This window comes from Panthera tigris, chromosome A3 (genome assembly GCF_018350195.1).
Source record: "Panthera tigris isolate Pti1 chromosome A3, P.tigris_Pti1_mat1.1, whole genome shotgun sequence".
In the NCBI taxonomy this organism is placed as follows: Eukaryota; Metazoa; Chordata; class Mammalia; order Carnivora; family Felidae; genus Panthera; species Panthera tigris.
Window position 1 is genome coordinate 111644083 of NC_056662.1, and position 72089 is coordinate 111716171.

Here is a 72089-nt window from a genome sequence, read left to right on the forward strand (position 1 = left end):
AAAAGTCCACCCCTGTACTCAAAGTTAGGCATACCTGAAATTCATAGATCCTGCCTTTTAATCCTTCTTATTAAAAACATAATTTCCAATAATTTATTTTTGAATCCTAACAACTGAATTCTCCATCAGTTAATTAATCTTATTATAGGATTAAAATCAGAATTAATAATGAACTAAGGCATGCCATTTAAAAATCATTTTTCAAAACCCTTTTGAATTTAAAAGAGAAGTCAGACACTGAGGTGTGACACAAAGAGCCAGTGAATCTCAAAGTTGGAGGTTAATCCTAGGATTATGTGTTGTAATAGTTATATGTGTAATTTCATCATTTGAAGGAAACCACTTAAATGTTGTTTCCATGTTTGCTTAAATAATCTCTCACTGAAGCAATTCACTGAAATTTAATTACAGCCTGGAAGGCGTTTCTCCCACCAGACCTGGAACACTAGTATAGACTCATCCAATGTTCATATAAAACTGGAATATAACTCCAAGAGATCAGGAGTAATGATTCGGGGAGCAAAAAATGCCAGATTGCATAAAGAAAGACACCTGGTGATTTTATTACTTTAAAAAGAGTAGCTCTCTGAAAACATTTTCTGGAGATCATTTTCTAGCTTAAAAGCAAGCTCACCACCCATATAGTAACAAGAATTTACTCTGGAGCTAGACCACTATTTCTGGAGTTTATAGGCTCAAAACCCAACATCTATGGAAGACCTTTTTTTTTTTCTTTTTTTGAGAAAAATCTTATAATTCAGAGAAACCTCTCTTATTGACTGACTTAGAATACATCATAATTCAAAGCAAATGCTACATTGGAAATGTACCACTGAAAGACATTTTGAATTAAAAAAAAATTGCCGTTTCATGTCTGAGGAGGTGACCTATTGTACTTTACTAAATAGAATAAATAATCTGAAGCCACTCGATTAAGATAACAGTTTTAGAACTCCTATAGCTCACTTTAATAAGATTTTATTAAAGTTGCCTCTAAGCTTTCTCACTTTAATTCAATTTATACATTTTAAATATGTGCTCCAGGAGTGATACAAACATTTCATCAAAATACTCTATATATTAATCCTCAGCAGAGAGTTGAAGTCCATACCCAACCCTCACACCATGTACACCAATAGCTCCCCAGTGCAAACCACCAGCATCTCATGCACAGACTTCTGCAAGTCTTCATTAACACTTTCTTCCCCTTTTCAAAAAGTATTTCCTGGAATGCCTCAGGGGCTCAGTCAGTTGAGTGTCAGACTCTTGCTTTTGGCTCAGATCATGATCCCAGGGTCATGGGATCAAGCCCCTCATTGGGCTCTGTGCTGAGCATGGAGACTGCTGAAGATTCTCTCTCTCTCTCTCTCTCTCTCTCTCTCTCTCTCTCTCTCTCTCTCCCTGTCTCTGTCTCTCTCTCTCTCTCTCTCTGACCCTCTCCTCTGCTTGTGCTCTTTCCCTAAGATAAAAAATAAAATAAAAAATTTAAAAAGTACTTCCTAAAAAGTACTTCTTATGGTCTATTTTCCTAAGAGCAGCCAAGGAGATTATTCTGCATGGAACTCTTCTGCACAAAATCTTACCATGACCCTCCTCCTTCCTTACCACCCTCACAGAATATATCCAAAGACTACAGATGACCTGTATGGCCTGGTGCATCTAGTATTTTCTATTTCTCTCATACTGTTGGAGACACTACCCTGCACGGCAGTCCTCAAACATACCCTTAAAGATTTTCCTATGTGGGAAGGTCTACCCACCTACCGCTCTATTGCTTAGCTCTGTTCTCTTCATTTAGATCTCTGCTTCAATAGCACCTCAATAGAGAGGCCTTTTCTGACACTCGCTACCATTCTTATCTCATCTTTATGTCTCAGAGTATATTTGTTTTAGGTTTGGTTATGTTCACAAGTCTTCCTGAATCACTAGCTTGATATATTTTATCACTTTGAAAAAAAAATAATAACTGTTATCCATTTAAATATCCCTTCTGTTCCATTCTCTCATTTCTTTCCTTCTAGAAACTCAATTATACTGAATTAAAATTTGTCACTGTTATCTTTTTGGTCTCCAACCTTTTATTCTGTAATTTTTCAAAAAAAAAAAAAGTTAGTGTTTATTTTTGAGAGAGAGAGAGAGAGAGACAGAGTGTAAGCAGGGGAAGGACAGAGAGACAGGGAGGCACAGAACCCGAAGCAAGCTCCAGGCTCTGAGCTGTCAGCACAGAGCCCGATGTGGAGCTCAAACCCACAGACTGTGAGATCATGACCCGAGCCCAACCTACTGAGCCACCCAGGCGCTCGTCTTCTGTAATTTTCATTTGTGTCTCTGTTTTTCTTTCTGGATGTGTTTTTCTTTCCTATATAATGTTTCGCTATTTATATCTTCCATTGTTCTTAACCTACTTTTATTTTTTTAATGTTTATTTATTTATTTTTGAGAAGGGGGGAGTGAGCGAGAGTGGGGGAGGGGCAGAAAGAGAGGGAGATAGAGAATCCCAAGTAGGCTTCACGTGGTCAGCACAGAGCCCAATGCTGGGCTTCATCTCATGAACCATGAGATCACGACCTGAGCCGAAATCAAGAGTCAGCTGCTTACCCCACTGAGCCACCAGGTGCCCCAGGAACTGTTCTCTGAAGACTGCACTTCCATATCAGGTATTATTGCTCCATCATCTATCTACCTTTGACCTTCCTACAAAATTTGACAGTTAACATGATCCCCTCCTGGCCATTCTATTGGTTTGTGGGGCTCTGAACTAGTCAAGACTCCTACCTATCTCAGTTATTACTTTTCCCTAGTTAGCTTTTTTGAAATTTTTAAATATTCCCTCATCATCTACAGGATGGAGTTTCTCCCAACTCTCAGAACTGAGCATTCTTTCTCTATGAATTTGTGGTCACACCAATTCTAAACACTGACTATAAATTATATAAAGTTTCTTAACGCTTATCTTTGTACCTTCACTTCTACCCAAATCCAGGCCCCTTTTCAACTGCTTAGAGAATCCTTCAATTATGCATTGTTCTGATCCTCAACCTAACATAAAGCTTTTAGTCTACAAAGCTTCATTAATAAGTAGAATCTAAGCTTTCTTTTCCCCCCAAAATTCATCCTTACTTGTTCAAACTTCTCTTTTCACACCGTTAACCTGCTGGAACTGAGATATATCCTGCCAGGCCTGGAGGTAATCCATGCAAGAATGCTTTAAAGACCATAAGGACATTTCACTGCTCTTTATGTTTTTAAATTCGCCAGTGTTTAAGACATACATTCGCTTCCTGTTCTGGGATCAGTCCAAAAGAACAACAGTTGTTCTATTTTTCCATGTGATGATTTCCCATGACTTACGTTTTATCACATAACCCTCTATTTTCTTTTCTATTTCAACAAGGGTGTGCTGTCAAAGTACTTAACAAGCTCTCCCCAGGAGTGAGATCTTGTATTTATTAGATGGTAGTTAAACTTAGGGTTCTGGGAATCCATGTGCAAAAGACAGACAAGATATTGCTCCAAAGAGTTTATGTTACTGTTGGGAGGACACAACAATCAAACAACAGGACAATGACAACAAAAACAGTTTCTCGTTAATGAAGTTGTGAAATTAGAGAGTAAAAGTGGTTCATATACAAAAGAATGGCTCTTTCATCTATCCTCTCAGTCCTAAAGGTCTTATTTAATAAAAACTCAATGCCGTAATTGACTTTGTACACTTACAGAAAAACAACAACAACAACAACTCATTTTTAGTTGGGCTGTGAAGTTTGATGCCATTTTTCAGAACTTTCAGAAACCAAATGGCCAAAATATGAAATGGTGGAATTTAGTGGCCTACATAAAGTAAACAGGTACATTCTTCCTCCTCCTCCACTGAGCAGTGACAAAGGGAAGGGCCATTGTCAGAGGCATCCAATAACTGACCTTTAATTTGGAAAGGAAATGAAAGGTGGTCAGGTGGGGAGAAAGCAATTTCTTTTATGGTTAGAGACTGACTTAGGATTTTTTGTTTGCCTTTTTAAAGACTTATTTATAAAAATCTTTGCAAAAAATATCCATTATGCCATTGACATAGCTTGAATTAATCACAGAACCACAATTTATTATCGAGCATCATTTAGCAACTATGTTGAAATAACTGCCAGTCAGCTTCCCATAATATCATCCCAAAGAATTGATTATATCCTTTAGTTTTTGATCTAATAGTTGTATACGAATGGTGAAATAGTTACTAATCTAAACAATAGGCATTCATAAAGGTATTGTAAATCATAGTCGCAGGCTATAGTCGTATTCTGTATTTCACAGATATTTTCCACCATGCCTTAAAGAATGGTGTGAAAATCTTTCTTTAGATAGCTACATTTTGTACAGCTTTCCTTGGACTTCAAGACCCAATTCAGGCAACTGGCTTGGGAATGTAAGTGTATGTAGTCTTATTTTCATTACATTATTCATTTATATAGCATCTCTCTTCCTCAAAGATCTCAAGGCGATTTACAAACATTAATTGCCAAATACTTGTAGTGTTCCTTTGAGATATGTAAACCTGAAGTTGAACTAATTAAAAATTATAGTCAAATCCCCCTTTACACACACACACACACACACACACACACACACACACACACTTTACTTACTTATAGAATAACCCTTTCTAGGCTGTGGAACTGTAATTGTTCAAAAGTGAGTACAGGGAACAACAGCAACAAGCTGATTAGGCCAGCATGGCCTCAGGACTCATGAGAATCTGGACCTTCACTTTGAAGTGATTTGTCTATGTGGAAAACCAAAACAATGAAAGGATATGAAGCTAAGTCCATGAAAAATTTGATTTTTACCAAGATAAATTACCAAAAAAAAAAAAAATGAGATAGTATAAAGCTAAGTCAATGAAAAGTTAGATTATACCAACAAAATTCGCACACCAAGCTTGCACTTCTGGGATGGAAGAGGAAAATTCCATCTCAGTCATTATTAAAGCTCTTTCTCCATTCTAGTATTGCATTAGATTCTTAAAGACCCATGTGATATTCAGAGAAAGGATTTCTAATATTCAGCCTCTCTGAATGACGCCTGACATCCTCACTGATGCTGGTTCCTTGTGGATAGTGACTCTCTCCTTCCATGTCACATGCCTAGCACAGGGTTTCTTTGACCACACTATGAAGCCAGTGCCTCTGAGTTCTGGCCACCTCACCAGGGTACTGCTGTAGAGAATAGCAACAAAACAAAAAATTGTTTTTTGAAAAAAAAAAAATTGATGAACTCCCAATGACATTGGATCAAGATTTAAGAAAAAAAAAAGCAAACCAAATAATCAGTCTGAAGAACAAAAAGGGGACATCGCTATAAACTAGACATTAAAATGAGTATCATATAAGCCAACCTGTTGATAAATTAAATATTAGATGAAATAAACCAACTCCTAGAAAATACAATTCATAAAACTGAAAAAGTAAAATCTATATATTCCCATGACTATTAAAGAAAATGTCACTAATTTCAGGTATATGAGGTAAGCGAAGCAGCCCGTGCTGTCCGTACTATGTCATTCTGCTCCTGGCTTTATTTTTCCCTGCTGTAAGTAAGGGGGTTGAACTGCATTCTCATTCCACGAAGGAAACTCTAGACAAATAAGGTTTAACCAGCAAACTCTACCAAATACATAAGGAAGGAATAACACTAATATTACATATACTTTCCAGATTGCAGAAAAAGTGGGTCACTCTCCAAGTTTTTATGGGGCCGTCATAACCTTGATACCAAACCACAAAAAGAACAGCACAAGAAAAGAAAAACATAAGCCAACCTTATTTATGAACATAGATACAGAAAAATTTTAAACAAATAGTAGCAAAACTATTACAGTAAGACATGCAATATACCATGATGAAGTAGCATTTACTTCAGAAATACGTGTTAATTTAACATCAGAGAAGCACTGCACTGTGCCCTTTTAACACAGTAAAGAAGAGTCATATGACCACCCCAGAAAAGAATAATTAAATTTAATATTGATACACTATCAATACTTCTACTATTTGAATTCAGTACTTTTAAAAGCTAGACACCAACCACACACACACACACGCGCGCACACACACACACACACACACCAAAAGTGAGAACAATACTTGCCTTCGGAAAGATAGAAAGATAACAAGTTAAAAAAAAAGATGCTTGGTTATGTTTATTCAAAACTATGTCTACATGAATGTACCAGCAGTAAGAACAGCTTCATATAGATCAACACATAATAATGAGTTTAGAAGAAAAGAGGACAGCAACCCAGGAAACCTGAATTTCAGGCAAAAGGGATGGAAACAAGGAAAAGGTGCCACAAAAATCTTACCTGACAGAATTCTAATCAGATGTACATGAATTCTAGGTAGTGTGTGTGTATGGCTGGCCCTTACACTGATGGGCTGCTCTCATGAATTTTTCAGTTCCCTATGCCTGATGGGAAGCCCACTGTGAGAGAGGCCTTCTTAAGTGTTATCATAACTAATTACCTTCCTTGGTAACCCAGAAAAAACCCAACGTGCAACCCGGCTTCACAGACCGAGATGTAGTTCCTTCCCAAATTATAGCCTTCTCTCTCTGGAGCCATGAGAAAGTTATCTCTGTAAGCCTCAGTTTCCTTGTCTATAAAATGGAGATAAGTTCTTCCCAACTAGGAGTCTTGTTATTGGGGCAATAGTTGACATAGCTGAAACATTTAGAAAAAAAGTTTTTTGGACGGGGCGCCTGGGTGGCTCAGTTGGTTAAGTGTCCAACTTCTGCTCAGCTCACGATCTTGCGGTCCGTGAGTTTGAGCCCCGCGTCAGGCTCTGTGCTGACAGCTCAGAGCCCGGGGCCTGCTTCGGATTCTCTCTCTCTCTCTCTCTCTCTCTCTCTCTCTGCCCCTCCCCCACTCATGTCCTGTCTCTGTCTCTCAAAAATGAATAAATGTTTAAATAAAATAAAGAAATATTTTTCGTATAAAGTAAGTTCTCAGTAGGTATTAGCTATTACTATTTTGATAATTAATACCCACCAGAAGGTGGACTTACCATTTGGTCCCAAAACAATTATATCAGAATATAACCATTATATTGAATTACTTGTTCTTGTGTAGAAGGGTGAGTAGAATATCAGCTGACCAATCCACACTGAACTAATAAGCCAAGCAGAAGCTGGTCCTTTCTTACAGTCTTGCATACCCACAGATGAACATCAAGCCTGAAAGCCCTTCATGCTGATTTCCCATCTCATGCCCTCCTATTTCAAGCGAAGAGCTGTTCAAACAAAAGTTCTCCACCCACCTCTGTTTCTCTCTCACATTCTCACTTCCACAGACATATGCATCTACACAAGAATTGCGAGGCAACATTTACAGACATAAGCTGTTTGTATCAAGAAAAGGAAATCTCCCCCACACTCCAAAAAAAGTCTTTGAGCCACAGTTCTGCATCAGTCTTCTGTAAGATTCGCCTTACCCATTTTCATTCAGAATCTCAGGCTACAAAAGCTGCATTTAAAAACTAGTTTTTCTGGGGGCGCCTGGGTGGCTCAGTCGGTTGAGCGACTGACCTCAGCTCAGGTCATGATCTCAGGATTTGTGAGTTCAAGCCCCACATCGGGCTCTGTGCTGACAGCTCAGTGCCTGGAACCTGCTTTGGATTCTGTGTCTCCTTCTCTTTCTGCCCCTCCCCGACTTATGCCCTGTCTCTCTCTGTCTCAGAAATAAATAAACATTAAAAAAAATAAAATAAAAAAATAAAAACTAGTTTTTCTAAAGGAAAATTGAGAGGTAACTCTGCATTCTAAAATGGGTTCTTAATGGATACATTCAAGTGGGGTTTTTTTTCACCTAAAACAAAGGGACAGCTTGCTCCAAACGTGAATTCATGTGTCAACTGCTTGTAAAGCAGAAAATGCTTTCAGCTTATAAATGATAATTAAAAAAAAACAAAACAAAAACACTTTAGCACTAAGTTTCAGACAGGACTGTAAAAGGAGAAAGCTCAATAATATTCGTCAGGACAGTTGTATGATTCCTTGTTTCAAATATTTCCACCAAAGTGTTAAACATGAAAAATAAACCTTAGACTTTGGAGGTTGGTCTTATTTTGAGCTTCTGTTCTTGGGATTCTTACTAATTGTAAATCTCTGAGGACACGGACAGGAGTGGTTACCTGGGAAGCCCAGTGTGACAGCCACTGGAAGCAGAATCTGGAAGCAAGTCCCTTCTGCTGCACCGATGGCCACGGCACTACTCACGTCAGTAACATCAAGCATTGTGCTGAGGCTTTGGGCAAGAAGTAACAATTAAAGATGCAAGGTTACACAAAACCAGCATCCTATAGTAAATGCCCAGGTTTGGAGCAAATGGAGAAAAACGGTGGATTTACGTTAGCAGTTTTCTCCAGGTGAATTAGATTTTTCACTGAGCACGCAGCTGTTACCTCTTGTTGCTCACTAACCACTTCAGTAAGTTCTAGAGAATTTGAGGCAAGTGGTCCTATTGGTTCCTTGGCCCTAACATACTTTGCAGAGGACATAAGTCAAACTGGCATATGATTATGTGGGTCCTAATTAGAATGCAGTGGTCATGTGCATATGCCTTTCATTGTTATTCCCTACATTTTTAAAAGGTGAATTTGTTAACCCCAGAAAAAAAAAAATCAAGTTCATTCACCATAGATGGGAAAAAGAATTTGCAAAAACAAAAAAGGATTCTCTTTAATTTTCTTGCTTATATATTCTAGACTGACTCCCAGAGTATATTTACTTCCAAACTGTGTTCTCCACTACCCACCCCCATCTTTTTGTATCTTACTGTCACAGCATTCTGTATAGATAATTCATGGAACTATAAATACTCTTCCAGGTGCAAGACTTTTAAAAAGTAATTATTCTCATGCCACTGCAGTTTTGTAATGAAATTGCTGATAAAAATATTCATATGAATATAAATCATATAAATGCTATAAAAACATATAAATGTATACCACATCTATGTCTATGTAATCCTCTCATGCAACACAGGATAGCTGATATGTATCTTGAAGGCTATATTTGGCTCAGGCTGGAGACAAAATCCAATCAGTAGGGAAGTGTCCCCAAGGTACTGCCAAGCCTCATTTGGCAACAATAGCAACGTGTGACAGCATTTAATGAAATATCATATCTTTTCAATTAAAATTTTATATACTAGAGGTTTACTTAAATTACACCAAACAATTTTCAAATCTAGAGCTTAGTGAGGCAACAGAGGATGAACTGTGTGCTATTTTGGAGCATTCATGTGAACACCATCATTATTTTTCATCATTAAAAAAACACTTCCCCCAAATAATAAATATTGAGAGAAATGAGCATCCTATAATACAACATCTATTTTTATTTTAAATGATTTATCCATTTCTGGAGAGCCAAAAAAAAATTAAACTTCATCAAAAGTCCTATTCAGGCTTTCCAAACCAGAATTAATAGCCTGTCATTTTACGTATGCAGTTCTTTCAATTCTGTGATTATGGAACAGTGGTTTTCTGATTTGTGTCTTCCAATGTGGGCAGCTGATTGTACACTGTGGTTAGCTGATATCTGTCTGGGAGGAAAGTTATCACCAGTGCATTGTGGGATGTTGTGGTCCAGAATGCTTGCCAGTTGCAAAGTCTGACAATCAGAAAAAGAGCAAAATACATTCAGCACCTCCTTTGTTTAGTCCCAATTACAAAAGCTGCAGACATACATTTTATAAAAGATTGATTAAACATTTCAAACAATCATTGTAGATGGAACTGGTAGATGCCAGATTCTCAGCACCAAACTATCCAGACAAGGAAAGGCAATTTTAGATGAAAGGAGTGATTTTTTTTTTCATTTATTATTATTATGTGTGTGCGTGTGTATATATGACAAGCTAATGGCCCTAGGAATTATCAAATTAGTGGATTTTGTGTCTGCTGATTTCTCAATTTCTCAATCTCATAGTTAATTTATTTAACTGCCTTCTAATTAGTAATTCTCAGCAAATAATATCACCATTTAATTGGGTAGGCTTTGCATGCTTGGCAAATCCTTCAACATCTATACCTTATTATTTGATATTCATAACACTTTTGGTTAAATTGGGCTGATGTAATATTACCAATAAAAAAAAAACAACTTGAAACTCAGAGAAGGTATATGACTTACCTCAGGTTTACACTGCTTTTTTAAAGGCTGTAACTAAACAGAATATCCTCATTCCTAGTAAGATGATCTTTCTACTATCATTATAGCCACTCATAATGATGTTTTTTCATGCATTGTGCAACTGGTCCTGAAAACAGAAGTAAAGATAAGAGCAATCATTTGATATAGATTGTTCTGTGTACCAACAGTTCCAGATAACAGAGTCCCCATAAAATACAAGGATTATTACAATTTTTGGAAGTGTCAAAAATAATTAGATGGTTGTTGCTAGACACTGGCCAGCTGATGGACTGGTTGAGATACCTTCACAAATAGGATTTCAGAGAAGTCAAAGCTGAAATTCTACTGATGACTCTTCCCTTTTGGTTGGTTCCCCATCTTCCTATCATCCTAAGACCCATAACTGTTCCAAACACTGAAGAGGGGCAGACAAGGTACCTTCCTACTCCACTACAAAATCTGTTTTGTCCCTACTAAGAAGTAACATGTATCAGTAACAACTTAAATCAGTACACATTTCCTCATGTCAATATATTGCAACATATCTTAACTCATTTGATCCTAAGATCTTTGTGCAATAAGCAAATATTAAAAACCACATTTGAAAGAGAGACACCACTGAGACTCAGCAAAGTGAAGTGATATCTGTGAGGTCCCGCAGCTCATAAGAGGTAGGTCAGGAATAATAATTCAAATCTTTTGACTCCAAATTCAGCACCTTTCAATCACATCTATGAGACCAGAGAACTCAGGAACTTTCCCTGGAAAGTTTATATATATATTTTGCTTCTTCTGTTCTCTCACTAGGGGTAACTAGGTGCTCATTGCCCAGAGATTCTGCATAAAGGGTTTCTTGCCACTTCCAGGTAGATATAAGAGGAATGCTGAGACCTTTTTTCTATTTTCTTTTCCCATCAACTAAAATGGTGATATGTAGACTCCCTCTGTTAGTGAAACGCAAGCACAACTGGTATAGGAAACAAATGTGTGCTGCCGGAAGCTTATATAATTTTGGTGGCCCTTTTCAAGAAAAATAATACAAAATTATAACACAAAATTAGATATTAAAGCAAATTTTACTTAAAATGAATATAATCTCAAACCAATTACAAATTTTTAAAAACTGACAAACTGAGGGGCACCTGGTGGCTCAGTTGGTTAAGCACTGACTCCTGACTCTGATTCAGGTCATGATCTCACAGTTCATGGGATGGAGCCTCATGTCAGGCTCTGCACTGACAGCACAGACCCTGCTTGGGATTCTCTCTCTCCCTCTCTCTCTCTCTCTCCCCCTCCCTGCTCATGCACACATGTGCTCTCTCTGAAAATAAATAAACAGAACTTAAAAAAAAAACACTGACAAATGGCAATATGCAAAAAACTAATATCATTATTTATTTATAAACTAATACATGTCTAAAATACTATTTTCATATATTTTCTTGCTGAATATAATTTGCTTCTTTAAATGATGAGGATTTTGTCATATAATTTTCTTTTAAGTTTATTTATTTATTTTGACAGAGAGAGAGAGAGATCTCAAGTCAGGGAGGGGCAGAGAGAGAGAGAGGAAAAGTCAGAATCCCAAGCAGGCTCTGCACTCAGCACAGAGCCCAATGAGGGGCTCAAACCCACAAACGGAGGGATCGTGATCTGAGCCAAAGTCAGATACTTAACCAACTGAGCCACCCAGATGCCCCTGTCATATAATTTTGAATTAAAAAAAAAAAGCAAAAAAGATGACTTTCATTCTCCTGGCATGTTTTTATTTTCTTTCCACTCACAATTTGGGAGCCAAACCTCATAGGGCCCATTCATACTGAAATATGACCTCAGGGATTCATCCTGTTTGAGTTGGCATAATGCATAAGAAAAGTATTATGGGAAGACATTTCTGCCCCAAGAGGGTTTAAATCTAGCTGAGAAAGAGCTCAGCAACACAAGCTTAGGAACCCTTCCAGCTAACCATCTAACCTGAACTGTTAGTGCAGAAGACACATGTAGAAACCTTGGAAAATACCCATGATGTTTAATCATAACAGAAGGACTAGACTATATGGTTCCTTCCTAGCTTGAGAAAAGTGTGGCAGAAAGAATGTCTTTCTTAGAGACACAGAACAAAAAGTAGTCTGCTCTTAGGAGTGATCCTAATGACACTGACTGACTCTTTTAATTCACCCATTCAAAACACACACACACACACACACACACACACACACACACACACATGACCTTCAGTGTACCAGGCACTGTGCTAAGCACTGGAGACTTGACAATGAACAAAGCAGCATTCCATGTATGTGCTACCTTAGAGCTCACCTTCCACTGCTGAACAGATTGGCAGATTTAGGCAATTTCTACTCCCAGGTAGATATAATCTACTTGGATGAAAAAAGTAAGTTCCCTAGGAAATCTTGAACAATTGTTTTCTCAGTAATTGCATGGAATTCTTGACTCTCCACTGTGTGTTGAAGTAACTGGAACACTGCTTACCTCTGGTGATGATCAGGAATTAGTATCATGGAGGCACATTTCACTTGCTGACGTTTGGCATCCCAGGTCCTTGGAATCCAAATGAAGTCTCTGTAGCAATAATGGTGATAGGCACATAAAATTACAGAGGCAATTTAAGCCAGAAAAGAAATATCTCCTCATGTGAACTCTCTATGACAGGGCTGGGCTGAACTACCCTATTGTTTTTAAATCCATACCACAGCAGAAAAGTTTTAAAGATGCCAGAAAGCCCTTCAGCAGGATTTAGACACTTATCCACATGACATGTCACATTTTAGGGCACATTTTCATCATGACTCATTGTGTTTGTCACAAATGCTTGATATTATAAACAAGACCCTCATTTTAAGAACCTCATTTTCTAGCATCTAATTATCCTCCCAAAGCTATAATCCTTTGTTTGTGAAATCATAATTTATTCCCATAGAAATATGATTATGACTTCAGGTAAAGGAATAAACAGGAGAAACAGATGAAACTTTTAAAACGATATTCTTCTTTCATGCAAATCTCTCTAGCAATAAAGTGAGAATCAAGAAAATAGGAAATGCATGATGAGCTGGTAAGATTGTGACTAAATATACTCTTTCTAAAATTTTCTCAGCACCAGGTGCTTGAAAGTACACAACTTATTTAGAACTGCAAGAGCTGTCTCTTCTTTTTTTCCATTCTGATTTAGGGGTACTTTCAATATTTTACAAAATTTTTACGTTACTTAATTCTTAAATTTCACTCTTCCTATAAATCTTTTTAACTTTCTGAAGTCCAATTTCATCCACATGGGTAAAATTTCTAAAGGTCATATTTATGTCCATAGCTTTCAGTACGAATTCTACAAATTGTTTTGTAGGTCCTTGACTTTCTAACATTGTATATTTAAAATAGCAAAAAATGCTAATATGTTCAATGTTAAAGTGAACCCCACGCACATACACTGTACATGTATTATAAATGTTATACATATACATATTATAAATGGTAATATGTTAAATGTTAAATGGACCTTACATACAATAACTTACTGATATTGGTAGATAAAATGTGATTAACTTATTCAGTCTGAATTATTTCCCCCAAATTCCACTGGTTACATTATCATATCCAATGGTATATTTCTTCTAAATTCTTATTGTTGACTCTTTTTTTTACACTATCGACCTACTCGACTTCTTGACTCTTTTTCTCTAAGGCCATTGACATGCCTCTCTCCTGATTCTCTTCCTGCATCTCTAGTTATTACTTCTGGGTCTTTCTTCTATGCTTCCATGCATCTTCTAGCACCTTATTGAGACAATTCTACAAGCCTCGAACATTGAACCTCTGCATTTATTTCTCTCACTCATGCCTCTGTGTTAACTCAAAATCTGATGGCATGAAATGCTATGGCTTATCAATGTCTCTCAGACCAAACTCATTCTACCTTGCTTTCTCACTGGCCCATAAGATTTCTCCTCATAGATGTCCTCCCCAGGGATAATGTCATGTCATACTCAATGCACTAAGGGAAACCTTTTTCTAAAATACTCCCTTTTTGTTTTTAAGTAAGCTTTACGCCCAGTGTGGAGCCCAGCATAGGGCTTGAACTCATGACCTTGAGATCAAGACCTGAGCTGAGATTCAGAGTCAGATGCTTAACTGACTGAGCCACCCAGGCATCCTTGTACTTCCTTTCTTTAGCATTGTTTTGGTGTTAGTTAGCTGCAACATTCTTTTTACCTCCAAGACTAGGAACCTTGGAGTCATCTTTAAATATCCCTTTTGGCTCATCCTCTGCATCCAGTCTGTCACTATATCAATACACTTCCTTATTTAAAATGTTGCATTTCCCTCCATTTCTACACTAATCCCACAATTGGGGCCTTCATCAACATCAACTAAACACTTCCCAGCTGATCTCCTTGCGTCAACATTACTCACCTGCCAATAGGAATGGATCAATCACTCCCAAACAGTCCATTAACATGCTAGTCCCTATTTCAAGAACATGATACAGGTCCCACTTTTGTATCTCCTGCTTCCAATCTAATTATCTTCTCCCCATCTTATTTATCCAACCTGATTTCTGACTAATCCCCATCGTATGGTTTGTAATATAGTAATCCCCTCCTTCCAAATATTTTCCTATGATATTTTTCCTACTATCTTGTGTGTGCAGCCCCTCTGTCTGGTAAAATATAAATTTTGTCTCCACCTATTCAAATTCTACTTCTCCTTCAAAGGCCACCAAAATTCCCTGCCTCTGACTAAATCTCTCCCATCTCTAAAGTGCTACCTCACTGAAGTTCTAAGCCACTTGGCACAATTCTAATAAATGACTACAACAGCCTGCATGATGCTTTTTGGCCAGATCTCACAGGGCTGCTGCCCTAGTGAATTCACCATCATTCTATCTGTGATTGCCGTCTTTACACTTTTAAGAACTCAAATTCTTCTCATCACTCAGATATGATCAAGCCCTAATGAGTGGGGGAGGGGGGAGAAAAGTGGGGGAGAGAGAGAGACAGAGAGACAGAGAGAGAGAAAGACTGGATTAGTCCTAAACCCAGGTCAACAATCCATAGCTATATGAACTCAAGAAAGTGACTTAAACTTTCCTAAGTCCTTGATTCCTCATGGTGAAAATTGGGGTATTAATATCAACTTTCTCTAGCACACTACACTGCTATGAAAATTAAATAAGATAATTTATGTGGAAGAACATTGTAAAGCATTATATAAATGTACAGAATTATTATTAATTCATGATAACAAGATTCATGAGGTACTTAGTTCTAAGCCATAAAGTTAATTTAATAATTTATAGGGAGGAATAAATATTTCTGCTGACTGGAAGATGTGTGTGCTCTTGAGGTAAAACCATACTTGGATTAAAGGATTGAAGGAACTGAGTAAATAATTATCAGATTTGGGGAAAATAAATCCTAACAGATTTGAATGGTCTTGAGTGAGAGTTTGCAATAATTCTTGATATTTTAGGGGATGGTAGATAAGTAGTAAAAATAAGAATCATGGACTCTTTTCTGCAGATATCCAGCTCCACCTTGGCATGGAGATGTGTGTTAGCTTTGAAATCAGAAGATGGGTGTACTTTCTGAATTTATGTTTTCCTCATGCAGTTGGAGACTAGTTGTACCTTATCACTGATAATTAACTCCTATGATAATATGACTTATGTTTTCACATCCCTTAGCAGCCTATTATCTCTAAGAATAATTTGCTTTCCCCTGTGCATTCCATTATTGATTTTTTTTGACGAATGTGCGAATAACACAGTCTAAGATCATACCCTAGCTCTGTCCCTTACTAGTTATGTTATCTTGAGCAAGTGACTTCACATGCCTCTCTTCTCAGTTTTCCCATCTGTAAAATGGGAATAATGATGTACTTACATCATAGATTGTATTGAGGATCAAATGAGTTAGTACATGACATATAGTAAGATCCAAATACATTTTGTATGTTGCTTTAACACCTATTTCATTATGTTTGTATCATAACCATCTCTGCATATCTGTCTACTTTGCCAGACTGTAAGCATCTTCAGGAGCTCTCTGCTATATTTCTCTTTGTGAACTTCTCAGTACTCTCAGTACTTTGGTCACCAAAAATTGTTAAATATATTTGGGAAATAAATCCAGGACTCTTTCATGTAGGTGTCTTGCCTTCCCAACTAATATATAATATTGGAAGCTTTGTAAGCCCTCATTCAAGGTTAAAGTTATGTCAGATACTCCTCTTATTTCCCCCCGAACAACAGGCACTTAATAAATATTGATGATTTTTTGACTTTCTGTGACGTGTGTTCTACCTAAGATTCTCGTGAAACCTAAGTAATGAAGCATGTTGGTCCAGGACTTTTATCCCATATTCTCCTTTATCTTCCCTTTTCCTATATGCCTTCAGTTCCTACAGCATCAATCAGTGATGGCAATGACTACAACAGTGCCCAGTAGGTGCAAAGCCAGCTGTAGAGGAATCACCACTCTGATCACAGAAACAAGCATTTCAGAGATAATAAAATATTAATTGGTACTTTACTAAGACTTGGAAGAAGCTGAGAAGCACAGAAGAGAATTAATAACTAGCCAATGTTTTCAATAAGACAGAAAACAAATCTATGAGAACAAGGCCCTTTATGCATTGCAGAGAGAGACTAAGAATTTGATGCTATTTATGGATTCACTTTCTTCACAGACATAAAATAATTCCTTTCCTTCCCAAAAGCATGGGTAATTATTGGTGGTACCATCTTGCAATGAGTAGCACTGTCACAAGATTATTCTTTTCCTTATTTTACATAAATTTATTTTGATGCCACTTGATTTTTTAGAGAATAACTTCTATTCATATACTGTAAAATTCAATTAAATTACAATTTTTAATCACCAACAAGACAGTGTACCCTCTGGCTCCCCAAGAGAAATGCATTTCTCTAATTTCCTCCCTTGTAGTTTGGAGATACAAACTATATTGTTTTTTAAAAATTCATTTATGTGTCTATTCCACAAAATACAGCACATCTCTAATTAGGCTATGAGCTCATACAAGCAGATGTCCTACGTTAATTATTCTTGCAAGTACCTAACACAGTGGCTAGTACTTGACAGGTATCCAGTAAAAATTTGTGGAATAAATTAATGAATTAACAAAGGGACAAATGTATGCCCACCAAATTCTAACAGTTTGGGAGTTTCAAATGAGAGAACTGAGGCTTGCCTGTAAGAGATTTACAACAAAGTTGTGGAAAACATATATACTCAAAAGATAATAATATAGTATTAAACTTCAGCTTCCAGTTATAATAGTCTCTGAGCTGGAGTAGTCCTTGTACAGCAAACAATTATAAAACTGGACAAAACCATGGAGAGGAGGAAGTCCCATGTTTTCTCTAGCTCTATGGAGACAACGGCCCCAAACCAGTACAGATAAACAGAACCCACACAGGACACAATGGTTCTGCTGTGATAAAGAGATGGATATCAATATTTGAAGTGGCAGAAGCTACAGAAATCTTCAGGGACAAACACCAGAAACACTGACTTGGGCTCACGGTGGATTCTAGAAGTCTGTGTCAAGTCCTCACAAGTCCTCAGCCAGAGTGTGGGACATCCACATAAGGTTGACACTACATGGGATTGTACAGTAAGTGGCTGTTATGAGGACTAAGGTATGACAGACAGAATAGGGCTCCAACAGTTATGAGAGGCTTTGGAGTTCTGTCCCAGCCAGAGTAAACAGATCTGGTTCACACTATGGGCATTAAGGTGAAACACAAAAAGTGCAGGTATTTGAAATTAAAACTACACTAAAGAGTAAAATTTACTCTAGATCCACCATAACAATGCTTAAAAGTGAACAATGCCTCTCAAGATCCTGAAGACAGGACAATGTTTGGAGTTTAATGTGCAGCATATTTAGAAGAACTTTTTAAACACTTTGAGGGTTTCAGTGACCCACCCTAACAAAGAAAGATTTCCATAAGTTCAGGGTGATCATCTAGTAAAAGACTTCCTATTAGAAAAGGAATCAACAGGGGCGCCTGGGTGGCTTGGTCGGTTAAGCGTCCGACTTCAGCTCAGGTCATGATCTCACGGTCCGTGAGTTCGAGCCCCGCGTCGGGCTCTGTGCTGACCGCTCAGAGCCTGGAGCCTGTTTCGGATTCTGTGTCTCCCTCTCTCTCTGCCCCTCCCCTGTTCATGCTCTGTCTCTCTCTGTCTCAAAAATAAATAAACGTTAAAATTAAAAAAAAAAAAAAGAAAAGAAAAGGAATCAACAGAGGCACCAGGGTGGATTAACTCTTGATTTTGGCTCAGGTCATGATCTCACAGCTCCTGAGATTGAGCCCCATATCCCACTCCACACAGACAGCTTGGAGTCTGCTTGGAACTCTCTCTCTCCCTCTCTCTCTGACTCTCCACCACACATTCTCTCTCAATCTCTCTCTCTCTCTCTCTCTCTCTCTCTCTCTCTCTCAGTAAATAAAATAAACGTTAAAAAAAGGAAATCAACATTCTTCAGAGGAATATAATAGAGCACAGGGTCCCTTTAATGTGCCATTAAAAGTGTCCAGTAAGCAATAAAAATATTACCAGGTGTACAAACAGGAAAATTAGAACCATAGTCACATAAAAAAGTAAACAAACAAAAAACTGACCTGACATACTGCAGATGTCAGATTTAGCAGATACATTCTTCAAGATATGTATATAGGGGTGTATGGGTGGCTCAGTCAGCTAAGTGTCTGACTCTCGGTTTCAGGTCAGGTCAGGACCTCACAGTTTTGTGAGATCGAGCCCCATGTTGTGCTCTGTGCTGGCAGTACAGAGCCTGCTTGGAATTCTCTCTCTCTTCCTTTCTCTCTGCCCCTCCCCAACTCATGCTGTCTCTGTGTCTCTAAAATAAACTTTTAAAAATGTGTATACATATTTTAAAGATACATATTTATTTTTAAGATATATATGTACATGTAGGCCAGGAGATATGGACCTTATATCTTTATAGACTTGAATAAACAAAGAAAAACATCAAGCAGAATTCTATACTCAACCAAGTATTTTTTAAATAAATATGAAATAAAGACATTTTGGGTGGCTCAGTTAAGTGTCTGACTCTTGGTTTCTGCTCAGGTCATGATCTCACCGTTTCATGACTTCAAGCCCTGTGTCCTGCATCAGGCTTTGTGCTGACAGCACTGAGCCTGCTTGGGAGTCTCTCTGTTCCTCTCTCTCTGCCCCTCCCCTGCTCATGCTCTCTCTCTCTCCCAAAATAAATAAATTGTAAAAAAAAAAAAAAAAGAAAGAAAAATATTTGCAAATGAATAAAGAAATTGTTAGCAACAGATAAAACAGTATTAGAAATATTAAAGGATGATCTTCTATTTTTAATTTTTTTTATAATTTAATTTAATTTTATTTTTATTTTTTAAGATTTACATCCAAATTAGTTAGTATATAGTGAAGCAATGATTTCAGGAGTAAATTCCTTAATGCCCCTTACCCATTTATCCCATGCCCCTCCCATGACCCCTCCAGCAACCCTCAGTTTGTTCTCCATATTTATGAGTCTCTTTTGTTTTGTCCCCCTCCCTGTTTTTATATTATTTTTGTTTCCCTTCCCTTATGTTCATCTGTTTTGTCTCTTAAAGTCCTCATACGAATGAAGTAATATGATTTTTGTCTTTCTCTGACTAATTTCATTTAGCATAATACCCTCCAGTTCCATCCATGTAGTTGCAAATGGCAAGATTTCATTCTTTTTGATTGCTGAGCAATACTCCATTATATATATATATATATATATATATATATATATATATATATACATACATACCACATCTTCTTTATCCATTCATCCATCGATGGACATTTGGGCTCTTTCCATACTTTGTCTATTGTTGATAGTGCTGCTATAAACATGGGGTGCATTTGTCCCTTCGAAACAGCACACCTGTATCCCGTGGATAAATGCTTAGTAGTGCAATTGCTGGGTCATAGGGTAGTTCTATTTTTAGTTTTTTGAGGAACCTCCATACTGTTTTCCAGAGTGGCTGCACCAGCTTGCATTCTCACCAACAATGCAGAAGAGATCCTCTTTCTCTGCATCCTTGCCAACATCTGTTGTTGCCTGAGTTGTTAATGTTAGCCATTCTGAAAGGTGTAAGGTGGTATCTCATTGTGGTTTTGATTTGTATTTCCCTGATGATGAGTGATGTTCAGCATTTTTTCATGTGTCAGTTGGCCATCTGGATGTCTTCTTTGGAGAAGTGTCTATTCATGTCTTTTGCCCATTTCTTCACTGGATTATTTGTTTTTTGGGTATTGAGTTTGATAAGTTCTTTATACATTTTAGATACTAACCCTTTATCTGATATGTCATTTACAAATATCTTCTCCCATTCTGTCAGTTGCCTTTTAGTTTTGCTGATTGTTTCCTTCGCTGTGCAGAAGCTTTTTATTTTGATGAGGTCCCAGTAGTTCATTTTTGCTTTTGTATCCCTTGCCTCTGGAGACACATTGAGTAACAAATTGCTGAGGGCAAGATTAAAGAGGTTTTTGCCTGCTTTCTCCTCAAGGATTTTGATGGCTTCCTGTCTTACATTGAGATCTTTCATCCACTTTGAGTTTATTTTTGTGTATGGTGTAAGAAAGTGGTCCAGGTTCATTCTTCTGCATGTTGCTGTCCAGTTTTCCCAGCACCACTTGCTGAAGAGACTGTCTTTATTCCATTGGATATTCTTTCCTGGTTTGTCAAAGATTAGTTGGCCATATGTTTGTGGGTCTATTTCTGGATTCTCTATTCTGTTCCATTGATCTGAGTGTCTGTTCTTGTGCCAGTACCATACTGTCTTGATGATTACAGCTTTGTAGTATAGCTTGAAGTCTGGGATTGTGATGCCTCCTGCTTTGATTTTCTTTTTCAAGATTGCTTTGGCTATTCGGGGTCTTTTCTGGTTCCATACAAATTTTAGGATCATTTGTTCTAGCTTGGTGAAGAATGCTGGTGTTACTTTGATAGGGATCATGTTGAATATGTAGATTGCTTTGGATAGTATCAACATTTTAACAATATTTGTTTTTCCTATCCAGGAGCATGGAATCTTTTTCCATTTCTTTGTGTCTTCTTCAATTTCTTTCATAAGCTTTCTATAGTTTCCAGCATACAGATCTTTTTTTACATACAGATTCTCTCTCTTCATCTCTCTCTGCCCCTCCCCTGCTCATGCTCTCTCTCTCCCAAAATAAATAAATTATAAAAAAAAGAAAAATCTTTGCAAATGAATAAAAAAAATGAAATTGTTAGCAGCAGATAAAATAGTATTAGAAATATTAAAGGTGTTCTTCTAGATGAAGGAAAATTATAATAAATGGAAAATTAGATCTATTTCCCATGATGGGTGATGTTGAGCATCTTTTCATGTGTCTGTTAGTCGTCTGGATGTCTTCTTTGGAAAAATGTCTATTCATGTCATCTGCCCATTTCTTAACTAGATTATTTGTTTTTTTAGTGTTGAGTTTCATAAGTTCTTTATAGATACTGGATACTAACCCTTTATCTGATATGTCATTTGCAAATATCTTCTCCCATTCTGTAGGCTGCCTTTTGGTTTTGTTGATTGTTTCTTTTGTTTTGCAGAAGTCCCAATAGTTGATAAAGTCCCAATAGTTCATTTTTGCTTTTGTTTCCCTTGCATAAAAGCATGATGAGATACCACCTCACACCTGTCATAATGGTTAAAATTAACAACACAGAAAACACCAGAGGCTGGCGAGGCTATGGAGAAAGAGGAACCCTCTTACACTGTTGGTGGGAAAGTAAACTGGTGCAGTCACTCTGGAAAAGAGTATGGAGGTTCCTCAAAATATTTAAAATAGAACTATCCTATGACCCAGCAACTACACTACTAGGTATTTACTCAAAGGATGCAAAAGTACTGATTCAAAGGGCATATGCACCCAATATTTATAGCAGCATTATCAACTATAGCCAAATTATAGAAAAGGCCCAAAAATCCATCCACTGATGAATGGATAAAGAAGATATGGTATGTATATGTACACACACACACACACACATACACACGAATATTAATTACTCAGCCATAAAAAAAATGAAATCTTACCATTTTCAATGATGTGGATGGAGCTCAAGTGTATTATGCTAGGTAAAATAAATCAGTCAGAGAAAGACAAACACATATGATTTCACTCATATGTGGAATTTAAGAAACAAAAGAGATGAACATAGGGGAAGGGGAAAAAAAAAGAGGGAGGCAAACCATAAGAGACTCTTAATTACAGAGAACAAACTGAAGGTTTCTGGAGAGGAGGTGAGTGGAGAATGGGTTAAATGAGTGATGGATACTAAGGGGGCAATGTTGTGATGAGCATTGGGTGTAATATATAAGTGATGAGTCACTAAATTCTACTCTTGAAACCAATATTACACTATATGCTAACTAAAATTTAAAGTAAAACTTAAGAAAAAAATTAGATCTAGAGGTAGAAACTTATTCCTAAGGCAAACCTAAAACATAACAAAACTTAAAATGAAATTTTAAAGTAACAATTTTTAAAAAATGAGAGACGCCTGAATGTCTCAGTCGGTTGGACGTCTGACTTTGGCTCGGGTCATGATCTCGCAGTCTGTGAGTTTGAGCCCCATGTCAGGCTCTGTGCTGACAGCTCGGAATCTGGAGCCCGCTTTGAATTCTGTGTCTCCCTCTCTCTCTGCCCCTCCCCCACTCATACTCTGTCTCTGTCTCTCTCTCAAAAATAAATTATTACAAAAATACAAAAAAAATGAATACAGGGCAGTACAAAGAATTCCCATATTTCCTCTACCTGAATCAAGCAGGTTCTCCTATTATTAACATCTTGCATTAGTGTGGTACAGTATTTATTATAGTTAACATTATTACTTTTGGACAATTCTCAGCCATTATTGCTTTAAATATTTCTTCTGCTCCTTTCTCTCTTCTCCTTCTAGTTTCCCAAATACTAGTATCTTACATATTTTGTATTTGTCTTAGATATCTTGGATATACTGGGATGTTTTGGCTTTTCATTTTTGTTTCTCTTTGCATTTCAGTTTCATAGGCTTCTATTGACCTATCTTCGTTTTCACTGATTCTTTCCTTGGCTATATCCAATCTGCTAATAACCTGTCAAAGGCATTCTTCATTTCTGTTACAGTGTTATGATTTCTAGCATTTCCTTTTGAATTGTACCTGGAGTTTTCCTACCTCTGTTTATATTACGTATCTATTCTTGCATATTATCTACTGTTTCCATTAGAGCCTTTAACATATTAATCATGGTTATTTTAAATTCTCTGATAATTTTATTAAAATGTATCACATCTGAGTCTAATTTTGATGTTTATGTCTTCATTTTCTTCACCTTGAATTAAAAAAAATTAATGTTTATTTATTTTGAGAGTGAGAGAAAGCAAGTGGGACAAAGAGAGAGGGGAGTGAGAGGGGGGAGAGAAAGAATCCCAAGCAGGCTTTGTATTGTCAGCACAGAGCCCAAAATGGGGCTTGATCTCACTAACCTTGAGATCATGACCTAAGCCAGTATAAGAGTCAGGCATTTAACTGACTGAGCCACCTAGGTGCCCCTTTTACCTTGTAATTTTTTTGTGTTGTTGGTAAATGCATTAATAGGAACTTAGGCTTTTACTATGAGGGTTTTTCTTTTAAATCTGGTTAGGAGCTGAGCTGTGTTTAATGTTTGCTTTTGGTATAGGTGTCAGAGGTCTTAGTTTCTTCTAATCTTCTAGTTGTTTTTTGTTTTTTCTCCCTCAATTGTTTTTGGGTTTCCCTGAGAATTTCTTTTCAAGTAGAATCTGTATCTTGAAAGTGTCTTGGTTGTAATCCATTATTATCCTGAAGTCCTGTTGATGTGGTTCTAGTGTTAAGGAAGGGAAGCATTCTGTAATCTTATGATTGACTCTCAACTTTTTAGCAAGCTTGAGTTCCTGGGCTGTGATCTTCAGAAGAATTCATTAGCCTTTTTCACCCTTCCCCTACCTGAGACAGGGAGGCTAGACAAGGCTGTGGGTGTCTAATTTCCCTTCCTCCATGTCAGATAAGAATCAAGATGAAGTAGCTTCCTTTGGAGAGCAAGGATTTGTTACAAAGAACTCTCTGAGCATATTTAGAAAGAAATTTTTGCAGATTGTTTGGACATATAACATTCCTTAAGATGTACAGTGTTATAATTTGATATACTTATATATTGCAAAAAGATTACCCAGCTGTATTTAAAACTATTTAATTTTCTTCTTTTCTTGCCTGAAGCAGGAGGAATTTTTTTTCCCTCTGATCTTTGCTATGAGAATGTGGTGGAGCTCTTGGAGATAATACCCATGCATGTGTGGGGACCTCCCTAAAACTGGGCCCCCAGAAGTTTTACTTCTCAAGTTAGTTCACATTCAGACTCTAGTAATTCTTCCGAGTTACCATATAAGTGTTCCTACCTGTTTCTGGCTTCAGGGGTTTCTGCTTCACCTTAGCTGATCTCAGCGGTGGCTCACCGTATTCAATTTACTGTCTTTCTAACGTTCAGAGTGGTGGTTTGCCCTGTAACCTCAATCCTCTGATAGAGCTAAGAAAAGTCATTAATTTTATTTTTTAGGCTTTTTCTTTTATTGTAAGGACAAGAGTGATCATTTCCAAGCTCTTTACACATCAAAGCTTAAACCAGAAGTCATTTATTTTTTTCTATTCTCTTAGCATATTTCCTGTGTTCGATACAGTATTAGTAAGTATAGTTATCATGTTCACACGTTAGGTCTCTAGACTTATTTATCCCATATAATGTAACTTTCTACCCTCTGACCATCATCTCCTGATTTCCTACACCTCCATTCCCCTGGTAATCACTATTCTACTTTCCACTCCTATGAGTTCAGCTTTATTTATTTATTTTTTTGAGATTCCACATATACATGAGATCATACAATATTTTGAAAATGGTGCCAAGTTAATTCAATAGGTATGCCTGTAATTTGAACAAATAACTAAATAACCACATAGAAAAAGTAATGAATGTGAAACAGTACCTTTTAAAATACAGAAAAATTAAATTATTCAAGTGGATCCAGACTAAAACATAAAAGCTAAAATGTGACAATATTTACAAGAAATACAAAATAAAATCTTCACCAAGTGGGGCAGGCAGTGATTTATTAACACAGGGATGCCTGGGTGGCTCAGTCAGTCAAGCATCTGATTCTTATTTCAGCTCAGGTCATGATCTCATAGTTCATGGGATCCAGCCCTGAGTTGAGTTCTGCACTGACAGGGAGAAGCCCACTTGGGATTCTCTCTCTCCCTCTCTCTGTGCCCCTTCCCTGTGCTCTCTCTCTCTCAAAATAAATAAACTTTAAAAACAAAAAGAAAGACATAAAAAGCTCAAGTTGTAAAAAATATATAAAATAATTGGACTTCCTTAAATTAAGAATGTCCTTCAGAAGATACCAATTAATATTTTTTTTAAATGACACAGATTATAAGACATACATTTGTATTTATGTTTGTATGTGAATGTATATACATACATAAAGAACTCCTGTAATTCAGTAATAAGAAAATCCAACAAAAGTAGGTGTGCAAAAGACTGGAACAAGCACTTGATAAAAGAAGATAGGGGCACCTGGGTGGCTTAGTCAGTTGAGTGTCTGACTTTGGCTCAGGTCATGATCTTACAGTTCGTGAGTTTGAGCCCCACATTGGGCTCTGTGCTGACAGCTCACAGCCTGAAGTCAGATTCAGATTCTGTTCTCCCTCTCTCTCTGCCCCTCCCCAGCACTCTCTCTCTCTCTCTCTCTCTCTCTCTCTCTCTCAAAAATAAACGTTAAAAACTTAACAATAAACTTAAAATAAATTAAAAATAAATAAATAAAACTAAAAGAAGATAAAGAAATGGCCAATAAACAAAAAACATTCTCAACATTATTTGCCACCAAAGCAATGCACCTTAAAACTAGAATGAGATGTAACTTCACACATGCTATAATAACAAAATTTTATAATTTTATACTTTTTTTAATTTAAAAAAATTTAAAGATTGACAATACCTAGTGTTAGTGAAGATTTTGAACAATTGGAACTATCACATGTTGCTACTAGGAGTGAAAAAAATGCTACAACTGGGCAGGGAAATTTCTTACATATTCAAATATACACCTTTCCTGAGATTTTGCAATTCCATTCATCAGTTTAATCAAGAGAAATGTAAACATCCTTCCAGAGAAATATCTGTACATAAATGTTTATAGCAGGCTTTATGCACAATAGCCAGAAACTAAAAACAACCCAAATATCAATAAACCGGTGATTTTTAAAAGATGTATGGATATACATGCAATGGAACACTGCTTATCATTAAAAAATATACAATCTACTAAAAATGCAACCTATAATGCATTATATATAACCTATAGTGCAACCAAAAATGCATTATAGGTTCATCTCACAGACATAATGATTAGCAAAGGAACCTAAGTCAAAGGGATCATAATGTATAGCTTCCTTTATTTGAAGTTCTAAAATAGCCTGCTAAACTATGGTGATGGGAAAGAAGACATGTCAGGTAGGAGGGTAGACTGCTAACATGCACAAAGAGACTTTGGTACTTTGGAGATGATGGAAATGTTTCATATATTGAATAAACATTTGTCAAAACTAATGAATTCCTTACTTAAAAGCTATGTATTTTATTAAATGAAAACTAATTTCATTAAAATTGATTAAAATAAATTTGTCTACACAATTCCCTGTGTCTAGAGGAATGCCTAGAAAATAATGGGCTCATGATAAATATTTCTTAAATGAATGAGTGAATTAACTCAACCAAAAAATGTAAAAATGTATAAATAATTAAATAAATGAATATATACATCAATTCTGGGATGAATTGGGAAGGCAATAATTACTATAGAAGGTCAAAAAAGGGAGAGTTTGGTGAGAATTTGGAGAGGAAGAGAAGGTGATTCCAAATGGACCTGGAAATATACATCAATCATAAGTAAGAAATGGCTCTCACTTTGAGAAAAGGAAACCAGCATTTGAGAAAAAACACAAAGACAGGAATGATTATGAGTGTTCTTAAACTAATGAAGAAATGAATCTTCATCTGAAAACTCTCTTTAGAATTATAATGATTTTAATCAGTAAGTAATTATTATAATAAATAATTTGAACCAGGTATAGCAGATAGATTGAATTTATGAAAGAAAAAATGAAATATGGCCTTTTGTAGCAACATGGATGGAACTGGAGAGTGTTATGCTAAGTGAAATAACTCATGCAGAGAAAGACAGATACCATATGTTTTCACGCTTATGTCAATCCTGAGAAACTTAACAGAAGACCATGGGGGGTGGGAAGGGGGAAAAAAAAGTCAGAGAGGGAGGGAGCCAAAACATAAGAGACTCTTAAAAACTGAGACTAAACTGAGGGTTGACGGGGGGTGGGAGGGAGGGGAAAGTGGGTGATGGGCATTGAGGAGGGCACCTGTTGGGATGAGCACTGGGTGTTGTATGGAAACCAGTTTGACAATAAATTTCATATTAAAAAAAAGAAAGAAAGAAATCAGGAAAACCTACTGAAATCATCTATCACAATGTAATAATGATTGGTGATATAATAATCTAAGAACCAAGAGGTAACAGCTTAGATTTACGGTACAAGCATGCAACGTAATAAGAAATATATATCTGTTCTCTACCCCTGATTCCTGACGTGGCACTCTTAAAAACCTGGCAATTTTATTAGGGGTAGCCTATTCAAAACCTTCCAGTGGTTTCTCATCACTCTAACAAATTAAATCCAAACTTTCTACTATATCCAACAAGAGCCTTCATGATCTCTACCTAAGTAACTCTCTAGATTCATCCCCTAGGGCTCTGCCTTGGCCCATACTGCTCAGGCCATTCTCTGAGGAACATGCTACCACTTTCTAGCCTCAGGGTCTTTACCTAGAACACTTTTCCCTAAAACATTCATAAAGTTTGATTCATCACTCCACTCAAAGCTCAGTGCAAATGATGTCACTGCCCCATGGAAGACTGACTTCATCACGCTATCAAAAATAGGATCGCAAAACTTATCCTTTCATTCTCTGTCCTCTTACTCTGCTTTATTTATCATCATAGACTTCATATTGCTCTGAAAGCATGTTGCTTAGTTACTTATTTGCTAGTTGATCATCCAAATCTTTCTCCACCTCTAAAATACAAATTCCAAGAGGACTCTTACTCATTAGTGATTCTCCAAAGTCTTTTTTGGAGTGAATGAATAGGTCATAAAAGCGTAGTTCCAACACTTACTACCTATATGAACTTGGAGGAGTTAATTAAACTTTCTAACTCTCAGAATCATCATTTCTTCAATGGAAATAAAAATAAGACTACTGCTATCTAGGATTTTATGGGGATTAAATTGGAGAATATATTCAAAGGACCCCATGTAGTACTAGCCCAGAGTTAGCAATAAATAAATTGTAGTCCTCACAGACTGGATGGGCCAAATGTATTCCAGCACCTTAAAAAGATGATAAATTATAAGGTTTTTACATTTTTAGTATGGGGCGGGGGGTGGGGGTATTCCCCATAATGTTAAAGGTTTTTCTTCTCAGAGTCCCCATTTGTGGAGCCTCTTGAGGCTCTGGGAAAACCCACATGGGAAGCTATTAACAAAGTTCTAGGGCATAAAGCAACATGCTCTCATTTGTTCAACTTCAAAAACAGACTCAGTGCACATACTCTATCTGTACAACAACCATTTATAGAGTTCACTGATATTGTGGTTCCTTGAGGCAAACTGACTATAAACTGGTTTAAGAGAAAATGAAAAAAAAAGTCTCTCTCTCATTTCAGTTCAGGTTATTGGAGTTTTGATTCCGACATGATTCCAAGTACATAAAAATCCAATCTGGAGTGAAGACACTTACAGCATGGTTGTTGGTGAATGCACCATAAAGGTATGAAACATCACATGACTGGGTGTACAGTTACAGCTCACACAAGGGAGGAAACATGTCCAATACCCACTGCAACAGAAGTGCATGTTTCCAGAACCACAGGACTAGAGAGTGACATACGAACTCTGTGTTCACTCTGTATTATAAAGGCACTGTTTAGCTTTAGGAAACAGCTTAGAAGACTGTGATAAGGAAAGCTCATTCTCTTGAAGATTTATTATTTTTAAATTTCCATCTCAACACCATGAAGTCATGCTCGGTCTCTGAAAACAGATTTTGTGCGGCCACAGTCCTTCTGAGGAATTTTATGCAGAAGTCTAGGTAGCTCCCCAACTAGCTTCCCCACCACTGTTCTAATCCATCTCACACTTTGCCAGTAGATGAATGTGCCCCAAATGCACTACTGTCCCTGCCTGTCCTTTCCAAAAGCACTTACTGGATTCCCCATTGTTTGTTTATGGTTTGAATCTCAAATTCCTAAAGTTAACATCCAAAGGTTTAAAGATTTGGATATTGATTATCTTCCTAATCGTGTCTCTTACTACTCCTTTCAATATGTTCTTACTTCTTAATATAATTTTATAAGAGACTCTTTTTTTAATGTTTATTCATTTTTGAGAGAGAGAGAACAGAGCGTGAGCAGGGGGGAGGACAGAGAGAGATGAAGACACAGAACCTAGAGCAGGATCCAGGCTCTGAGCTGTCAGCACAGAGCCTAACGTGGGGCTCAAATTCACAAAGCATAAGATCATGACCTGAGCCTAAGTCAGATGCTTAACTAACTAAGCCAACCAAGTGCCCCAATGAATATAATTTTATGGTTATTACTTGTCTGTCCCTGGGCCTTTTCTCACCTTATTCTCCCTTCTAGATGGATCATTAGACTACTCTCTTTTTGTCCAAATCCTTGTGATATTCTTACCTAACTTGAAAATTCCTTAGTTTTATTCTTGTATTTTACTCCTTTGTAATTACTCTTTGTAATACTATGTATTATAGGACTATTTTTGTCCCTGTGGCATAATTACAGCTCATCCACTTTATTCATTCCATACATTCCTACTAGGCGCTAGGTACCATGCTAAGCACTGGACCTTTGGTACTGAACAAAAACAGACTTGGCTCCTGATTTCATGGTATTGTTTGTTAGTGAGCCTTCAGAAATAAACTAAATAATGGCAGAAACAAATGCACTATTACGATCATAATAATGAGTGAGACGTACAAATGCCATGAGATCCTAAAATAGTAAATGTGACCCAGTCAACAAGATTAGAGAAGGCTTGCCTACAGAAATGACAGTCGAGAGGATGAAATCTGAAGAACTGCTTTGAGTTTATTGGATAAAGAGGGTGGGAAAGAGAGTTTCTGGCAAAGTGCCTGTATTGGAAGGGAAACAGGCAAGAAATAGGAACTGAGAGGCGCCAAGGTTGATGGAGCAGAAAAATAGCAGTGTGCTGTGCAGAAAAATGGATTTGGGAAGTTGGGGAGTGGCCAGGCCATAGATGGCCTTCTAGGACAGTGGTTCTCAAGCAGTTAGTCTCAAGAGCACTTTACTCTCTTAAAAGTTAACCAAAACTTCAAGGAACCTTTGTTCATCTGTGCATTATATCTATCAACAGTTACTGTTTTATAAATTAAATCTGAGAAATTTTTAGTGTTTATTAAAATAACAAAAACAGGGGCACCTGGGTGGCTCAGTTGGTTAAGTGTCCGACTTCGGCTCAGGTCATGATCTCAGGGCTCATGAGTTCGAGCCCCACATCGGGCTCTGTGCTCATAGCTCAGAGCCTGGCGCCTGCCTCAGATTTTGTATTTCCCCTCTTTCTCTGCCCAACCCCCACTCGTACTCTGTCTCTCTCTGTCTCTCAAAAATGAATGCCATTTTTTTAAATAACAAAAGTAAATGTATTACGCATTAACATGAATAGTATGATATTTATTTAAATAAAACACCTATCTCAAAACAAAAAAGAACTAGAGAGAAAGGAGTGATAGTTTTATATTTTTGAAAGTCCCTGTAATATTTGCCTCCATAGAAGAACTGGATTCTCACATCTGCTTCTGCATTTGTTCTGTTATAATATCATAGGTCAGGTTGCCATGGAAAATTCCAGTCCACTGAGAAAGAATGAGTATAACAAACCATAGTATTATTAAGAAAATAATTTTGACCTTGTGGAACCCCTGAATAGGTCCCTAAAGGACCTGAGAATAGCTGTTCTACATCACGGTAATAGATTTATGTCCTATACCGTGTGAAGAGCATTACAAGGAAGCAAGAAAAGAGGTGGGTGGATGAAAGCAGTAGCATTTTGCAACATTTTAGTGAGACTGGTAGCTCAGACTAGCCTGTTTCACACTTACAGGGAAGGTGGAAAATTCCAGTTAGGAGATTTAATGGACAACACTTGGTGATAGATTTGATAAGGAAAAAGAAAGAAAGAGCTGAAAAGGATGTGTTCTAGCCTTCTGGTTTGTACTACTAGGTAGATAACTGGACTCTTCACTGAAAGAGGAAACAGAGAAATAGAAACAGTCTTGTGCAGCACAGTCACAGATTTAGTTTGGCCAAGTTGAGTCTGAAGTGCTTTTAAGTTATCCCTCCCAAAATGGCAAGTAAACTGTCACCTATATATGCCTAGAGCACAGAGTACTGGCCTTGGGTAAACAGAGACATGTGTGAGCCCTGTCCCTATGATGGCTGATAAAGTATATGTTTGCTTAGGGGAAAATAAAGAGAAACTAAAGCGCAGAACCAAGCGTCAAGGAATTCCTAAATGTAATGATTGAGGTGAGGAAGCCATATTAGTAATGCAAAAGGCGGCAGTGTAGCCACTGAGCTAGAGGGAAAATCAGGAGAGTATTCTCTTCGGGAATAACCATTGAAGTAAGTCTCCTGAGGAAGATAGGATCTAAGTTAACATTTCGTTGTTTTACTCCACTATCACTTTGGAAGCAAAAGTACCATGGACCTAAAGATCCGATTATATGAGAATGGAACTAAATTCAAATTTAAACAACTGTGCAGAACCTGGCTGGTCAGAAGCTAGAAGGGAGATTTTTTGATTGGGAAGCAGTTTTTCTGGCAGACAGTGCTTGCATTGAGTCACAGGTCAAATGTTACCTAAGAGCTAGTCATTATATCTGGTTACAGAATGCAGGTAAGAGAGATTATGTATGCTATACTCATTTACTCAATTCTTCAAAAAAGCCTTAGGGAGAAAAATCATATGAAGATGTTCCATCTTTGATTAAATGTACAAAGTTTTTCAGGGCTTTAGAGAATCTGCATACCTGATCATTGCATTTCTTATTAAAAAATTAATATGTGTTAAGATTTTCTTTCTTTTTTAATTTTTTTAAAAATTTATTTATTTGAGAGAGAAAGAGAGAGCAAGCAGGGGAGAGGCAGACAGAGGGGGAGAGAGAGAGTATCCCAAGCAGGCTCAGCACTGTCAGCACGGAGCCTGATGAGCGGCTCGAACTCACAAACCATGAGATTGTGACCTGAGCTGAAACCAAGAGTTGGACAGTTAACCGACCACCCAGGCACCCCAATATGTGTTAAGATTTTCTTAAATTCATTTAGAATTTGGGATCTGATGCAAGCTGGAATGTTCCCCTTCTGAAATTCTTTTAGTAAGAAAAATGTCTCAGAAAACAAATGTATTCGATCCTTTGGGAATAAATGAATTTAATGTAAATTACAGTAAACAATATTGATCAAAAAGAATAGGGTCAAAAGAAAGAAAAGTTGGAGGAGCAAATAGCTGAGAATGTCATTTCTGCATAGCAAAGGAAAATCATAAGGTAACACACTAGCTGACTTAGAGCAGCAAATATTTTAGCACATCAGCCATGTGACAAGTAACATGACAGATACCTCAGATAAAAATATGAAAACGAGAACATTTATACTCTGGGGATAGGAATGTGTAAATGCATGACTCCAAAACAACGTGGCTAGTGCCATATTTTTCTTAGTCTTTTTCTTTCTGTTGATGGAAGGAAAAGACACAAGGATTTCAAACTCTCTGAGACATAACGAGGTATTGAAAAAGCAATGGAATGAGAAGAAATGGAGAAGGCTAGCACTCATACTAGATGAAGTTACAGTATGGCTTATTAAGGCCTACCAAAAATAACATCAAAGCTTTAGAGAAACCTAGGTATTTTGACAACAAATTAAGTCAGCAGAAACAGAAAAGTTGGAGGAAATGTTGCCTATAGTTTTGATTTGGGTTAATTGACAACCAATTCAGCAAACCAGACCAAACAGACTATTGGTGGTAGCTGTGACAGAGAAATGAAGGCGATTATTAAAAGAAGCCAAAGGTATTTGTTACCAACTTGCTTAGAAAGTCATTTCAGACAGCTTCTTCAAATAATAATTCCGCGTCACTGAAGGAAAAAAACAAAGTTAGCAAGGTTTAATTGATGAAACAGAATCTGTACAAACATATCATTTTAGTCCTAGGTATTTTTATTTTCTTATATATTGCCTTAAGTTACTCGGTTAAGCTCTCTTTAAAAAGGATTCACTTTTGCTGAAGATGTATTTTTGTGAAAAATTAATTTATTTAAAGTGTTGTTCAGTCTTTCTATGTGTGATACAATATACTAGCTAATGATGATATTAACAGCAACTCAAACATGTGATAGGTTTATTCACCTTTTTGAGCTGCTAGTAAGGAATGGATGAAGGCAACCCTTTCCTTGGGTTGCAAAATGTCTTAACAGTGATGTATCACCCAGGATATTTTTAATATGCTCAATATCAGAATTTAGGAAGAAATAAAATCAGTGCACATGTCAGAGATACAGCTCTTACGCATACCCTTGGATTATTGCTACAGATCAGGAACAAATGTAACTTTACTGAGTCACCCAGCTGGCCACTTGCACAGACCTCCTCCACTTCTGTGATATCCTAGTGCAGCGCATTTTACAGAGCCAGGAATATGAGAAGAGGCCACAAATGTGTAGACTTGGTCGCTCAAATAGAACAAGATTTATGAATGTGAACACTTACCTGAGAGTTTCAGTTCAAACTCAGCCCATGACCTAGTCACAATACAGCCATCAAGGGCTCAGCCCACTGTGTGTAGGCAACCAATAATGGGAGGAGATAAATAGGACAATGGCAACATGTGCAAAGTGCTCCTGGGGCAAATGTAAGAGCAGCAAAGTGACCTAGAAAGAGGGTAAATCAAAAAGGAAATGCTTGAGCTATGTTTTAAACACTTAATAGACATTTTCCAAGAAAAGGAAAATGAACAAAGCACACTAGGTAGAGAGACAAAATCATCAAAGGCACAGTCAGGTAGAAGAGAATAGGATATTTGTGAACGAACAATCATTTGACATGGATCAAGTGGACATTTGGAATGGGACTGGAAGAACAAGAGCCTTCAAAGGCTGGGTGAAAACGCCCAAAGATGAAGGTCCTCAGATGTCACACAAAGGCATTTGGCTCTATGCTATATCCACTTGCAAAGGAAAGATTTTAACAGTGAGCCCCTATTTTTAAAAATGGTATCTTTGTGAGAGTTTAATACATAAAAATGAACACAAGTGAATGAAGATTGGGGTTCTGAGACCACATTTATTGCTCTCCTCAACCCCAGAGGGGACAGAGAGGAAAGGGGGGCTGGGGGCCAAGCAATGCTGAGGAGGTAGAATGGAGTTGTCCCATCCTTCAGACACACCCACGCAGCAAAACCACAACCACAAAACCTGCAACTGCCTTCCTATAGGAGGTGAGGCAAGGCTTCTATGATCATCCGACCTTCCTTCTACTCGTCAACATTACCTACCAGTAGTCACTACAGACGACTCTTCACCTGTCTGTCCTTTACAAGTGGTTTGATAGGAGTCCCACATTAAACTATTTCTTACTCCACACACTTCCTGTGAGATCACATCCCCTCTCATGGTTTAACGAAGACCCAAATGTCAAAGATTCCCCAAAACATGATCTCTAATCATGATATCTCACCTGAGATTCCAACTGGGCTTTTCTACTTGGCTCTCTTATACATCTCCGACCCAGAATGCTAAAATTGTAGCCTTAGAAAGGATTAGAAACATCTGCCCCTCCATGTCTACATTTTACAGATGAAAAATATAACCCAAAGATATTTATTGCTCTGTCAGGTTGTCTTTCTCCTCAGTGTCTGAAACGGGAACAGAACCCAAATGCCCCAACTCATATTTCTTCTTTCCCCCATTACTTAATTCGACTGTATGCACTGAATCCAGGGATGGGCTGTATTATGGGGACAGCACTGAGCTAGGCACATTAGGGAATATAACAATGAGTAACACACTTCAAGCAGCTTATAATCAACTACAGAGAGTAAATATGTACCGTAACACAAGGCAAAATAGAAGTGCTCCATGAACGCTATAGATAAGAGCTACAGGGTCCAAATGAGGGCCAGTTTGTGTTTGGTTTTGTTTGTATTTTTTAATATGTGTTACACATTCATATGCTTCTTGCATGAATTTAGCTATATTCCTAACCATGTCTGCTTTACACACCAAGCATACAGTTGGCATGCGCATGTTCCCTCCTCAAAGGAAAGCCACAAATTAACTTCAGGATCATAGATGGAGCTTTGTGTATTTTCTTGCCCCAAACGAACACAAAGTCATTAACTTCTCCGAGTCTGGGGAAATCCCGGGGTGAAGACAGATACAGAGAGTCAGTAAAGCAATTTGAGCCCAGAGCGGATGGCGTGTTGCAGAAAGCGCACAGTGGATCATGCGACAAGCTGTCAGGCCCGCTTCCCACACTGCAGCAACACCTCAACACAGCCTTACATTCAGAAAACAACCTGTTTGTTTATTTCAACTGCATTGGCTGTGAGAGAGAGCCTCAGTCTTGGAACTGCAGCATCCACAACAGTTCTTTCTGTCTCCTCTTGGACTTCTCCAGGTTTGGAACTCATTAGGGAGGCAGAGAGAAATGTAGAGCTCAGGAAAGTGAAATGCGTATCACTAGGAACCTTTTCAATTTGAGTTTATAGAGAGAATACCTATTAGGAAAGATGTTACTGTGTGAGATCCCTGAAGTCTTCTTATGGACTGTGAGCAATGATAATAAGGAACAAGAGTTCAGCACCATCCACTGAGAATCTCAATTTTAATAGGAGTCTGATTGGCATTTTCCTAGGTTATATCCTCTGGCTCAGAAAAGGGAGGAAAATTATGACGGTGAAAAAGCAGCATCCGCCCTCCCAGGGTCCTCCACAACTCTTGTACCTGCAAAATTCAAAGCAGCAGAAAATGATCAGAGGTGCATTTCCAGGTCTGTAGGAGAGCTAGAGGGAGAAATTGCCTCAAGTCACAGTGAAAAGACTGGAAAATAAACTTCCGAAGGGACACTATCGGCAAGAACTCTCAACAATTATCCCTCGCAGCATCAATATATGCAACGTATTTATACAGAGACACCACAAAACCAGAGGACTAAGAATTCCAAGAGGCAGCATGGTAGACAGCAGAGAGTTTCAAACCTTAATGAGAATCAGAGTGCCCTGGAGACCTTTTTAAATTGCAGCCCTCATTCAGTAGATCTGGGGTGGCGCCTGGATTTGGCATTTTTAAGGAGCTTCTAGGTGACCATGCAGGACCCGTGGACCCATGGACCACACCATGAATAGCGAAGAGAAGTAAAGTTCATCACATTAAAAACTAGGATTGCCCTCCCTTCCTGTCTGTCTGCCTCCATCACACACACAGCCGGCCACAGTACTTACACACTTCTTAATCTGCACTGGAAACCTTACCTCCCTAGGTCTCTACTCCTCTAAAATGGGATACTAATTATATGCCTAAAATTGAGTCCCATTGAGAAATAATGTATATGAAAATGCTTTAATTATAAAACAGTATAAACAAAATGTATTGTTATTTGAGAAAACAGAACTATGAAATTTCTCACCTTAAAAGAAAAACCACAGAGGATGATAATGGTTAGTATACAAAGGTTTCATTTTCTTTTCATTCTATTAAATGCACTTTTTAGAGAGAGACAGAGACAGTGCGAGGGGGTCGGGGGGAGGAGCAGAGAGCGAGGGAGACAGAGAATTCCAAGCAGGCTCTGCACAGAGCAGGACCGCGAACCCACGAAACTATGAGATCATGACCTGAGCCAAAACCAAGAGTTGGAAACTTATCCTACTGAGCTACCCAGGCACCCCTCAAAGATTTCATTTTTAAAATACTGAAATTAAATTGCTCTCCGTCTCTGAAGACAACAGCTGTAAGCTTCTATGGCAGTGGTTCTCAAAACTTGCTGCCTATTAAAATCACCCAAGCCTTGAAAAAAATATTTTAAAGCTTAAAAAAAAATACTGTTGTGTAGGCACTTTCCAAATCTTGCCCTACAATTCTGATGCACTTGGTCTAAAGGGGGACCCAGACACAAAGTGATTTTTTTAAGAACTCGAGTAATTTTAATATGTAGTCAATGTTAAGAACCACTGGACTTTGAGAGGAATGCTCACTGTGCAGAGCCAGCTGGGAAAATCAGGGGAAGTTGACTGGGTGGCAGTAAAAAAGGAAAACGAGAGGTCTGGACAGGCATCTGTGTCAGTATATACCTGCTTACTGAGGGAAAACTGGTTTCTCCATTGAAAAGATATTCAAAGAAAATGGGAGGAGCTGGTGAGGGTGATAATAAGGCTTATCTCACTATTAGTTGTGAGGATCAAATGCGATAATGTCTGTGAAGGCACTTGAATGTCTGTTAAGTACTATAAAAAGTATGATTCATCAAACAACTCTTCATACTAGATTCACCTTACCAGGTCCATCAAACAACTCTTATACGTAGAAGAGAGTGAGATGTAACTGTCAAAGAGGGTCCCTTTAAAGGAGTCTCTTAAAGCATTCACCTCTTAACATAATGTGTTGCAACCTGATAAAAATTATGGAGGAATCTGTGTGCTCTAAGCTAAGTAAAATCTCTGATTATTGTCTGCATTTTTGTTGTTGTTGTTCTTGACCTTAAAGATTACTCAGTTCTTTGCTGACTAAGTACTCTTCAAATTTCAGTTTTGAAACAAAAGCAAGTTTTTGTGAGCCTCTTAAAAATAAAGAAATCTTTCAGTGCCTTGCAAACAAAAGTGAGGTGTAGCACATCGACAAATTTACATAACAAGCAGATATTGAAAATAAAAATCCAATAGAAGAGAAAGTACCTATCCAAAGGCACGGTGTGTGGAAGAGGTAAGGCAGTATTCCCTGGTTTCCACTGTGGCACAGAAAGATCACAGCTCTTTGCCCATGGCTATCTAAGAAAACATGACAGGCCCTTGTCATGAAATGATCTTGGATGGAAAGTCTCTCAGGGGTGTCAGAGACTCTGAAGCAAGGAAAATATAATAGTGTTGAGAAACAAACCAGCTAGTAGGGCAAGTCTCATTGGGGAAGAAGCAAAAACTCAAAAAATATAAAAATATGACAATTTTATGAAACTCGAGGTGTGATTGCTTTCTTCTTTGTGGAATTGAAGGGTGTATGCTTGGTAGTGCAGAATAAACTGTGAACATTTAATAGTTATTAAAACATTGTAAGGTGAATGGAAAGTCCACAGCCACCTAAGATAAAAGGCTGTGGCTGAGACATGTAATATATGTACGCACTAAAGCCTGGGAGGAAAAGCCAGGGACAATGTTTCCCTGGGGAATTGGCACTTACAGAACTACCCATGTACACTCGGGAACTTAGGAAGCCATTCCCATGCTTGGGGAAGAATACACACTCATAAAATACCAGAGGAGGACCTAAGCTTTCACCTTCGGCAGATCTTTAGGCTCACTGCAAGCAAGAAGTGAAGGCTAGGACAAAGTTGTACGTGACCTGGCTAAGTGTTAAAGAAGTGCCACAGCACAGAGCCAGTCTGCAAAGACTGGGATAGGGGTGTGTGTGTGTGTGTGTGTGTGTGTGTGTGTGTGTGTTTGAGCACCTGGATTTCGAGAAAATCTGTCACAATACTAGCTAAATAGAGCTAAAGAAACAGAGACCTCAGTGAGCACACACAACAAGGAATAGAGTTATTGCAAAACTAGGTTGGAAAAGTAACTAAACAGATGATCTCAACCTTCAACAATCAAGAAATAGCAAACCCTGAGGAAGAAGACTAATCTTATTTCTAAAACTAACATATCATATTTAACTTTCTAGTTTTCAACCAAGAAAAATCACAAAGAGTACAAAGAAACAGGGAAGTATAACCCATTCAAAGGATGGTTGGATGGGTGGATGAATGAATGGATGGATGGATGGATGGATAATACATATATACAACATACATACATACATACATACATACATACAAATAGAAACACTCTCTGAGGAGGCCCAGCCATTGGGTATACTAGACAAAGACTATATCAACTGTCAAAGAAGAACAATGCTTGCACCTATAAAAACAAGTGTCAGTATTTCAGTATTATTTCTAGAAAAGAGCTTTGAATTGTTTTGAGCCAGGGACTGAGGTTTTCAAGTTCTGCATCATATTCATGTTTAAGTGTCAACTAAGTCCTTAGGAATAAAAATGTTTGAGGCAGGTGTTACCAGATGAATTGACCATCTCTAAAGACTGTCTGGCTAGATAACTTTTGATAAGCAGAAACATCTTTTCTTTTTAATTTTTTAACGTTTATTTTTGAGAGAGAGAGAGAGAGAGAGACAGACATAGTGTGAGCAGGGAAGGGCAGAGACAGAGGGAGACACAGAATCCAAAGCAGACTCCAGGCTCTGAGCTGTCAGCACAGAGCCTGACATGGGGCTCAAACTCACAAACCCTGGGATCATGACCTGAGCAGAAGTCAGATGCTTAACCGACTCTGCCACCCAGGCACCCCGATAAGCAGAAACATCTTAAATAACTACCCTCATGTGTCTGCTTTGCTAAGTGATGAATGACTTACAAAATGTTTCCCTAATGTCTTGAATTAATTCAACTGTGGAAAGTTGTGCTACGAAGTAATTCTGACTCTGCCCACAAGAAAAAAATAACTGGAGCCTGGGTGGCTCAGTCAGTAAAGAGTGTGACTCCTGATTTCAGCTCAGGTCATGAACTCATAGCCATGGGACTAAGCCCTGCATCAAGCTCTGCACTGAGTATGGAGACTGCTTGGGATTCTCTTTCTCTCCCTCCCTCTCCCTCTCTCTCTGTCCCTCCCATGCTCGTTCTCTCTCTCTCTCTCTCACTCTCTCTCTCTCTCTCTCTGAATAAGTAAACATTTACAAAAAATAATTATATTTTTAGGTACTTAGTACATACTAGGCAATGTATTAAATATTCTACATGGATATTTTCATTAGAACTCTCTGAAATATATTTATCATCCTCATTTTACTGATGAGAGAACAGTCTTAAAGTTGAAAAATTAACCAAAAAGCTTACAGATAGGTTGTGAGAGACTAGAGATTTGAACCAGACTACAATTTGCCTTCCTCCAGAGTTCACCCACACTTGGCCACCTGCAGTGTCTCCCAGATGCTGTAGATTGGAGCCACCCAGCTAATTCAGAATATTTTTTAAAAATTTATCTGTGCTTTTTAAGAAGGTAAAACTCAGCTTTCTTATATTTGATTATCAAGTAAAAATATATCAAGTCCATAATTCAGGCAATCCTCTGGATTTAACATCTGACATTTAACATAATTAACATCAGACACATTCAATAATAAAGACTATAAAGAACACCATAGATGTCTGCCAACCGGAATATTTTTACCTTACAAATATGTGACTCTCTAACTACTCAAAGTTTACCACGTACATATGTTCTCCACTTCCAGAACTGAAGAAAACCCCAACTGGCTACTATAGTTAATTCCTTGCCTTCCATTTAAAAAGGAAAAGAACAAACCTTTCAATTTTAAACAAACTTCTAGTAGTCCGTACCTTTCAGATAGGTTGGTTCAGCTGAAAATTTGAATGACCTTTCAGTAATTGACATCATAAAAGTAAAGTAAAGGATATAAAAATATATGGCACATGTATATACCTGATGCAAAATTATTGAAAAAGTAGAGTAGCACAACGAAGTAATAAAAACGAGCAATTGTTATGCCTAAGTGGCTTGGAAAATCCTTGGCAAGGAATTTAGTGGTAATAGATCTAAGGTTTTCATTCTGAAACTCATTATTCTTGCTTTTTCACCTTGATGATTTAAAAGTCCTAAATGAGAGACTGGATAAGGATAGCTGTGGGGAGAACCAGAGAAGGAAGTGGGTACAAAGAGAGAAAGAATGAGGAACTACTGAGAACAGAAACTAACCTTTACTTTTCAAGGGGAAAGCAAGCCCAACACCGAATGAGGGAAACCTCACTGGAGAAAGCATGCGGCACACAGAAGTGAAGAACGGAGGTGGTTAATGGACAGAATGACTCATGTGATGTTGGATTTTTCTAGCAAACAACATTGCTAAATCAGGCATATTTTGTTCTGTGAGTGTCAAGAAAATACAAAGACAGTCTAAATCCAACAACAAAAATCATTGATTCCAAAAGAACAGATGGAAACCCATTGATAATGAACCCCAGAGCAATTCAGCCTCAAAAATATTTGGGGGTATTCACTGAATGTGGCTCAGCTCCTTAGGGAATAGCATGCCCAAAGATTAGTCTCAAGACTTTATTATCATTAGACATTCTCTTTAATTAGGATGAGTTTTATTTAGTACTGAGGTCACATTTCTAAAACCTTAACCTGCCTGGAAAAATAAAAATAAAACCCAATGTACTGAAGGACTAATCCTAGTATTCAATCACAGCTTTGGACGGTTTTGCTTACATCTCATATTCAACTCAGCAACTTCCAAATGTGTCACATTGCCTTGGTTTTACCTATCCTTGTTACCCAGGGATATTTGGGCAGGCATGAATAATCACCTAATCTCAATCCACTGTGCTATCGAGAAACTAAAGTCTTTATCCTACCGATGAGTTTTCAAGCTAATTTAGGAGAACTTATAATTTTGATGGTTTCAGCTGAACATTACCTCATATTTTCATCTAGACCTTTATAATGCAATGGAGGTTTTCCAGTTTTAAGAAACACAATATATATGAATGCAAGTCACGTCCTTCCCCCTTCCATCATTTTGTCCATCAACCTTGAGCTAAAAAGCCTGAGCTTTACTGCAGAATGATTGAGGGACTGTGTAGAAGAAATCACAAGCGAAAGAACACTTACATAAGGATACTTACTCTATAGCACAAACAGAACGAGAGTTCCAGATTTGTGCAGATCTAGCCATGTTGCCATATTTAAACCCATTGTAAAGTACATATCACCGCATTCTGTAACTCTAGTATGTTGGTGAAGAAGGCAGGCAATCACCAAGGAAGGAAGTAACAAAGGAAATGTTTCTTCATTGCCTTCTAAAAAGAAAGATAAGCAGTCAAGCCAATTGCAGCATTAATTTTCCAACTCCTTTTAGATATTCCAAATTTGAATTCAGGCAAAATAACATTTAAATTTCCCCCAAATTAGGTGACTTCTGTTTACTGTCCCGAATCTTAGAGATATAACATTCTCTCTGAGGAATTCCTTGTTGGAAGATGATGACCAGTGCTCACTCTTGGTTGTCTACACTACAGGCAGATGAGACAAAAGACTCTTCCCTCTTCTAGAAGGGGAGGGCTGCACCCAGATTTAGCTGCCCAAGGCTCCAATGGCCCCCATGAGTGGTGCAGCTGGCTCTCCTGACAATTTCTCTAAATAAATGACACCTAACCCAAATTATCCAGTGACCAATAATCCAATAATCTTCTTACCGACAAAATTGTTCTTGTACCATATAAGACATAATGGGCAAGGTCCCTTCCCTGGAATGATGACTATAATGAAAGATGATTCAGTGTCTATGGAGTATTCAAACCACGCACATTCCAAAGAAAAGTCTGGCCTTTGACTAACTTCTAGAAGGTAACCTTTAAGCCGTTGGGATCTCCTGTCAGATAAGAGTATCTTTGTTCACCTAGGGCCTTGTGTCATGCCAGATGGTCTATACTAACAATGTGGTTTGTGACCAAGGCCTTGGGCCACATGTTATCAGTCTAACCTCTGGAGGGGCCTAGAAACTAAGTAACTAAGGTCAGCCACATGAATGCTCCATGCCTACATGATCAACCCTCAATAAAAACTCTGGACACTACAGATTAAGTGAACTCCTCTAGGTGACAATACTCCAGATGCATTTTCACACATTATTGAGAGAATTAAATACTATACAACTCCCTAGGAAGAGATGACTGGGAGCCCATGCAGAATAAATAAGTAGATTTTGTGTCTTCCATAAAGATCCAATCTCTTTGTATCATATGTATCAAAATAGACTAATCACATAATTTTCACAACAAAAATTTTAAAGAAAGGGTTCTGCTTTTGTCAACTTGGAAGGGGATATTTATTTAGTGAACACGAGTATAATAGCTAATTTGCATCTAACAGAATAAAACCTATTTGTCTTTTACTGTAAGAATTTTTAATGTTTTAAATAAATCCTCTGGGGAAAACAACAGGTTTTATTCTGTTAGGTGCAAATATAACAGTACTTGAAAAATGTTGGGTTACTCAATAAATATTGGTTAAACACACAAGTGAATTATTGGTTCCTAATAGAACCCTGTCCCCTGGTTTTGCTGTGTGTGTGTGTGTGTGTGTGTGTGTGTGTGTGTGTGTGTTTTCTTTTCCCCCTGTATAAAAGCTCAGGTTGAATATAACTGAGAATCAAAGCTAAGCTGTGGAAAATGAGTAAGTTCTACCTTATTATTGTTTGTAGATCAAGCAAACCATCATCTCTACCACTCACAACACCAAGCAAGCAGTTACCACTGGCAAGTACAACCAAAGATGGCCTTCTGCAAATGGGTTGCTATCTCCCTCTTGGCCACCTTACAAACACCTTGCATTCTTGACTGATGTCCCAAACTTCTGGATCATAGCCCACCATCTGGACTTCTGTCCTCCTCCAAGGGTACTGCCTGCCCTGGGCCACTACTCAGTTGTTAATTCATTACACTGACTACAGCAAATTTCCTACTCATGATCACTCAAATGTTTTTCCAAAAGCAAGAACTGCCAAACATCCTTCATTACAAACTCCATCCAAATCCTGTTTAACAATATGCTATTTGTGCATTAGGAATAAATTTCGTTAGATATCTGCCCGTAGAAGCACTCCTTTTCTAAAGTTTTAGACATTACAGTTTTTAAAAGGAAATGTTGAAAGAGCAAACAAAATCACCAAATGGTTACGGTCTGGGCTGGAAAGTTCCAGACTTGCCGGCCAGGCCCAGCCAGCTGCCTGTGACTTTCCACACATCAGCAAGTTCCCCTCATAAAAGGTTTACAGCTCAAGCCAGGCTGGCTGCAGACAGAGTTAAACCAACACAGTACAAAAAAGTGAGAGGAAAACAGTGTGAGACCAATTAAAACAAATTGGTAATGAAAGCAACAGCTGGATGTCAACATGTTCTGCTCTGTTAATGGTATGTCGACGGGGTGATTTTTAAAGAACTGGTGCCTTCTGAAGGAAAGGAGAGACCAGCTCCCTAATGGGACAGAGCAGGCCTGTACCTCACCAGAGGCATTCCTGCCCACTCACTTGGGAGGCCACCTGCACAGATGAAAACCCGTGCAAGAAAATTTTGTCTCTTCTAAGGCCTCCCACCAAACTGCTGCCATGGGGGGAAGGGAATAACATGCCGACCATCCCCTGCTGGGCTCATTTGACAAACAATGTTATGACAGCAGAGGAGAGTTAAGGCAGTCTGAAGAGCGCTGGAAAGTCCGAGGAGCTGGGTTCTGAATCCAGCGCTGTCATTTTGACCTTTGTCCCTGCTACAAACACCTCATCTATAAAGAGAGGAATGAAACACCTTTTTTTTTTTTTTTTTGGCCTGCTTACAGGAGTATCTCAAAGATGAGATGAGAAATTATATAGGAAGACAGTTCAGAAACTGGAAACATTGCCCTCATTTAAGGAGTTCTTCTTATATACCTGGCTGGCAGTTTTTAAACCAGTTTAAAAACTGGTTTCATAACTGTTCCAGAGCATGTAATGTTGAGTCTCGTATTGAACCACCTGCTCCTTCTCATAGCACAGGGTAAATCCTGGACATCGTTGCTGAGAAATCATCTGTGAGATGTAATGCATGTTGGCTGAGCGTATGTGTGCCAGAACTTTTAATCATCTCATCCTCATAACAAGCCTCTGAATTAGGTATTATCATTACACCTTACAGACAAAAAAACCTGAGGCTCAGAGAGGTTAAGTAAGTTGCTCCAAGTAACATAGCTATTTAGTTAAGGGCCCAGAACGTGAACTACTACAGACTGCACTTCCAACCACTGTGCTACTCTCCTGCCTTCATTGTCCCCATTCTCATGCAGCAGGGTGTTGATACAGGGTTAAGCCCCAAAGGCCAACAGCAAAGCAGTACGAGCCTAGAGTCTAAATATGAACCACTTACCAGGATCAACCCCGGGGTAATTTGAGTTTCTGCCCCAGATGACAGCTTTAACTTAAGTGGCCAAGCCAAGGAGATAGCTCACCCCCTCCTAAGAAGTGGGTCCTTGTGGGGGAAGTGGTGTTTTCTATAAACACGAAAGCATCCCACGAGAGACCATCAGCTGTGAGCAACTATCCAGAAAGGGTAACATGCCTGTTCAAAAGAATATAAGTCAACAGAAATTTTTTCTAACACCTAGCACTCCTCCACGCCCTCCTCCTAACCTTGTTGGAGCCAGGGGCTGCCAAGTGAGAAGGAACAGATGAGGAGAAATACAACACATGGGATGAGAGAAGGAAATAACCTACCATCCACCACGGCAGGTCCCCAGCTGAAGGAAGGGAGGTATGTGGACTCGGATTTAGGTAAGGAATTTTCATTATCCCTGGAGTTTACATTTTAATTACTGTTCTTATGACTGCCTATGACCTGAGCTTTTTTTTTTTTTTATTTCAAATCTACTATATGGGGAAACTAGAAAAACTATGGAAACTTCCCACATTTCATTCAATGTCAGGAAAGAACTAGGCCCTTGAGGGAGTTTGGAGTTCGAAAGGAGAAAAACATTAAGTTGCTTTATGAATTATCACACTCTTTTAAAATACTTACTTACAGTTTCCTGGTCCTAGGAGTGAAAAATGGCAAAGGTTTCAGAAATACTATTGCACATGCAAACACAGAAATCTAGTTCAAAACCTAGGTGTTTGAAGAGGGAGAATACTTAAGGGAGGAAAAGGTAGGAGCAGGAAGAATCCTCTATCATATTAACATATTCCCAGTCCAGGCCAAGTCCTCTGAAGTGTGTGGAACTCATTTATGGCTCTCAGGCCCCAACCTGAGGCTCTGATAAAGCAGCCAGCCTGTCTAGTGCTTCCTTAAAAGCCAAGTACCCTTCAAGGTCTCTGATTTGTTCCTCTTTCCCCTTCTTCCTCCCTCTTTTGGACAAGTGTACTTACTTCTGTGAGATGTCAAGTGTAAAATGGACCATGCAATCATTTCCCCAGCTAAGAATATGTTCTCACAGACCCATATAGTCATGCATCAAGTATCACAACAACTACAGATTACTGAATAAAAAGATAACTAAGCACAAATAAACCCTGTACCAGTTTAGTGGAGGGTAATAGGGGATTTAAGTAGGAGACTGGCCAACATTTTCTGGTTCCCTTAGTCTTCCAAGAAATGAGAAATGAATGCAACAATAACAAAACAGGAGAAAATTGAATAAAATGACCTTTCATAAGGTGAAACAATATGTGTATAAGTATACACATACCCTAGGTAACTTCAGCCGTAGGTTATAACAGTAGTCCCAAGGTATAAGTTATGCACACAACTGTTCATTTCCTCCCATATAGGCAATTCCATAACTAGGTAATTGGTTATTACCAAAAATATAATTTTAATAATTTAATAAATCATGAAGATTATAAAACCTAATGAATATCAAGAAACATAATCTGCCTGAACGCTACTATCCTTGGAACCCAGGGTCTGTAGCCAAGTGGCAGAAGCCTTAACTCTCCTTCCAGATTTTCTTCAGAACATGTCTTTCTATTGATTTAGTGTTCTGGTAGCAGAGAATCAACAAATCTCTAAAGTGAGAATAAAAACTACATTTATTACCATCTATTATGCACACATATCACCCACTATTTACTTCTCACAGCATCCGTATAAGGTAGTCAATATTATCTCCACTTTGAGATACAGGCTACCAGTGATTGAATGAATAAATTGCTAGGATAAAAGGTACAACACAGGGAATATAGTCATTGGTACTGCTGTGTGGTGACAGATAGGAGCTGCACTTGAGGTGAGCATAACATATAGACTTGTCAAATCATTGCTTGTGCACTTGAAACTAATGTAACATTGTGTCAACTGTAATTAAAAATAAAACTATATATCTATCTCTATAATATATAATAAAATATATAATATATAAATATATTATAATGTATAAATATATAATAAAAATGTATATAATAAAATTCCCTCTCCCTCTCTATATATACATATATATGTATATGTATGTGTGTACATATATATGTGTATATACACATATATGTACATATATATATGTGTATATATATAACAGATGAGAATATTGACACTCAGGTTGTGTCATGTTAGTGATGCCAAAGCTGGAACCAGAGCCCAGGGCTTCTGAATACCATTGCAGAACAACTAGTAGCAACTTTACTGAATTAGCTCACTAGTTCTAACAGTTTTTTGTGACATCTTTAGGGTTTTCTATATATAAGATTATATCATCCACAAACAGAGAAATTTTACTTCCTCTTTTCATATTTGGTTGCCTTCTATTTCTTTTTCTTATCTAATTGCTCTTGCTAGGACATCCATAATGATGTTGTGTGGAAGTGGTAAATGCAGACACCCTTGTCTTATCCCTGATCTTAGTGAAGATAGCTTTTCACTATTGAGTATGAGGTGAGCTGTGGTCTTGCTATACATAGCCTGTATTATGTTGAGGTACATTCTTCCAAACCTAATTTGTTGAGAATTTTTATCATGGAAATATGTTTGATTTTGTCAAAGGTTTTTTCTGCATGTATTGAGATGATCATATGATTTTTATTCTTCAATCTGTAAATGTGGTATAGCATATTAATTGTTTGGTAATTTTGAAACATTCTTGCATTCTAGGGATAAATCCCACATGCATGATCATGGTGTATGATCCTTTTAATGTGCTGTTCAATTCAGGATGCTACTATTTTATGGAGGATTTTGGCATCTATGTTTATCAGGTGTATTGGTCTATAAGTTTCTTGTAGTCTGGTATTATTTTGTTGAGGATTTTTGCATTATGTTGATCAGGTATATTGGCCTGTAATTTTCTTTTCTTGTGGTGTCTTTGTCTTGCTTTGATATCAGGACATGCTGAAGAAGACAATGCTGGTCTCATACAAAGAGTCTAAAAATGTTCCCTTCCTTTCCATTTGTTTTTGAAAGAACTGGAAAAGGATTGGTATTAATTCTTCTTTAAATCTTGGTAGAATTCATCAGTGAAGCCATTTGATTCTGGGCTGTTCTTTGTCAGGATGTTTTTATTCTGCTTTTATCTCCTTATTCTTTATGGTATTGTCAGACTTTCTATTTCTTCTCAATTCAATGATAGTAAGTTGTATGTTTCTAGGAATTCATCTATTTTGTAGGTTATCCTATTTATTGGTGTGTAATTATTCATACTAGTCTTTTATGATCCTTTGTGTTTCTGTGGTATCAGTTGTAATGTCTCATTTTCCTTCTATAATTTTTTAAGTAAATCTTCTCTGTTTTTCTCTTAAGTAGTTTAGCTAGAGGCTTGTCAGGTTTATTTACCTTTTCAAAAACACCAGCTCTTAGTTTCATTATCTTTTCTACATTTTTCTAATCTCTAATGTATTTCTGCTCTAATCTTTATTATTTCCTTCCTCCTGCTCACTTTGGGCTGTTTGTTCTTGTGTTCGCTTTGGCAGCACATATACTAAAATTGGGCTTAGTTTGTTCTTTCGCTAATTCCTTGAGTTGTAAAGTCAAGTTACTTATTTGAGATCTTTCTTTTTTCTTAATGTAGGTGTTTGTCAGTATAAATGTCCCTCTTAAGAACCGGCTTTCCAAGTTAAGCTCTTTTGTTGGTTTTTTGCTTATTTGAAGAAGCATGTTAGTAAGAAATCCTCTCCTGAGCAACCTCGGGATCTCTATTTCAAGTATCTCTCCCTCTTTCCCTCCTTTGGTAACTCCATTCACATCTGCCTCTCCTCCTAGGAGTTCCTGCCCAAGCTTCCAGCTGGTTCTCCTCTGATGCCAAGAGGAGACAAGTTCAAATTTTAAAGTAAATTTTAGGATTGCATGCTTCCTCTCAATCCCCAAAAGCCAGGCCAGATGCTGAGAGCCTCCTGTTTATTTTCCTTAGGGCAGCGGCCTGAAGTATTCAAAGTTAAGCGCCTTCCCCTGAAAGAGCAGAGCTGAGGTGGCTGCCAGTGTGAGCTCACACAAGATCTGCAGAGGCTCCTGAGAGCCCTCACTGAGGCACACAAAGAGCTGGGGGGAGGGTGGGGGAGAACTAAGACACACAGAGTGTTAGGAGTACACCTGGGTGAGCTGGTTGGGAGTAGGGAAGTCAAAGGGTAATGCATTCTGGCAAGTTTGTGAGAAGGCTTCTGGGTGAATTTTGCCAGATAATTAGTGGAAAGCATTGCCTTTGTTGAGTTCTGTGCACTGATTACTATGAACCCCTTTTCCCTGCTCCTGGCACCTTGTAGACTTTTCAGCCATTCCCATGCTCTCAGTGTTCTGGATGGGGTGAGGAAGTAGTGAGCCTCTCAGGCAATGCCCTGCATGGAAGCCAGGTACTTACTACCTCTCATTTTGTCCTGTGGGAGAAACAGTGGGACAAAGGGGTCTCTTGCAGGGAGGAGTGATACAAGTAAAGTGAAACTGTTCTTCTTACCCAATGCAATGGATCTGTTCTGAGAAATCTTGCTCTAAGGGGATGCTGAGACCTCTCTATTGGACTCCCAGGTTCCCACAAATATATTCTTCTGTATGAATGGGTGTCAAAATCAAAGTTTCTTGAGGAAGTCGAAGGAGGGAATGAGAACTGAAAACCGCTATTCTGCCTTCTTACTGATGTCACATCCCTCAACATCCATTTTTAGTTTTTCAAAATTTCCTTAAATAGTATTTAGTGTATAGTAATCAATAGCATTCATTGCATATTTTGTAATTGTATGAATATATATAACTGATTTACTAATTTGTATATTATTATAAAACTAGTATGTATATATATATGTATATATATATATAAACTGACATATTTATATATAAAACTGATACATATTTCATTTATTTATGAAATGTAATGTTGGAAAACTTCCATATTACTGACATTTATATATAAAACTATTAGGTATATTTATATATACTTACATGTATATATACTTACATGTATATATAAGAACACATATATAATTAAATATACTAATGGAGAAATACTCGATTATATTGGAAAGAGGTCATTTTAATTAAGACTCAAAATCCAGAAGCCATATAAGAAAAGACTGTTAACTTAAACTACTTAAAAAGAAAAATCTTCAACATCACACAAAACAGTATAAGGAAAGTCAAAAAATAACAAGAGAAATATCTGTAAATCATTTTTTAGATATAGGACTAATTTCCTAAATATTACATAAGCACCTAGAAATTGAAAGAAGGTCTCAAGAGATAGTTTACGTGAAAGGATATTCATACAAAAAAAGTTGCTCAAATATACACGATAAAAGAAATGCAAATTATAATTGCAAGACACCATTTTTTACTTATTAGAATAGCAGAAAAACTGAAAGTTTTCTCAACAGCAAGACTGTATTGAGACAAACCCTTTTAGACACTTCAGGTAGGAGTATAAAGTGATACAGCCCCTATAGAAGCCAATTCAAAAATGTCAGTCAAACTTACAAATTCATTTACCCTCGCTCCAGGAATTCCACTTCAGGAAATTTATCCATAAATACACTTGCATCATTTTTAAAATGATATATTTACAAAGTTATTTATTGGAGGGAAAGCCAAAAATTGTATCTACTCAAGTCACTGTCTACTGGGACACAGTCAAATATGGTATAGCTCTATAATAGAATACTATAAAGTTGCAAAAGAAAAAAGAAAAAAGATGCAGAAGCTCTGTTCTAGTTACTACCGCCACATAACAAACCATACCAAATTCTGTGGTGTAAAACAACAACCATTTTATTATGCTCACGGATTATCTGAGTCAATAACTCAGAAAGGGCACAGTAGGAACACCTTATCTCTTTTCCACCAGGTATGATGGCCTTCAACTGGGAAGGCTTGAAGGCTAGGAGCTGACTCCACTGCTGGAGGCTGAACTACTGGGTGGGTCTGCTCACTTTTAACAATGGTGCCTACGGCCAGCTTTGGAACTCAGCTGTAGCTGAAGCTATAATACCTACCCATGGCCTCTCCATGTGATTTCTTAAGCTCCTTACAGCATGGTGGCGGGCTTTCAAGAGGAGCATCCTAAAAAGAAAGCCAGGAGGAGGCTGTATTGCTTTCTTTGTCCTAGCTTTGTCACACAGTGTCATTTCCTTCATGGTCACAAGCCCATTCAGATTTGACTCCTGTCTTGATAGGAGGAATGTCAAAGTCATATCGGAAAAAGAACAGGCAGGATGGGAAGCTCTCACTATGCCAATTTTGGAAAATACAATCTGCTCCACTTTTATGGAAAGACAGGATACAAAATTAAGTCAAAAAGCAAGGTACTGAAAGGCACAGAATATGCTACCTTTTATGAAAACAAAAGGGAAGAGTTAAGTAGGGATAAAGAAACCATGATAAAATACACAAGAAACTAATAAAAATAGCTAAATGTTATGGGAGAAGTTTAACGAAATTGTAAAAAAAAAAAGGGGGGGGAATGAGGTCAGGAGAGAAAAAAATATTATTTCATTTCTCTTGTTTTTTCAAACTTGAGAATATGCAACCTCTGGGGGGAAAAAGTGTTAAAAATAATAACTGACAAACACACACATTTACACACACATGTAGATAATTCTCCCTCTAAAATAATTATGTGGAGAGGCGCCTCGGTGACTCAGTTGGTTAAGGCATCCGACTTTGGCTCAGGTCATGATCTCTCAGTTTGGGAGTTCAAGCCCCGTGTCAGGCTCTGTGCTGACAGCTGGGAGTCTGGAACCTGCTTCGGATTCTGTGTCTCTATTTCTCTCTGCCCCCCGCGCCCCACCTTGTGCTCCGTCTCTAAGTCTCTCTCAAAAATAAATAAACATTAATTAAAAAAAAATAAAACAAAATAATTATGTGGATTTATGAGCTTTTTAAGTTTAAAGAAGTGTTTACATATTCAAGCCTTCCCTGGAACCCCCAAGCAAAGAATGTGTTCCTTGAGCCAACGAAACATCACCTCCAAAGATTCTGTACACTTAGAAATAGAAAAGTGACTTTTCCACATTCACCCTTTGTATGGAGGCCAATGATACTCACCTGCAATAAAAGGCTTGACCCAATTCTTTTTCATCGCATTTCACTTCTCACCGAAGGTTAAAGTGTCAATTGATTTTGAATGTTTGATAATAATTTCTCTCTTCTCTTTTTATTTCCCTCTCTCCTAATAAGCAATAGCAATTCACTGTTACCCTGATCCTGGCTATTTGCTAACCATTTCAAATGTAACCTATAATTTAATCCTTATAATAACATTACGAGGAAGGAACTATTATTTTGCCAATTTTACAGATGAGTTTGCAAAATACCAAAACGTACAAGTGTACGCAGTGGAGACAGTGCCTATAAGGTTTGGTTGGCTCCAAAATGTAAATCTCTAAACTCGATTTCAAGACCTCCTTAACCTGAAGTTAACACTCATCTAGGAAATCCTTTAACAGACCATGAGGCCATTTAGTTGGAGGTAACTCTTAAGAGTACTTCAAGCAACCTTTTCAATTATAGAAAAGGAAATTAAGGTTGGAGAAACAAGCCACACTGCAAACCCCAGGCAGTTTCGTGGAGTAGAATCTAGGTCTCCTGACTCCCCGTGCCGCGTGCTTCTCACTACAGCAACTGTCCTCCTGCACAGGGGAATTCACTTGTCACCTAGTAACCCTGCCACAATGGCCTGTGACAGGTTGTGTTCAAATAGAATCCATTTTGAGGTACCCTCACAATACAGCTGCAATAGCTGAGTGGGAGGCTGATCAGCATCACAAAAGGAGAGAAATGGCCTACTTTCCCTGGGCCATAAAAAGAGGTCTAATTATGCTAATGCATTTGGAAAATTTTATTTATAGATGGACTAGAAGGCTGCTAACAAACAACCATGGAATTTGAACAGTCCCTAACCCAAGAATTCCCGTCAGTTTTGCAGATGAAAGACATTCCCACAGGAAGGTATTTCAGGTGCCGCCACTGCTTCTGGGACAGCAAGCAGGAGCCATTTTGACTTACTAAGGCTAACTTTCAATGTTCCCACTACCCAGTTTATCCTGTGTGTGAAATGAAGGGTGTGCTCCAGGAGGCGCAGGGACATTAATATCCATTTACACGTGCAGCAATCACTTAGTGAACACCTTCTCTGTGCCCAGCATCCTCTCCAGGCCAGGATGTGGTGAAGCAGAGATGAAACAGTTCAGTTATTGACAGCTGCTAACCACCAGCACAGTATGAATCAACTCACTTCCTTTGTCAATGCCAAATGTTAGCTACTTTATAATCCCTCAATTCTTCAATCAATCAATCCAAAATAAGTTGGATTTTTTTCAGTTTTAAAAATCGAGACATAACTGACAATAATTTTCTTTAAGTTTATTTTTGAGAGAGAGAGAGAGAGAGAGAGGGAATCTCAAGCAGGATTTGCGCTGTCAGCACCAAGCCAGATGCAGGGCTCGAACCCACAAACCGTGAGATTATGGCCTAAGCTGAAATCAAGAGTCGGACACTTAACCAACTGAGCCACCAAGGTGCCCCGACAATGAGTGTTTTAAAACCTCCAGTTGTGAGCCTAATATTCCACATACATTTTTGCTTCTATACACTAATCAATGCTATTACTGAACAGGTAAGAGGCAGACTTCCAAACACACATTAAATCCCTAGTATTCCACCTATAGTCAAAGCCAAGTTTAGGGTTGTAGTGGAAGGCGTTTTTAAAAAGCACCACAAGAGAAGGCAATAGGAACTGGAAGCAACTTTAGTGGAAATTAGCTTCTGATAAAACAATCTATGGTGTTTAAATGATTTCTGCCTTTCTTATTTTATTTTCTCGTGTCAAATTTTCACCAAGCCAAGATTAAGTCTGTGACTTTTTCAAGGACGGCTGCCTTAAAAGAAGTGTACCCAAAGTGCTAGTCTCTGATGTTAACGATCAACACCTGGCTGAGCTATGTGGCCAATAAAAGGGCCTGGTATTCTAAATATATCTAACAAAGTAATGCTTATTTTTCCTGATTTCCAAGATTTTAAAATAGTGCTATGTTTTATTCTCTGTTTCTAACAGAGAGCATAAAGCTCAAATGCAGGGGAAAAAAAACAAAAACAAAAACAAAAACAAAAACAAAAACAAAAACCATCCACTCCTGCCTAAACCAATACAAGAAAGTACCCAGGGCTGTCCCGTTGGGGGCAATAGAAGTAGACTGTTCTCTGAGCTTGAACTGACATTCACCTATATAATTTGTAGTTTTTAATGTTTTTTTTTCTTCCAAAGTCTATACATTTTTTCCAGTATGCATTATTCTGATATAACACTGCTTAATATATACATTGCTTCTGCCATGACTTAACATTCTCATATACTCAAAGATGCAGCAACCTGTCATGAAAAGATTACTACACTGCGAAAAAGGAAATCTGAGTACTAAAGCAAGTGTTATTGGGGCACCTGGGTGTCTCAGTTGGTTAAATGTCTGACTCTTGATTTCTGTGCTGAGAGCATAGAGACTGCTTGGGATTCTCTCTCCCTTTCTATGCCCCTTCCTTACACTCTGTCTTTCTCTCTCTCTCTCAAAATAAATAAATAAACTTAAAAAAATAAATAAAGTAAGTGTTATCACTTCACAGCTGATTTTTAATCAGTAATAAACTCTCTGGACAGTACTTTTCAAATCAATAAAGTGGGGTTAATTGTACTCTGTCCTAATCTTTTTGTCAAAACTTTTATAAACTGCAAACAGGAAAATTCATGTGAAATTCCTTTGAAAACCATAAATTGTAATAACTTTGTAAAGCATTATCTAAAATCAAGATTAAAGTTGTCTAAAAGTGATTAAAACAAGCTATCACTTTGTTAGTGATATTTCCAACCTATCTCATAGACAGTAAATTAAGGATCTCCAGAGAAACAGACCAACAGGATGTGTATAAATATATTTATCTATACGTATGTTTAAATATATGTACGTGTGTGTGTGTGTGTGTGTGTGTGTATACATACATAAAGCAATTTCTTTTAAGGAAAGGGCTTACATGATTGTGGAGGCTGGCAAGGCCAAAATCTGAAGACTAAGCCAGCAAGCTGGAAACCCAATGAAGATTTGCAGTTCAAGTCCAAAGGCAGCTTGCTGTCAGAATTCCTTCCTCTTCTGGAAGGTCAACTGTTCCCTATCAAGGCCTTCAGCTCACAGGATAAGGCCCACCCACATTCCAGAGGGTAAACAGCTTTACTCAAAGTCCACTAATTTAAATGTTAATCTCATCTTTAAAAACCTTCACAGGAAAATTCAGACCAGTGTTTGGCCAAATATTTGGGTATTGTGGCCTAGCCAGTTTGACACATAAAATTACCACCATAGAGAGTTACCAGTTCAGGACTCGTGTATAGAAAGTTCATTGAAAAATCATGACTGTTTCATTTCCCCCAAACCACATCTACAGTACATGGTATGAATAAATGCATAAAAAATGTTTGTTGAATAACTAGATGAACTAGAAACAGGTGTAGGGTAATATGGTTTCATGGTACCTTTCATCTTCCTTAATCTGTAAATATCAAAACTAAGAGGAAACATCCAAAAGGCAAAACTGTGTATATTCAAAGGGTTGCCATACAAAATAGTCAAGACTGGCCATTGAGAACACCTGACACCCTTTTCTTTGTTTCTCAGGCTCTGATGGTATCATCTAACCCAACCCTGGCCCTCTTTTGTGTCCCCTTTTACTGATTTTTAAAGTTCATACAGAATTTCCCTAATTTACTGACCTCCCCTTACTTTCAACACTCTATCCAAAACTCAAATGAACTGTGTGCACACCATAACCCTACAAAAGATAACCTACTTCAGGTTGGAACTTCAAGGAATTACAATCTTTAAAAAGCCCAGTAAAATCTCATGTGTTTTATAATATTTCGATAAGTAGCACTAGCTTGAAAGAAAGAAAATAGAATGTTGTGATATCCAATCCCTCTATTGCTACACCTTTCTATCTAATACAACAGCGCTGGTTAAGCTGTGTACCATACCAAGATTTCTGACCCAACTAGGTTTGGAAAATTGTAATTTATTAGGCATGATTAATAAACATTTCATGCTAGCTGTAAATGGTTGTAAAACCAAGTATTGCCATATGTTGTTTTGAAAGTGCAGAATGTAAAAGGGAATTATTACCTGAAAAATAGTCAGGCATCCATTGCACTTCATGCTCTGACAGGTAAATTGATAAAGAAGTGTTTGGAATTGGCAAGTCTCTCCTTGCAGCTGTGCTGAAATGGCCATCACAGTTAGTCATCCCCAAGGTAAGGGGTTGTAAATTTGTCCTTTGATAACGCCATGCCCAGGCAGGGTTAAAAAAGGGGGAAAAAAGGGGAAAAAAAACTCCCAAGGAAAAACTAGACCCTTCTTTCCTTGCTATGGTTGCTGTGCTGAGACCAAATAAGAATCATATTTAGACTCATATCTGACTATAAGTTTCTCTACAGTCATATACTAGCTGAGTGGCTTGGCCATTAAACAAATGCTTATATGCTGTGTTTTACCTATGGCTAATGGAGATATAAAAAATGTCAGTGTCCATTGTGGAGGAACATACCATATGAGGTATTCCCAAGAGAGAATTGCCTGTCATAAATATATATGATTATTAATTATTCTCAGGTACTACAATGGTTCAGAACTTAACTACTGAAAACTTCACAAGACAAATACGTTCTTGTCATATCATTAAGGGAAACTATTCAAACTTTCTGAGCCTTTTTGACCAATGATTTTTTTGATACTCTAATTTGAAGAAAAAAGAATATGGAGGGTTCCGGAAGATGGCGGCGTAGGAGGACGCGGGGCTCACAGCGCGTCCTGCCGATCACTTAGATTCCACCTACACCTGCCTAAAGAACCCAGAAAACCGCCAGAGGATTAGCAGAAGGGAGTCTCCGGAGTCAAGCGCAGACCAGAGGCCCACGGAAGAGGGTAGGAAGGGCGGCGAGGCGGTGCGCGCTCCACGGACTGGCGGGAGGGAGCCGGGGCGGAGGGGCGGCTCGCCGGCCAAGCAGAGCCCCCGAGTCGGGCTGGCAAAAGCGGAGGGGCCGGACAGACTGTGTTCCGACAGCAAGCGCGACTTAGCGTCTGGGAGGTCATAAGTTAACAGCTCTGCGCGGAAAGCGGGAAGGCTGGAGGACAAAGGGAGGGAGAGCTGCTGAGCCCCCAGACGGCAGAGCTCAGCTTGGCGGGGAACAAAGGCGCCAGCGCCATCTCCCCCGCCCATCCCCCAGCCAAAATCCCAAAGGGAACCAGTTCCTGCCAGGGAACTTGCTCGCTCCGCGCAAACACCCAACTCTGTGCTTCTGCGGAGCCAAACCTCCGGCAGCGGATCTGACTCCCTCCCGCTGCCACAGGGCCCCTCCTGAAGTGGATCACCTAAGGAGAAGCGAGCTAAGCCTGCCCCTCCAGCCCCCGTGCACCTTGCCTACCCACCCCAGCTAATACGCCAGATCCCCAGCAACACAAGCCTGGCAGTGTGCAAGTAGCCCAGACGGGACACGCCACCCCACAGTGAATCCCGCCCCTAGGAGAGGGGAAGAGAAGGCACACACCAGTCTGACTGTGGCCCCAGCAGTGGGCTGGGGGCAGACATCGGGTCGGACTGCGGCCCCGCCCACCAACTCCAGTTATTCAAGACAGCACAGGGGAAGTGCCCTGCAGGTCCTCACCACGCCAGGGACTCTCCAAAATGACCAAACGGAAGAATTCCCCTCAGAAGACTCTCCAGGAAATAACAACAGCTAATGAACTGATCAAAAAGGATTTAAATAATATAACAGAAAGTGAATTTAGAATAATAGTCATAAAATTAATCGCTGGGCTTGAAAACAGTATACAGGACAGCAGAGAATCTCTTGCCACAAAGATCGAGGGACTAAGGAACAGTCACGAGGAGTTGAAAAACGCTTTAAACGAATTGCAAAACAAAATGGAATCCACGATGGCTCGGCTTGAAGAGGCAGAGGAGAGAAGAGGTGAACTAGAAGATAAAGTTATGGAGAAAGAGGAAGCTGAAAGAAAGAGAGATAAAAAAATCCAGGAGTATGAGGGGAAAATTAGAGAACTAAGTGATACACTAAAAAAAAATAATATACGCATAATTGGTATCCCAGAGGAGGAAGAGAGAGGGAAGGGTGCTGAGGGGTACTTGAACAAATTATAGCTGAGAACTTCCCTGAACTGGGGAAGGAAAAAGGCATTGAAATCCAAGAGGCACAGAGAACTCCCTTCAGACGTAACTTGAATCGATCTTCTGCACGACATATCATAGTGAAACTGGCAAAATACAAGGATAAAGAGAAAATTCTGAAAGCAGCAAGGGATAAACGTGCCCTCACATATAAAGGGAGACCTATAAGACTCGTGACTGATCTCTCCTTTGAAACTTGGCAGGCCAGAAAGGCTTGGCACGATATCTACAGTGTGCTAAACAGAAAAAATATGCAGCCGAGAATCCTTTATCCAGCAAGTCTGTCATGTAGAATAGAAGGAGAGATAAAGGTCTTCCCAAACAAACAAAAACTGAAGGAATTTGTCACCACGAAACCAGCCCTACAAGAGATCCTAAGGGGGATCCTGTGAGACAAAGTACCAGAGACATCACTACAAGCATAAAACATACAGACATCACAATGACTCTAAACCCATATCTTTCTATAATAACACTGAATGTAAATGGATTAAATGCGCCAACTAAAAGACATAGGGTATCAGAATGGATAAAAAAACAAGACCCATCTATTTGCTGTCTACAAGAGACTCATTTTAGATCTGAGGACACCTTTAGATTGAGAGTGAGGGGATGGAGAACTATTTATCATGCTCCTGGAAGCCAAAAGAAAGCTGGAGTAGCCATACTTATATCGGACAAACTAGACTTTAAATTAAAGGCTGTAACAAGAGATGAAGAAGGGCATTATATAATAATCACAGGGTCTATCCACCAGGAAGAGCTAACTATTATAAATGTCTATGCGCCAAATACCCGAGCCCCCAGATATATAAAACAATTACTCATAAACATAAGCAACCTTATTGATAAGAATGTGGTCATTGCAGGGGACTTTAACACCCCACTTACAGAAAGGGATAGATCATCTAGACACACAGTCAATAAAGAAACAAGGGCCCTGAATGATACATTGGATCAGATGGACTTGACAGATATATTTAGAACTCTGCATCCCAAAGCAACAGAATATACTTTCTTCTCGAGTGCACATGGAACATTCTCCAAGATAGATCATATACTGGGTCACAAAACAGCCCTTCATAAGTTTACAAGAATTGAAATTATACCATGCATACTTTCAGACCACAATGCTATGAAGCTTGAAATCAACCACAGGAAAAAGTCTGGAAAACCTCCAAAAGCATGGAGGTTAAAGAACACCCTACTAACGAATGAGTGGGTCAACCAGGCAATTAGAGAAGAAATTAAAACATATATGGAAACAAACGAAAACGAAAATACAACAATCCAAACGCTTTGGGATGCAGCGAAGGCAGTCCTGAGAGGAAAATACATTGCAATCCAGGCCTATCTCAAGAAACAAGAAAAATCCCAAATACAAAATCTAACAGCACACCTAAAGGAAATAGAAGCAGAACAGCAAAGGCAGCCTAAACCCAGCAGCAGAAGAGAAATAATAAAGATCAGAGCAGAAATAAACAATATAGAATCTAAAAAAACTGTAGAGCAGATCAACGAAACCAAGAGTTGGTTTTTTGAAAAAATAAACAAAATTGACAAACCTCTAGCCAGGCTTCTCAAAAAGAAAAGGGAGATGACCCAAATAGATAAAATCATGAATGAAAATGGAATGATTACAACCAATCCCTCAGAGATACAAACAATTATCAGGGAATACTATGAAAAATTATATGCCAGCAAATTGGACAACCTGGAAGAAATGGACAAATTTCTAAACACCCACACTCTTCCAAAACTCAATCAGGAGGAAATAGAAAGCTTGAACAGACCCATAACCAGCGAAGAAATTGAATCGGTTATCAAAAATCTCCCAACAAATAAGAGTCCAGGACCAGATGGCTTCCCAGGGGAGTTCTACCAGACATTTAAAGCAGAGATAATACCTATCCTTCTCAAGCTATTCCAAGAAATAGAAAGGGAAGGAAAACTTCCAGACTCATTCTATGAAGCCAGTATTACTTTGATTCCTAAACCAGACAGAGACCCAGTAAAAAAAGAGAACTACAGGCCAATATCCCTGATGAATATGGATGCAAAAATTCTTAATAAGATACTAGCAAATCGAATTCAACAGCATATAAAAAGAATTATTCACCATGATCAAGTGGGATTCATTCCTGGGATGCAGGGCTGGTTCAACATTCGCAAATCGATCAACATGATACATCACATTAACAAAAAAAAAGAGAAGAACCATATGATCCTGTCAATCGATGCAGAAAAGGCCTTTGACAAAATCCAGCACCGTTTCTTAATAAAAACCCTTGAGAAAGTCGGGATAGAAGGAACATACTTAAAGATCATAAAGGCCATTTATGAAAAGCCCACAGCTAACATCATCCTCAACGGGGAAAAACTGAGAGCTTTTTCCCTGAGATCAGGAACACGACAGGGATGCCCACTGTCACCGCTGCTGTTTAATATAGTGCTGGAAGTTCTAGCATCAGCAATCAGACAACAAAAGGAAATCAAAGGCATCAAAATTGGCAAAGATGAAGTCAAGCTTTCGCTTTTTGCAGATGACATGATATTATACATGGAAAATCCGATAGACTCCACCAAAAGTCTGCTAGAACTGATACATGAATTCAGCAAAGTTGCAGGATACAAAATCAACGTGCAGAAATCAGTTGCATTCTTATACACTAACAATGAAGCAACAGAAAGACAAATGAAGAAACTGATCCCATTCACAATTGCACCAAGAAGCATAAAATACCTAGGAATAAATCTAACCAAAGATGTAAAAGATCTGTATGCTGAAAACTATAGAAAGCTTATGCAGGTAATTGAAGAAGATATAAAGAAATGGAAAGACATTCCCTGCTCATGGATTGGAAGAATAAATATTGTCAAAATGTCAATACTACCCAAAGCTATCTACACATTCAATGCAATCCCAATCAAAATTGCACCAGCATTCTTCTCGAAACTAGAACAAGCAATCCTAAAATTCATATGGAACCACAAAAGGCCCCGAATAGCCAAAGTAATTTTGAAGAAGAAGACCAAAGCAGGAGGCATCACAATCCCAGACTTTAGCCTCTACTACAAAGCTGTCATCATCAAGACAGCATGGTATTGGCATAAAAACAGACACATAGACCAATGGAATAGAATAGAAACCCCAGAACTAGACCCACAAACGTATGGCCAACTCATCTTTGACAAAGCAGGAAAGAACATCCAATGGAAAAAAGACAGTCTCTTTAACAAATGGTGCTGGGAGAACTGGACAGCAACATGCAGAAGGTTGAAACTAGACCACTTTCTCACACCATTCACAAAAATAAACTCAAAATGGATAAAGGACCTGAATGTGAGACAGGAAACCATCAAAACCTTAGAGGAGAAAGCAGGAAAAGACCTCTCTGACCTCAGCCGTAGCAATCTCTTACTCGGCACATCCCCAAAGGCAAGGGAATTAAAAGCAAAAGTGAATTACTGGGACCTTATGAAGATAAAAAGCTTCTGCACAGCAAAGGAAACAACCAACAAAACTAAAAGGCAACCAACGGAATGGGAAAAGATATTTGCAAATGACACATCGGACAAAGGGCTAGTATCCAAAATCTAGAAAGAGCTCATCAAACTCCACACCCGAAAAACAAATAACCCAGTGAAGAAATGGGCAGAAAACATGAATAGACACTTCTCTAAAGAAGACATCCGGATGGCCAACAGGCACATGAAAAGATGTTCAACGTCGCTCCTTATCAGGGAAATACAAATCAAAACCACACTCAGATACCACCTCACGCCAGTCAGAGTGGCCAAAATGAAGAAATCAGGAGACTATAGATGCTGGAGAGGATGTGGAGAAACAGGAACCCTCTTGCACTGTTGGTGGGAATGCAAATTGGTGCAGCCGCTCTGGAAAACAGTATGGAGGTTCCTCAGAAAATTAAAAATAGACCTACCCTATGACCCAGCAATAGCACTGCTAGGAATTTATCCAAGGGATACAGGAGTACTGATGCATAGGGGCACCTGTACCCCAATGTTTATAGCGGCACTCTCAACAATAGCCAAATTATGGAAAGAGCCTAAATGTCCATCAACTGATGAATGGATAAAGAAATTGTGGTTTATATACACAATGGAATACTACGTGGCAATGAGAAAAAATGAAATATGGCCTTTTGTAGCAACATGGATGGAACTGGAGAGTGTGATGCTAAGTGAAATAAGCCATACAGAGAAAGACAGATACCATATGGTTTCACTCTTATGTGGATCCTGAGAAACATAACAGAAACCCATGGGGGAGGGGAAGGGAAAAAAAAAAAAAAAAAAAGAGGTTAGAGTGGGAGAGAGCCAAAGCATTAGAGACTGTTAAAAACTGAGAACAAACTGAGGGTTGATGGGGGGTGGGAGGGAGGGCAGGGTGGGTGATGGGTATTGAGGAGGGCACCTTTTGGGATGAGCACTGGGTGTTGTATGGAAACCAATTTGACAGTAAATTTCATATATTAAAAAATAAAAAATAAAAAAAAATAAAAATAAAAAAAAATAAAAAGAAAAAAAAAAAAAAGAAAAAAGAATATGAATTAAGTGTACAAACAACATTCAATAATAAAACTTTATAATTTTAGTTTCATTCTAAACTGTATATATTAATCACTCCAACTTTCCCCTATAGAGAAAAATGGACTTTTAAATTGACAAATGATATTTAAATCTCATAGACAACCCAAATATTAACTATACATATTATATATGTATATATATATATATATATCTCAAGATACACTAGATATATCAAGATACTATACTATGTATATCAGGATGAACTAGATAGACTCTGTTTTCACTGAGCTTACGTTCTAAGATGTTATCTAGAGTAGAGGGACACCTGGGTGACTCAGCTGGTTGAGCATCCAACTCTTGATTTCTGCTCAGGTCATGATCTCATGGTTTGTGGGATGGAGCCCCGCAGCAGACTCCATGCTGAGAGTGTGGAGCCTGTTTGGGATTCTCTCTCTCCCCCTGTCTCTGTCTCTCCCCTGCTCATGCTCGCTATCTGTCTCTCTCAAAGTAAATAAATAAACTTAAAAAACAAAAAAACCTGCAGAGTATAGAGTGCTATGGAACATATGGTAAATGTGTATTGAGTGCCTTTCATCACCATGCTCACAGAAATAAATCAAACTTATCCTTTAAGACCTGGTTTAAATGCTACCTTCTCCATGAATCCTCTCCTGATATCTGACAATTGGAAGTGACTTTTTCCTCCTTTCAACATCCATAGCAGTTCATTACTCATGTTTCCATCTCCTCACTCAACATATATTTGATGAATCCTTACTCTGTGCACAGAGTAACCACTCAAAAGAAAGATCCTCAGTGAATGAACCAATGAGTTCTTGGATGTGAGACAACAAAGTAACATTTATCACCCACTTGGTAGAAACCAGGATTGATGCTAAGTGCCCCTACATGCACTTTTTCGTTCCATAATAGTTCAAAGTGGTAGAGATTATTCAAAAGTCTGGGGTTTCATAGTAAAACAAAGAAAGCTCCTTTGAACCTTATATTCCAGTAGGGAAGTCAGACGAGTTAAATAAAAAATAGCTACATAACACTTAGGTGTGATAGCATGATTTAGTGTTTAGCATCATTGGGAAAAGTAAAGTGTGAAACTGGCACAGGTGGTGATAATGGTGTCATTTGATAGGGACTTGAATTTGAGTGCAATTCTGGATGAAGTGAAGGAGCAGACAAAGGACATACCTGAAGGAAGAGCATTCCAGGCAGAGGGAAAAGCACATGTAAAATCCCTGAGGCCAGAACATGTGAATGTGGCTGAAGGGGAGTGGGTGGGAGAAAAAGAGGAAAGGAAGTCAGAAAGAAAGCCAAGAAGCAGAGTTGTACTATCCTGTAGGTTAAGTGAAGGAGTTTGGTAGGAAATTGATTTGACGTTGCCTTAAAATTATAAAGTGTTCAAATTTGGGGGCACCTGGGTGGCTCAGTCGGTTAAGCTTCCAACTCGGTTTTGGCGCAGGTCATGATCTCACGGTTCATGAGTTGGAGCCCCCCATCGGACTCTACACTGACAGCTGCAGAGCCTGCTTGGGATTCCCTCTCTCTCTTCCTCTCTCCTGTCCCTCCCCCACTCACTCTCACTCTCTCTCTCTCTCAAAATAAATAAACATTAAGAAAAAGTGTTTAAATTTCAAGAAGGCAGATGTAGTATAGTATAATATAGCAGGAAGAAGATTATACTTGTATCCAGACAAACAAGCCCTGAAGAGAAGTAAATAAGTGGATTCCTTCCACAGACCATTATTAAAATTCCCTGAGACTGTTTTCAGTTTTGTAAAAACGAAGGCAGTATTGTCTGAAGGCAGGGGTGAGAACAATACAATCCTAAAATCTAAGAGTTAAACCTTAAGACTGGCACCAGTTATATGCAATCCCTTTTATATGAAAAGTGCCTTAAGGAAGAAAAAGTATTCCCTATGCTGGAAGCAAGAAAGGAAAAGATCTGGCTGTTACTATATTGATAAAAAATCACATATCTCAAGAAAGAATGAGTCCATCAGAAAACGAATCAGTCAGCAAGGAGCATGACAGAAAGGAAGGCATGAATTATCAGTACGCCTCTAGCACTGACTGGGAAACAAAATGTCCTAGGAAGATAAAATGATGCAAACGTGCCCAATTCTCCTTATTGTCAAGACAGATCTATCAGACTATTGGAGTCTGATACCGTTAAACATATGAGTTATCCAGCCAACTCTCCTTGTTCTGATTCCATGCTCACAAGCTACCTTCTGATAATCTCGCCTCCCAGGATGATTTTCTACAGGGAGAGAATGTTCTGGTGTGCTGGAAAGTTACATTTCTCTCTACAAATTACAGCATCGGCATTCTGTATTCTATACCTTATTCTCCTGTGGACTTAGTTGATGTGAATCAGCATGCCTAAGTCCAATAAAGCTTTGAGAAACTGACACTGTCTGTTTTCTGAATCTGTAAGACTGAGGGGTCAGACTTTGGGTTTTGATGAGCTCAGCAGGTGATGCCCCTCCAGGGGCTGTTGGTAACCAAACACATTATTTTTTAACTTCTCCACTGCTTAATACAAAAAGGTTGTAGGGTTTAGGTGAAATAATGTATTTGAAAGTGTTTAGAAAGCTGTAAGGTTCTTTTAAGGATCACTAAAAAGTGCCCAAGAGATGGAGAAAGAAACAAATTGTGTCCTATGGACCTTGACTAATCTGGATACTTGGGACCAGCCACAGAATAGAAAAACTTCCATTCGAGGAGTAATGGCTGTATCAACCCCATGAAGAATGTAAAACTCATTGAATAGGCTCAGATACTGAGTACACCATCTTTCCCTGTTTAAGTAATTTTCTTCATGGATAGAAATTTTGGATTTTCCATTTAAGAATACAACATTTCAGTACAAAAGTCTAGAACCAACACTAAATCTTTTGTGAGATGTATATAGATATAATACACACATATAGATATAAATATATAGTACTTATGACACCCCAGGCAACAGCCCCAACTACATAATTTATAAGGATCTGTGCAGAATTAAAATGTAGAAACCTTTGTTCAAAAATCAAGGAAAAAAGTACTGTTAAATATATTAAAATATAAAGCATTTTCTTTTCTTTCATGGTGCCTCTCCTCACTTGTCATGGAGTTTTTCACTTGTTAATGTCACGCCAAGTAAAGAAAATTAATTTTAAAAAAATGTAGCCTGAATTTTATTGTCCATCTTAATATTGTGCAATGCCAGCTTTAAATAAATACATAAGAGCTTCTCATCTCATAGACACAATAATCAAAATTACACAGTTCACATTTCACATTACACAGGTCACTGTGCATATGTATTTCCCTCTTGCTAGGACACAGGAAACACTGCACAAAAAATAATTCAGCTGTTTTTATATCACATCTTGATACATGCATATTCTCCCAACACTCCGTACCCTCAGCTTAGTAATGAATGAGGACATACTAACAGGAAAAAGAACTACGAGTTATTTCCCTTTCCTTCTATGTCATTTTTAGCATCAGTGGTTACCTAATACAAGGAAGTAACATGAGTAAGAAAGAATATCATAGGGTTTTGGGTCACTAAGTTTCTTTGAATGTTATTGCCTTCTTTCTGTCTTTGAACAAAGTCTTGATTTCAACAGAAACTGTGGTCTCTTGGGGCTGTCAGCACCCTCTCTTGTCCAGTCATATACGTTAGACACTACCTTGTACTTGCTTTGAGTCTCACTGAATCCCCACACATTGGGCCCACTAGAATTCTATGCTCACAGGGCATTGCAAATGTTATGTGTGAAGGTCACAGTACAGAACAGAGTAGTCCTGCCTATTACACATATCCCGCCTATGCACATGCATTCTTAAAATTATTAGGAATAAGGGGCACCTGGGTGGCTTGGTCGGTTAAGCATCCAACTTCGGCTCAGGTCATGATCTCACGGTCCGTGAGTTCGAGCCCCATGTTGGGCTCTGTGCTGACAGCTCAGAGCCTGGAGCCTGTTTCAGATTCTGTGTCTCCCTCTCTCTCTGCTCCTCCCCTGTTCATGCTCTGTCTCTCTCTGTCTCAAAAATAAATAAATGTTAAAAAAATTAAAAAAAAATTATTAGGAATAATAAGAAATTAAGGATTTTAAGACAGAGGTTGTGCCTAGGTGGCTCAGTCAGTTAAGGACCAACTCTTGATTTCAGCTCAGGTCATGATATCTAGGTTGTAGGTTTGAGCCCCACATCAGGCTCTGCACTCAAAGCATGGAGCCTGCTTCAGATCCTGTCTCCCTCTCTCTGCCCCTACCCTCCGCCCTGCTCTCTCTCTCTCTCTCTCAAAAATAAATAAATGTTTAAAAATTTTTTTTTAAGTTTTAAAAAGAGAATTTTAAGACAGCAAAAGCAGAACATTAAACCAAACATGAGTTTGTTCTGAGCACGGTGACTTACGCAGTCGCACAGTTCCATCAACCAAACCAGCCCTGCCATGCACTACTTAAGAACAAAGAGTTAAACTCTCATAACAACTATATGAGGTTGAAACAATAATTATCTTTCACTTCTGAATGAGGAAACAGACACAGAGAAGTTAAGTAGCTCATTCAAGTGCCAATAAGAGCTAATAAATGACAGAGCTGTGATTTGAACCCAGGCTTTTAAGCTTACCAATATATAGTGTTTCTTCTCCTAAAGGCACTGATCTTAAAGTCAATCCCAAGCTTCTTTGGCTCTTCCTTACTTCCTTACCTTCTAAAAATCTAAAAAACAATTCATATTCATCATAAAGAAAACCACAGATATTATGGGCATTTATTGTAATTGACATTAGCAAGTATAATGAATAATAATAGTTATCACAGAGTGCTTCCTCTGGGCCTAGCAATTTGATGAGATAGTTGTAGTTATTACCTGTGCTTACAGATGTGGGCATAGAAGTTTAGAGAAATTAAGTAACCTTTGTCAGACTAATTAGGTAATAAGTGCAGGAGTCAGGATTTGGCCACAGACAATTTGACATTAACATGCATGGGCTTACACTTTGTCACAGTGCTATAATTTTCCCAATGTCCATTTTAATGGTGCCAAGAGTGAGTGACTGGGATCAAACCTACATACATAGAGTTTATTTCTGCCAGATTTCTGTTCAATCTCACAGGCTCAAAATGAGAGGTATAATTCAATTGCAAGAATAAAGCGTTTGACATTCAAATGTGTACCCTGGTACAAATTTGCTAAAAAGTTTCTTCTTCTGTTTAAAGTTCAAATAAATGAAACCTAGAATGAAATGCAAGAAATATAAAGAAGCCTCAGAAGTGTAGGATGCTGCCCTTGAAGAAACTGTTATTCCTAGCAGATAACCTCCGAGCAAATACAGGAAGTAATTGGATGATCTCTCCTAACTGAATCCAATAGACAGAGGAAGCTCAAGTCCTGTTCTTGCTTCTGATGTCCATTAATGCCACATAATTGTTTGGACAACCTTGAGATCAAGAGAGATGGGCATAAAACTGGAAAGCTCCCAGATCAGTCTCGAAAAGAATTTTCTATTCAGAAGTTGCTTTCAGAAGATCACATAATCAAATAAGCATAATCAGAATAGCCATCTCCAAAATTAGGTGACATAAAAAAGAAAAGAAAGCCTAAAGAAATAATTTTGGCTTAGGACATAAAATTAACCAGGGAGCTAAGGGACTGTTAAAGTCCAGAGCCATGTGTAATGATGGAAGACTTTTAAATTCCTGGCAAATTTTCAAGGCACATAAAGGAAAATTAGGACTGTTCTTCCTAACAGATTTTTAATTATAAGAGCATTTTACTCAAAGTAGCTGAATTCTTTTACCCTCCATTGTATATTCTGCAATTAATTGAAGATCCATCACAGAACACTTGGTTCTTCTACTGCTGTTCACCTAAGGAAATCAACATTTCAGAGGCATTTTTAAAATAACTGAAGACCTAAACTCATTTTAGAAAGCAAGAAATAAAGGAACACACTCATACTTTCTAGTGAAAAAAAATCATCCCATTCCCTATTCCTTTTGGACCACACAACTCCAACATTTTCTGTTTTTTTAAACAGAAGCTGTCTTAACTTGAGTTGCTCCAGAAAATAGAGCCGAGCCAGAGACAAAGGATTACATGTAATAATTTAGTGGGAAAAATGGTGCTCTACTTGAAAAGATCAAACAAGAAGTCAATGAAATACATCTTTGTATATGTGTCTGAGACAAAGAAAGGGAGGCATTTATCCACTGGTCCTTATTCATTGGTCAAAGGATCCCCTACCAACATGAATATACTTACTCACACACTCTAGTATTCCACATATGTGAGTGCCAAGTGGGTTCCTGTGAATGTCATACATCCTTGTGAAACAGAAGCTATAGGACAGGCAGCCAAAGGCATGCACTGGGCAAAACTGACATGGTTGATGCATGCAGCTGGGTGAAGCCAGCATGGAGCAGATCACTGCAGCTGCAGCTGGACAGAGAGGTGTGTTGAAGACGATGTGAGTGGCTCTCAACAGAGAAGCCGGATAGAGTCACCATGTTCACCTTGAACCCATTTCCACTCTTGAGCTCTGAGCAGCTGTTTTACATTTTAGTGGCACAGGTAAATTTTACTACTATTTTCTTAAGGTAATAATAATAATGTTTCAAAGGATTCACAAACATCTTGAAGTGGATTTAAAATGTCTCCATTCCCAAATCCCACGTCATCTTGAACTCCTCTCTGCTTCTAAAGAAGAGAGAACCCCAACAAGTGTCTACATTAGCTCCCAATGTTTGCTGCTCAAGACTGGGGTTACCTTCCTTAGTTGCCAAATATAGCAGTCTGCTCTCTGCCTGCATTCTATCCATTCCATTGCACTGGCATGGTTAGGTAGCCTCTCCACAAGGAAGAGTATTTTTTGTTTCCACTGGTATTTTTCTTTAGCTTATTCTCCTTCTCTGCATTGACCTTCATCATTCCCTCTAGTTGCACTTACTCTTCCTTCTCTCTAAAATTATGATTTCCCCAAGACTCTGAACTTCATGTGCAAAATTTCCTCAGTGATTTCATGAATGTCTGTCTCCCAAACACAGGGGGTCCTTATCCCCACTCCCTACCTTCTAACCACTCCTTCAGCCGTTTCCTCTAAAGCCCAATTATAAGTGTGGAAAGCAGTGTCTCAAATGCAATCTGTTCTAAGGAAACTTGTGACCTTGTCTCTGAAGCTCTGGGTCCCTTTGTGTTTCCAATTTCACATTCATTCTTTGCATTCTCCTGGGTCCTAAGCCTTGTTTATCAGTGCCCAGTACACTGATTGTATACATTTCTCAAGAAGAAACAGGATATGATGCACCTCCTTTTAAAAAATTCAGTGGAAAATACACCCAAACTGTAAATCCCCTAGAGTTCATTTCCATCTTCACTTTAAGAGTTTCCAACATGACAACATGGTAAACTCTTGATATTAGAGAAGTTTGGGGATTAAAAAAAAAAAAAAGGTTAATTTCTGGAAGAAATTTATCCACTTAACATTAGCCAAGGGTTTGGCTCAAACCCTGCTTGAAACTTTTTTATATACAAAGTCATATAATCCTGATTTTACATACATGAATAAATATGATCATATGCATTTCTTTTAATTCATTTTTAATTTGTACTTTACTTTTTTTGCTTCACTCCCAATTCCCCACCCCACCCACATAATTGCTCTCCTGCCTCCTCCCCACTAGGCAACCCAAACTAACACCTAAAATGTATCCTTTCATATAATTTCTCTATGCACACATAGATGATATAGATATATAGATAGATATAGATATAGATATAGATATAGATATATAGATATAGATAGATATAGATATATAGATATAGATATTCTATCCATTAGATAGAATATATCCATATTCTATCATCTATCAATCTATCTATCATCTATCTATCTATAAAACATATCGATGTACAAATGAATACATACATGTAACCATATACAGGCTTTAGCAATATATTACAAAACTGAAATAGTACATGATATTTTAGCTATTGCTTTTTCCATGCCATTTCACAGAAATCTTTTGCAAGTTCTCATTCATTGTTCTCATTCATTCTTTTTAGTGGTTTGGAAGCTTAAAACTCACTTATGGATTTTTCACCCATTCTGAACAATGTTGATGTAAACAATCTTGTAGCTAATCCTTATGGAACTAAAGTTTTCTTTATATAGAATAGATTATCAGGAAAGATATTACTGGGTATACTCGGTTACACATGCTTTTTTACAGATGGTGGGAGACTGTTTTCATATTTCTTTTATAAGCATGCCACTTTTCCCACCCCGGGGGGGGGGGGGGGAAAGAGATTTTATGTTCATTTTAATATGTGCCAATCCAAAGAGTAAAAAGTGAAATCTATTACTTTATCTTTTCCTGACTACTGTTTTTGTGCATTTTTTATGCGTTGTTGACCATGCAGATTTTCACTGTTATATTTTCTCCATATTGACTGCTACTTTTCTATCACTTACATCCTTATTATCAATTTTTGAGTCCTTTGTATGGCAGTTACTAGCTTTTTCCTCTGTTTTACAAGTTGTTCCCCCAAATATAATGTTGGCTTATTCATTTCATTTA

General features: G+C 38.2%; 1 long non-coding RNA gene across 1 annotated transcript; it reads right to left on the reverse strand.

The window, feature by feature from the left end:
* Nucleotides 1-9459: 9459 nt before the first annotated feature.
* Nucleotides 9460-33602, reverse strand: LOC122237064. Its single transcript, XR_006215271.1, has 4 exons — nt 33537-33602; nt 12676-12765; nt 10183-10309; nt 9460-9660 (listed from the first exon to the last, which is right to left on the reverse strand). It is a non-coding gene; the product is annotated as an uncharacterized LOC122237064 (long non-coding RNA).
* Between the last annotated feature and the right edge of the window lie 38487 nt (nt 33603-72089).